The sequence below is a fragment of the Amblyraja radiata genome, chromosome 2 (genome assembly GCF_010909765.2).
Source record: "Amblyraja radiata isolate CabotCenter1 chromosome 2, sAmbRad1.1.pri, whole genome shotgun sequence".
Lineage (NCBI taxonomy): Eukaryota > Metazoa > Chordata > Chondrichthyes > Rajiformes > Rajidae > Amblyraja > Amblyraja radiata.
Genome location: NC_045957.1, coordinates 30,400,090 through 30,472,178, shown reverse-complemented (window position 1 = coordinate 30,472,178; position 72,089 = coordinate 30,400,090). Strand labels below are relative to the sequence as shown.

Below are 72,089 nucleotides of genomic sequence, written 5' to 3'. Positions count from 1 at the left end.
CATTGTGGACATTGGACTTTGCATAGGGAAGTGATATACTACAATGCTGCAAACTATATTCTGCACTTTGTTTCTTCCCCATTGCACTACATGTTGTACTTGTGTTTGACTTTTTGTATTTATATTTGGTATTATCTGATCTGTTTAGATGGCATGCAAAACAAAGCGTTTGATTGTACCTTGATACATCAATAAACTTAGATCTAACCCTAATCTAAATTTAAACCATCCCCAACCTAAATACACTCTCATGCTGGGAAAAACCCTGGTGGGGAAGGCTCAGGAGAGAGGGGTGTGGGCAATTCTAATCGTTCTCAACTCTGCTGGAGAATATAATCCTTTAAGCTTCCTTATTTGCCAAGTCCAATTTAAGACCCCAACTCTATGCCGCAGAGGACCAAAGACCATTGTGCTTTTAGGATCACCCACTGGGACTTCTTCACTGGTTTGAACTATTGGAGAAAGCGATCTGGCCAGCTCCACATGGAATGCCGTTCTCGTAGTTTTCCCATGGACCTTGTTTTCCTATTGTCCGCCAGATGCTTTTTTTTCCCTAGCGTTTTCCAAAGATAGACCCAATCTGCAATCCAGGTTTGTCACAGATGTGCTTCCCAGTTCCGTCTTCTAACCACATCAGCTGATGTCATATTACTGATTGTACATCATATCTTAGGAGCTGAGGGTTTCTCCCCATAGATAACTGTACCTGCGCAGCCTAAAAATGGAATGACTGGTAATTGCTGTTGTTGTTTAGAGTTAATCTTTGCTTATTTTGAAATGATGTGGATTGATTATCAGCATCCCTGTGGTACGATTTGACTTTAGTTCTAGCCAATACCATCACATAAAGCTACTAGGCAATGCACTGTAGAATTAATTAGTGGAATTCGTTTTCACACACAGGTGTGGAGGCCAAGTCAATGGAGATTAACAGATTCAGGATTGTTCAGGATGTCAGGGGTTATGGGGAGAAGGCAGGAGAATGGGGTTGAGAGAGAAAGATAGATCAGCCATATTTCAATGGCGCAGTAGACTTGATGGGCTGAATGGCCTAATCATGCTCCTATAGCTTATGAACTTATGAATACAGTAGCATAGTAATTTTTTTACACCTGTGGAGTGGGAGAGCCAGAGTTAAAGATTCAATGCACTGCATAACACCGCAAATGTTGGAAACTGGAGCACCCGGAGCAAACCTACGCAATCACAGGCAGAACGTGCAAACTCCACACTGACGGCACCTGAGCTCAGGATCGAACCAGTGTGCCGCCATTATCTTGGATCCTCTGACTCCTCTTAGCTTTTTATCTGTCCACTATCATTCATAACTAGATGCAGCTTGGTTGGTGAGCTCGAGTGAGGAAGACACCAGGGCATGGGCTTACAGATTGTTCTGCCCCTGTCCCACTTAGGAAACCTGAACGGATACCTCTGGAGACTTTGCGCCCCACCCAAGGTTTCTGTGCGGTTCCAGGAGGTTTTTGTCAGTCTCCCTACCTGCTTCCACTACCTGCAACCTCCGGCAACCACCTGCAACCTCCGGGAACCACACGGAAACCTTGGGTGGGGCGCAAAGTGTCCAGAGGTTTCCGTTCAGGTTTCCTAAGTGGGACAGGGGCATTAAGGGTGTATATTTCTACCACTGGAGATGGTTCACATCACATCATGGATGCCCAGTGTTGGAGCTGCCAGATCTAACTGAAACTTACCATGTCGCATGATGATGGAGCCACACAACAAGATGAAACAAGAAAGGACAATTTGTAGTTCAGTTCGAGAGCATCAAGTTCAGCGTGAATCATTAATTGTGCTCAAAGGTCTGAGGAACAATATTGAAGAGGATTATCACTTTCTGCCCTCCACAGTTGGTGGGTCAGTGCTCCTCTATCTATCTTACAACCCAACGGTACCAATACTGAATACCCCACACTCTCTTTCCTGTGCACTCCTCCTCCACCCAGTGTGCATCCATTTCTACTACTGTACCACCTCCCTGGAAATGGGCCCTTCGGCCCACCGGGTCCGTGCCGACCTACAATCACACCTACACTAGTTCTGCCCTACACGCTCGGGACAATTTACAGAAGCCAATTAACCTACAAACCTGCACGTCTTTGCAATGTGGGAGAAAACTGGAGCTCCCGGAGGTATGCAAAGACTGCCTTTTATCTACGAAAGAACTGCAATGTAGTTGTTGCTACAAATATTGTCACGGTCAGGTACATCTGCAACTGATGCGTTAAATGATGCCTTTTTCTTCCGGCTTGTTTGTCATCGCTGAGGATTCCTCTACGATTAACCATCTTGACCATGTTGAAGAGGCTGGACATCCAGTTAGATGGAGAACCAAATACAGGAATGAGAACTACCCTCACAGTTCACTGGGTTTTATAGGCAATCCTTTGAGGGTGTCAACAAGAGCTGAAGAAATAAGCCACTGCAGACGCTGGTTTACAAATAAAAAGGAAAACAAAGTGCTGGAATAACTCAGCAGATCAGGCAGGCTTCCTGGAAAACATGTATAAGTAATGTTTTTTGTCAGCTCCCTTCTTCAAGACCTGTAGCATTTCCGCTGATGGAATAAACTGGCTTGTGCGGTCTTTCTGTGATGTTAGAAAGAAAGACCTGCAGATGCTGGTTAATATACCGTAACAAAAGGGCACAAAGTGCTGGAGTAACTCAGAAGATCCGGCAGTATCTCTCGAGAATGTGGGCAGGTGACCTCATGTCGAGTCTGTGGAAGGGTCTCGACCCAAAACATCATCCATCCATGTTCGCCAGAGATGCTGCCTGACCTGCTGAGTTATAACTTTGTGTCCTTTCTGCAAATTTAACATTCCTATCCATACTGATCTTTGCATTTCTCTCTATGCAGGTTACCTTCCTGTAATTCTTACAAATATACTTCCAAGAACCTGCAGCCTGGTACATATTGGGAATATGAACTCTGATCTTTTCATTCCCTTGGTTGGAGAAGGTACACTGACCCTGCTGCCTGTAAAGAGAGTTCATCTAATTTTTCAATGGAACCAGCAGTCTGAAGGAGGGTCCAGACTCAGATTGTCACCTATCCATCTTCTGCAGAGACAACGCCCAACCTGCTGAGTCACTCCAGCACTTAGTGTCTTTTTTTTTGTCAGCAGGCTGTCAAGTTGTTTGCATTTCAGCATGGATTTGAGTGGCGCATTTACCAGCTAAACCACTAGGGGACTCTTTTTCATTATTTTCGTGTAGGTTAATGTGGAGATTGTGACTCTAACTTTCATCATCGGACGTCTTTACCTAATCACCGATTCCCAGGGGCAAAATAATTGTCTAAATAAATTACAGGAGAAGGAGGTGAGAAAGAAAGAGTCTTTTGCATGATGTGATCTCCAGATTGCACACAACGAGAAAGCTGGTCAGCTGCAAGGCGCAATTTAGAATGTTGATATCCGCAACAAAGTATTCTCAATTGGACTGGCAGCATCTTTGGAGAAAAGGGTCTCAGTCTTAAGAAGGGTCTCGACCCGAAATGTCACCTATTCCTTCTCTCCAGAGATGCTGCCTGTCCCGCTGAGTTACTCCAGCATTTGGTGTCTACCTTCTGTTTATACCAGCATCTGCAATTCTTTCCTACACAAAATATTCTCAATGCACATTTGTCGTAATAAATTGAGTTAACTATAGTTATTTTAAATCCCTATTTTCGAGTCGCTTCAAATGGCCAGCTTTCGGTAAAACCTTAACAGTTATAAAAATACAGTCAGTCTTGAAAATCAATCTGGATTTGGAAAGGATTTCACTGCAGTTTATTATTGTTTGTGTAGCTTTATGCCAAGAAATGACATATTTTTAAGTTCAGTTAGAGAGCATCAAGATCACCAGGTTAATCAATACCTGAACCAAGAAGGCTGAGGAGCAATAGTGAAGAGGATTACTACGTACTGCCCTCCCCAGTTGATGGATCAGTGCTCCTCTATGTTTTTGCAGCTTGCAACCCAATGGTACAAACATTGAATTCTCCAATTTTAGGTAATAACCATGCCTGTTCCACTCTCTCTTTTCTGAGCACCCCCCACCCCCCCCCGCCCCACCCCATGTAGTGTGCATTTACTTCTACCACTATCCCATCTCTTCTTCCCCCCACTTCCTCCCTTTACCATGGTCCCCTTCCAATAATAGGTTCATAGGTTCATAAGTGATAGGAGCAGAATTAGTCCATCTGGGCCATCGCGTCTACAACACTATTGATTCATGGCTTATCTATCTTTCCCATCAAACCTTATTCTTCTGCCTTTCCCGCACAACCCTTGACAACCTTACCAAACAAGAATCTCATATCTCTCCCTTTGGCTTCACATCTCATTCCCTTTCTCTATTTATCTTACACCCCTTTTGTTCCTTTTCACCTCACGATCAACATTATTAAGTAAGTGGCTAGAGGGTACTTGGAGAATTGGGATTTGATTAGCTTAAACATAAAACACATAGAACACTATAGCACAGGAAAAGGCCCTTCAACCCACAATGTCTGTGCTGAGCATGATGCTAAACTAATCTCTTCAGCCTGTATGTAATCCATATCCCTGCATATCTATGTGCTTATTGAAAAGCCTCTTAAATGCCACTGTTGTGTTTACTTCCATCATCATCGCTGGCAGCATGTTCCAGGCACCCACTACACTATGTATGAATACTTGACCTGCACATCCCCTTTAATCATTTCATCTCTGGCCTTAAACCTATGCCTGTTAGTATTTTACATTTCCACCCGAGGATAAAGATTCTGCCCATATACCCTATCTATACCTCTCATAATTTTATAAACTTCTAGCAGGTCTACCTCATCCTCCAACACTCCAGAGAAAACAATCCAAGCCTGCTCCTTATTGCTAATACCCTTGAATCTGGGCAGCATCATGGTCAACGTCTCTGCACCCTCTCTATAGCATTCACATCCTTCCTGTAATGGGGCGACCAGAACAGGACACAAAAACTCCAAATGTGGTTCCAAAAGTATAGTTTTATAAAGTTAGAGGCAACTTTTATTATCTCACATATGGATGGCAGACCATCTGCTGGGCATCTCCAACTTTTAACATGTTCCATAACACATCGATAACAAAATGTGCTGCCAGTGTTGGAAACTCTCCAGAATCCAATCTCGGCAACAGATTGCAATAACAACAGATTTAGCAGTGAGAGGGGCCATGCCTGGTTTAAATTTTAGTTTTAGATTTTAGATGCAGCATGGAAACAGGCCCTTCGGCCCACCGAATCCATGCCGATTATCGATCGTTCATATGTGTTGGGAGCCACTGATAAATATATAACATTTTTACTTAAGATTTTCATTTCTATAACACCTTGCAAGCCCTCAAGACCTCCCAAAGTGTTTTTGAACAAATTAGGTCTGAAGAAGGGTCTTGACCCGAAACGTCACCTATTCTTTGTCTCCAGAGATGCTGCTTGACCCGCTGAGTTACTCCAGAATTTTGTATCTGGCTTAAGTATTCTTTCACCTTTGGTTAACGGTGTGACATGGAGGAATGTTGCCGTAAATTTGTCCACAATAGAGTGTTGCAAAGGGTAATGTGCGAGTAATCTGCCTTCAGGTATTGGGTGAAGGAGAAACTATTGCCGTGACAAATGACCTAATTTTCCATTGTTACTTTATCGTTTCTGCCAATATTAGTTTGTAGCCGAGGCAAAATACCCATTTGTATTTCAGTCATGGAGTGATACAGCACGAAATAGGCCCAACTCATCCATACTTACCAAGATGCCATCTCAGCTAGTCCCATTTGTCTATGTTTGACCCATATTCCTCTCAACGTTTCCTATCCATGTACCTGCCCAAATATATTTTGAATGTTATTATTGTACCTGCTTCAACCACTTCCTCTGGCAGCTCGTTCCATGTATCTACCATACTCGTGTGAAAAGGTTGCCCATTGGGTTCCTATTAAATCTTTCCCCTCTAATAGTTCAATGGTACATTATTGTCACATGTACCTAGCTAGATACATTAAAATTCATTTTGTTTTGCATACAATTCAGTAAAAGTGTACTATATATTAGCACAATCATACCAATCAAAGTACAAGAGTGGAGGAATAGGCCATCACGGTGGCGCATCGGTAGAGTTGCTGCCTTACAGGGCCCGAGACCCGGGTTCGATCCTGAACATCGGTACTACCATGGTCCTACGATACTGTCGGTGTCCTCTTCCGCTGCTCCGCCTCTGCGCTGGAGAAACTCAGCGGGTGAGGCAGCATCTATGGAACGAAGGAATAGGTGACGAGACCCTCTAGCTCCCGATTCCCCATGCTTGGGAAAGTGACTGTGTGCATTCACCCTTTTTTATTTGTGAAAGGCAAAATTTGACCCAGATTCTTTCACATGGCACTTTCACAGGGATAATACTCTGTATGTCGCTCTGTTATCACTTTGTTACGTTTAGTTTAGAGATATTGTGCGGAAAACTGGTCCTTCGGACCACCGAGCCCACATCGACCATTGATTACGTGTACACTTATTTTGTGTTGTCCCACTTTTGCATCCTACACTCTAGAGACAATTTACAGAAGCCAATTAAGCTACAATCATGCATGTCTTTAGAATGTGGGAGGAAACCAGAGCACCCGGAGAAAACCCACGTGGTCACAGGGAGAATGTACAAACTCCGTACAGACAGCATCCGTAGTCAGGATTGAACCCATATCTCTGGCGCTGTAAAGCAGCAACTCTACCGCTGCGCCACTGTGCCACCTGCTCTTACCTCGTGACCTCTAGTTCATGATCCGCATTCCGTTGGAATGTGGGAGTACACAGGAGCACCCGGAGGAAACACACGAGGACACAGAGAAAACGTGCAAACTCCACACAGACAGCACCTGTAGTCAGGATTGAACCCAGGTCTCTGACGCTATGAGGAAGAAGGTCTACCGCTGTGCCAAGGCACTGGCCCTTACTGTGCCTCTGTGCCACCCCTAAACTGAACATTTGTTCTTACATGTAAATTCACTATCACCTTCTTATGCTTATTCCTGTGTTCTGGAGTTAGAAACATAGAAACATATTTCATGGTGCAGAAGAAGGCCATTCGGCCCTTCGAGCCCTCACCGCCCTTCAATATGATCATGGTTGATCATCTAAAATCAGTACCCCATTCCTGCTTTTTCCCATATCCCTTGATTCCATTAGCCCGAATTTGGAGATGTTACCTTTAATTCCCTCGTCTAAATCGTTAATACTGGGGTCCCAGCACCGAGCCTTGTGACATCCCACTAGTCACTGCCTGCCATTCTGAAAAGGACCCGTTAATTCCTACTATTTGCTTCCTATCTGCCAACCCGTTCTCTATCCATCCTAATACCCTACCCCCAATAACATGTGCTCTAATTTTGCACACTAATCTCTTGTGTGGGACCTTGTCAAAGGCTTTTTGAAAGTCCAGATACACCACTTCCACTGGTTCTCACATCCATTCTACTTGTCACATCCTCAAAACATTCCAGTTTGGGGTTTCCTGTTAACTTTAGCCTCTCCACTCACCAAAAAATTGCAATTCTGGGTTCCTGAAAAAGTTTCTGAAATCTCGGTCTATTTATCTTACTTCAAATCTGCCAATGAAACCCTGTAAAGTGCAATCATGTAACACATGTTTCCCGAGAATGTACTTATATTTAGCCATTAGTACCAGGCAGTTGGGATGCAGAAGCAGTAATGATCTTTTGATGTATCTCAAGTCATTAATGAGCCACTCCACTGCTACAGAGGGCAGAGAGGTCACGAGTCCAGCTGTAGAACACATTATTGCAACAGGAAAATAGCAGAGGGAATCCTTTATTGCTTACCTGACACATTGGCTCAGACCTCTTGTGACCATCACCTGTTTCCTCTTGAAGAATATTTTGGAGAGCGATGCAGAGAAAGATAGCAGTTTTGACGCTGGGATTTTTTCCTGCCAGCAGGTACGAACTATTAATAAACATACGTGTCAAATGGCCAGAAAACAAAAGATTAACTTTTTAGATGTACGGTATGCTTCATCGGCATGTACCGTCACATAAATAACACTGTATGATCAAAGTATTTTTGGCGAACCAAACTAACTTCGAAATTTTAACATTTTCAGTTTCAAAATGTACTTTATCAGCAAAACTACGGAGCTTCATGAATTTCCTATGTGTGTTTTAGTGATTTTATTATGTTTGGGTGGCTCGGTGGTGCAGCACCAGGGACCCGGGTTCGATCCTGACACGCGTGCTGTCTGTACGGAGTTTGTACGTTCTCCCTGTTACCGCTTGGGATATCTCCCGGAACTCCGGTTTCCTCACATTCCAATGATTTACAGATTTGTAGGTTAATTGGCTACAGTAAGAATTGTAAACTGTCCCTGGTGTGTACAATAGTGCTAGTGCACGGGGATCAATGGTCGATGCGGACTCGGTGGGCCGAAGGTCCAGTTTCCACGCTGTGTCTCTAAACAAAACATTGAGGCAATTGGATACGGTTTCAAATGTAACCTAAAATTAGTTTCAATGCTTGATTTATGACGTTTTGGGTCAGGACTCTCCTTCCATCTGAAGAAGGGTCCCAACCCAAAACCTCACCTAATGATGTTCCCCACAGATGCTGCCTGACCCGCTGAGCTATTCGAGCATGGTGTCCTTTTTTTGTAACCCAGCATCTGCAATTCCTTATTTCTACTCAATACTTAATTCAGCATGATTAGAAAAATTCCTGTCCCTAATGTATGACCTAATTGTTTTGTTTCCCATTGACTTTAGTTTGTCTGTAGTAATCAACCACTTCCACTTGTGTAGAAAGGAACTGCAGTTGCTGGTTTATATCGAAGGTAGACACAAAGTGCTGGAGTAATTCAGCGGATCAGGCAGCATCTCTTGATTAAAGGATGGATGATGTTTCAGGTTGGGACCCTTCTTCCGACTGAAAGTAGAGGGGAGGGAACTGGAGGTACCCAAAAAAAGGCAGGCATAGCTGGGGCCCATCCAACTAACCCCGGGCAACAATGGGCCATTATGGGCTCCACCTTTCCTTGTTCATCTGTTGCCGGCCCTGCTTTGTTCTGGTCTTTGTGTCTATCTTGGGAGTCGACAGTTTGGTTCTGATGATGTTAGAATACGAGTTTGAGGCACTGCAACTTACCTTTCATCTGGAAGGGCCAACTCATCGAATCTCAGAGAATGGACTCCACTCAATAGTCAACCCAAGGAATATAAAGTCCCAGCTGAGAGCCTGCTTATTAAATCTGGCAGAAGGCCATTAATTGGTCTATGAATGAATTCTTCATTAATTCCCTCACCATGGCATTTCTCCCCTGTGTCTTCAAATTAATCTTCATTCTACAAGATCATGTCCAGCTGCTATCTGTAGTACCTGATTTCACTACAAGAGCTCAAGAACACATGAGATTAGGAGCAGGAGTAGACTACTAGACTGCCTGACTCTCCAAGCCTGTCCGCCATTAAATATCACCATGGCTGATTTACCCCAAGTCTTAACTCCTTTTCTGTACCAGTTCCACATGGGCCTCAGTTCCACGATCTTTCAAAATCTTATTTACCTTCCCTTTCAATACCTCCAATGATCAAGCCTCCAAGCGTCTGGGATAGAGAATCACCACCCTCTGCGAAAAGAAATTCCTACTCACCTTTTCAATGACTGTTCCGTTAACTTGTAATTATGTAGAATTGGGGTCATAGTATGATACAGCACAGAAATAAGCCCTTTGGCTCAACTCATCCATGCAAACCAATTTGCCCATCTAAGCTGGTCCCACCTATCTGCGCTTGGTGGGTTCTTCAAAACCTTTCAATTCTGTGTAATTGTTCATGTATCATTTAAATGTGGTAATTGTACCCAACCCCAACATTTCCCCTGGCACTTTGTTCCATTTATGCACCATGCTCTGTGTGAAAAAGTTACCCCTCAGGTACCCTTTTGAATCTTTCCCCTCTCACGTTAAACCTAAGCCCTCTAGTTTTTTACTTTAGACTTTAGAGATACAGTGTAGAAACAGGCTCTTCGGCCAACTGAGTCCACACCAACGAGCAATCGCCACTTACACTAGCATTATGCTACACGCCAGGGCCAAGTTGCAGTTTTAGCAAAGTCCATTATCCTACAAACTTGTACATCTTTGGTATATAGGAGGAAACCGGAGCACCCGGAGAAAACCCATGGGGTCACAAATTCCATACAGACATAGTCAGGATCTAACCCCAGTCTCTGGCGCTGTAAGACAGCAAATACCGTGGCACCACTGTGCCGCCCCATATTGTGTTCACGTTCAGTCATCCTGCTATAGGAAAGATGCAATTAAGCTGGAAATGAGTATAGAGAAGATTTACGAGGATGTTGCCAGGACTTGTGGTCCTGAGCTACAGGGAGAGGTTTGGCAAGCTACGACTTTATTCGATGAAGTGCAGGATGCTGAGGGATGATTTTATAGAGGTGCATAAAATCATGAGGGGAAAATAAATGGTAAAAGATAGTATTTTTCCCAGGGCAGGGAGATCATGAATTAGAGAGCAAAGGTTTAAGGAGAAAGGAAAAATATTTAATAGGAACTTGAGGGACAATGTTTTCAACATTGGGTTTTGGGTATATTGATTGACCTGCCAATGAAATATTTGAAGCAGGTATAATAACAGCATTAAAAAGATATTTGGACAGGGACAAGGATAAGAAAGGTTTAGAGTGATGTGAGCCAGGTGCAGGGAATTGGGACTAGCTTAGTTGGAACACCTTGGTCAGAGTTGGACAGAAGTGCCTGTTTCCATGCTGTCTGACTCTACTTTAGACCCGAGGAGCATTAATGTGCAGAGGAACAGCAAGCCGACAGCTCACTGAGAGCGGTAACACAGGTGAATAGAATAGTGAGGATGCATGCTTGGTATGCTTGCCTTCATAGGCTGAGGCATTGAGTATATGAGTTGGAACATCTTGTACAAACCATTGGTTAGGCGGCATTGGGGTATTGTGTACAGTTGCGGTCACCACACCACAGTAATATATGGTACAAACAGAGCGAGGGCAGAAGAGATTCACCAGAATGTTGCCTGGAACAGGGGGTTTAGTTATAAGGAGAGATTGGATGGGCTGGATTTACTCGTACTGGAACATAGATACAACTATGGATAGGATTGAAATAATCTTTTTTTTCTGGGTAAAAAGGTCTGGAAATGATGTGCTCTGGTTTAAAATGAGAAAGAAAGACATCAAAGGAACAGGTAGAGAGGGTGGTCACATAAGGCTTTCAGCACATTGGCCTTCATCAGTCAGAGTACTGAGCATAGAAGTTGGGAGGTCGTGTTGCAGTTATATAACATGTTGGTGAGGCCACCTTTAGAGTATTGTGTTCAGTTTTGGGCTACGTGTTATGAGAAAGATGTTGTCAGGTTGGAAAGGTGCAGAGAAGATTTACGAGGATGTTACCAGGATTCGAAGGCCTGAGCCATAGGAAGAGGTTGAGTGGGTTAGGGCTTTATTGCTTGGAACGCAGGATGATGAGGGGTGATTTTATACAAGTGTACAAAATCATGAGAGGAATAGATTGGGTAAGCACACAGAGTCTCGTGCCCAGAGAAGGGGAATCGACGACCAGAAGACATAGGTTCAAGGTGAGGGGGGAATGATTTAATAGGAACATCAGAGTGGCAGAGTGGCGCAACGGTAAAGTTGCAGCCTTATAGCGCCAGAGACCTGGGATTGATTTAGTTTAGTTTAGAGATACAGTGCGGAAACAGGTCCTTCGGCCCACCGGATGTGCGCCAACCAGCAATGCCCGCATATTAACACTAGGGACAATTTACCAAGCCAATTCACCTGCATACCCGTGGCGTGGCAGGAAACCGAAGATCTCATTGAAAACCCACGCAGGTCACGGGAAGAATGTTCAAACTCCGTACAGACAGCACCAGTCGTCGTGATCGAACCCGACTGTGCCATTGCCACTGTGATTCTAACTACGGAGTTTGTACGTTCTCCCTGTAACCCTGTGGGTTTTCTCCGGGTGCTCCGGTTTCCTCTAACACTACAAGGACGTGTGACTTAGCAGGTTAATTGGCTTCTGGAAATTGTCCCCAGAGTGTAGGATAGTGCTAGTGTACGGCATGTAGTCGGAGGATCGAAGGGCTTGTTCCTTCGCAGTATCTCTAAAATCCAAGTCTAAAGTAAAGTTCATGTAGATAATGTCCACTGCCTTCCCCTCATGAATCTTTTTAGTTTTCTCCTCAAAAATCGTAATCAAATTATGAGGCAGGATTTCCCCTGGCCAAGGCCATACTGATCAGACCCTGCTTTTCCAAATGTATACAGATCCAAAACCCTTGGAATGTCCCCCAGTTATTTTCTAAACACTATCATGTGGCTTAAAACAACAGATTTTGAGTTTTTGAAAATACTGATCTATGTTACTATTTCAAACTAAAAAAATCAGTATCAATAGCTATGTTATCCAATCAAAATTGCTGTCCTAAAATTGTATGGGGAAAATATTATTGATTAAAAAAGACACAAAGTGCTGGAGTAACTCAGCAGCATCTCTGGAGAATATGGATAGGTGACGTTTCGGGTCGAACTCTTCAAATTCAACATGGGTAGGTGACGTTATGGTAACATAGCACACTAGTTGGAACACTTCTTCAGATTCAACTTGGAGAGGTGTCATTTCATGTTGGGACCCTTCTTCAGAGTGACCTAGTATCAGGTACGTCACCTATCAATATTGAGTTTGAAGAAGGGTCCGGACCCGAAACTTCACTAATACATGTTCTCCAGAGATGTTGCCTGACCCGCTGAGTTACTCCAGCACTTTGTGACTTTTTTTTTGTAAACCAGCATCCACAGTTCCTTGTATTTCCATATTCATATTCATTCATATACATTTAGTAGGGTAGTGTTCAAATAAGCTATTTTGATCATAATACTTTTAAATATTACAGTTCGTTTAATTAATTATTTTTGTACTTTACTAGTATGACTGCAAGTGACATTGTCAAGAAAGCTGAGTTGGAGGTCATTACTTAAACTAAGAGGTCACTGTGGAAGAAAGAGTCACTCATACATAGGTTTTGTCAATCAATTTCTAAAATGTGCAATCCTGCTTCAATGCTGTCAAACAACCAAAACCAAATAAATATAAACAGACCTTTGTATGTTTAAACGGGATCTGCAATCTCGGTCTAATCTACTCCTGATGATAAATCCCATTTGGAATTTGCTACTGTTGACAGCTCCAATTGCGACAGAGATGAATATAGTAAGCATTGTTTAAATGACAAGCTCTTTGAACCATGCTGGGTTTTTGACCATACCTACTGGTGTTAATTCAGCTGTCTCACGCTGTCAAAGTCAGTAAGTCCTCAAAGTCAAGTTCTCCAATGATGTTAACAGTATGCACAGTTTAGATGAAAATATAATGGTTGTTGAAAGGGAGGGGGGGAGGGGGAAACCCTCTAAAAAGATCGGAAAGCATTAGAATTAGTGTAAAAACAAATCAATAATTCACTGCATACTTTGAATAAAAGAGTTACCATCTGTCAGGGCTGCGTCCTTACCAACGCGAGGATTGGCAGTACTGAAGAATGGAACATTTTCCGTCACTTTTGTTCCTCTCCGCATGCTGTCAGCTACTTCCCCAGATCACGAGGGTGGATTCTCTGCCTGAGCTCTTAGATTTCAGATTCAATTGCCTACTAATTGACTGGCTTCACTGCAGTTCCTGAAACGCCACGGTTTTCATTAGGCGTCAATACAAGAACGGTGCCACAAAGAGCCATTGAAAGAACACATGCATTTCTATAGCGCCTTTCATGACCTTGGGATACCCTTAAGTGCTTTACAATGGGCAATCTGCTTTTGTATTCAGTCGTGGCTGTATTGTGGGAAATGCGTCAGTCAATCTACACAGAGCAATGCGATCATAACACTGTTTTAATGATGTTGGTTGGGGATGGAGCAGCGGTTGGGGTAAACTTTCGGGATTAAAATCCCACCTATTTTTAGAACAGCACCATGTAATTTGCCAGAATATGTTGGTATTGTGAAGGCTGCACTTGCCATAGCGCACTAGTGGTGCAGCAGGTAGAGCTGCTGTCTCACAGTGCTGGAGACTCAAATTCCATCCTGACCTCGGGTGCTGACTGTGTGGAATTTTCACCGTCTCCCTGCGATTGCATGGGTTGCCTCCAGCTGCTCCGGTTTCCTCCCGCATCCCAAATTGTCCCTAGTGTATAGTGGGTGGATGTAAAATTGGGATAACATAGAACATGTGTGAATGGGTAATCGATGGTCAGTGCGGACCCGGTGGGCTGATGGGTCTGATTTCCTGTTGAGCCAGTCAATCGATCGATCGACAGACCGACCGATCAATCGGTCAATCAATCAATCAATCAATCAATCAATCAATCAATCAATCAATCAATCAATCAATCAATAACCGCATGATCAATATACAGGCTGTACAACACTAGATTTTCTGCATTATTTGTTGCCAATGGACAATATGTTCTTAATAACAAAAGGCAAATTAAAGCAGAAGATGGAACTCCAAATGTGAAAATCAGGAGAAGCTGGAAACATGCCGCAAGTCGGTCAATATCCGTGATGAGGATGTCTCAGTTACTGAGAGTGTGTGTCTGCATACGTGTATAGGTGTCTGCACATTATAGGGTTGTGAAAGACCACCTGGTCTCCCAGTTTAGTTTAGAGACACTGCAAGGAAACATGCCCTTCAGCCCACCGAGTCCGCACCGACCAGCACATTAACACGATCCTACACACACTAGGAACAATTTACACATACAGCAAGACAACTAACCAACATACCTGTACGTCTTTGGAGTGTGGGAGGAAACCGAAAATCTCGGAGAAAACCCATGTGGTCACAGGGAGAACGTACCAACTCCGTACAGATGGCATCCGTAGTCGGGATCGAACCCGGGTCTCTGGCGCTGCAAGCACTGTAAGGCAGCAACTCTACCCCTGCACCACTGTGCCGTTCCAGTTGTCCCAGGTTCTGTCAAGTCCATGTGGTGGTCACTGGGCTAGAGATCACTTTAAAATATTTCATGCATACGTAGCTTCCACTCCTCAGATCTGGACTGCAAGCAAGTCATCTCTGACCCTGCTGGATGGCCTGAGAAGAGGTAGGAGGAATCAGGTCACATCGAACCAAGTTGAGTTTATAATCATATACACAATGGGCCGCACAATGGTGCAGCGGTAGAGTTGCTGCCTTACAGTTCCAGAGACCCAGGTTTGATGCTGACTATGGGTGCTGTTTGTATGGAGTTTGTATGTTCTCCAAGCATTTTGCAGCAAATTGTAGGGAGCGTATCTAATCGGAGTGAGCCCCTATCAGGAAATGTGCACACCCTGCTTTAGTCCAGATACAAGGAACTGCAGATATTGGTTTACAAAAGAAATGACACAAAGTGCTGGAGTGACTTGGGCATGGTGTAAGGGCAGCACGGTGGCGCAGCGGTAAAGTTACTGCCCTGCAGCACCAGAGACCTGGGTTCGATCCTGACTACAGGTGCTGTTTGTACAGAGTTTGTACATTCTCCCTGTGACCACATGCGATTTCTCTGGGTGCCACAGTTTCCTCCCACACTATGAAGACGTGCAGGATTGTAGGTTAATTGGCTTTGGTCACTTGTGACTAGTGTGTAGTTTAGTGGTAGTGTATAGGAATCACTAGTCGACGCGGGCCGAAGGGTCTGTTTCCGTGCTGTATCTCTAAACTAAACTAAATTAAATTCAATGGATCAGGCAGCATCTCTGGAGAACATTGATAGGTGACATTTCGGGGTCGGGTCCCTTCCTCAGACTGCTTCTGCTTTTGTGCATGTTCCTGGGTATAAATCACTTGATTTACTAACACGAGGAAGTTCAGAAACATATGTCACCAACTCCTACAGATACACGGTGTAGAGCTCTCTATCAGGGTGCATCACAGCTTGGTTTAGGAACAGCCCCATCCAAGACCGCAAGGAATTGCAGAGAATTGTGGATGCAGCCCAGACCATCAGGCGAACCAACTTCCCTTCCATTTACTCCATTTACACCTCATGCTGCCTCGGCAAGGCCAGCAGCATAATCAAGGATGAGTCGCACCCTGCCCACTCCATCTTCTCCCCTCTCCCACCGGGCAAAAGATAGCGAAGTGTGAAAATGCACACCACCAGATTCAGGGATAGTTTCTTTCCAGCTATTATCAGACAACTGAATCACCCTACCAACAATTAGAGTGCAGTCCTGAACTACTATCCATCTCATAGGAGACCCTCCGACTATCTTTGATCGGACTTTACTGGACTTTATCTTGCACTAAATGTTATTCACGTTATTCCCTTTATCATGTAGCTGTACACTGTGGATGGCTCAATGCAATCATGTACAGTGTTTCCGCTGACTGGTTAGCATGCAAAAAAATATTTTCACTGTACACGTGACAATAAACTCAACTCAACTCACTGCTTCGGTGTGTAGCTGCAACCTGCAGTCTCTCCGTTTTTTGACCTCAGATTGCCGGCGGATCTCGCAGGTCGCCCCTAATGGGGGAACAACTACATCAGTCACTCTGCACCTCTTGCATGCATTAAACCCACGCCACATTAGTGAAAGCAAACACTTTCATGGCATCCCTGATAGAAAAGAGCAGGAAATGGTGCAGGTTTCAAGCCAAGTGTCCACCTTCTCCATGTCAATGGTTTTCTTCACTGTATCCAACTCTCGCTGCAGCCAGCTGTTGGATGAAAAGTTAACTCACGCCCCCGTTTCCTCATGCAGGTCGTCACAAATAATCCAATGGCAAGACTTTGAAGTCAGGCGAAGACCTATCCCGGCCCAGACTGGTCAACATTGATCCCCAGCCCTCAACACGGAAGTTAAATTATCTAATTGTTGTCTACATGTGGACTCTTGAGGTGGCACAGTGGTGCGGTGGTAGAGTTGCTGGCTTACAGCACCAGAGACCCGGGTTCGATCCTGACTGAAGGTGCTATCTGATTGTAGTTTGTACATTCTCCCTGTGGCCGCATGGGTTTTTTCCCGGTGCTCCGGTTTCCTCCTAATTCCAAAGATGTGCAGGTTTGTAGGTTAATTGGCTTCGATAAATTGCCCCTACTATGTATGTAGGACAGGAAACTGGAATAACATGGAACTTGTATACGGTTGGTCATTGGACTGCGTGAATTTGGTGGGCTGAAGGGCCTGTTTCCATGCTGTATATCCAAACTACACACCAACATACCTACTGTTTGGAGACCGCAGAATATCCCCCCCCCCCCCTTTCCCTCTAACATTAGGCTGGGAGGTCAAATGCACTCCACTCCACCCCAGCACTTAACTAAGGCTGGATCAATAATTTGGCCCTCCCCTCACCATCGGGCAAGAAAGTAGGGTATATCATCCATCCAACCTGCCTGAGGTGGTGTTGGCAAAACATGTAGGAAGGAACTGCAGATTCTGGTTTATACTGAAGATAGACACAAAGTGCTAGAGTAACTCAACAGGTCAGGCAGTTCAAGTTCAAGTGAGTTTATTCAAGTGAGTTTATTGTCATGTGCCCCAGATAGGACAATGAAATTCTTGCTTTGCTTCAGCACAACAGAACATAGTAGGCATTTACTACAAAACAGATCAGTGTATCCATATACCATAATATAAATATATACACACATGAATAAATAAACTGATAGAGTGCAAATAACAGATAATGGGTTATTAATAACCAGGATTTAAGAAAATGCAAGAACAAACAGGGCCAGCAACAGATGACCAAGGAAGGCTGGAGCCCATAATGGCCCTTTGTTGGCTGGGGAAGAAGTGATAATGAAGTGACACAGGGAAGCGAACACTGGAACACGTAGGACGACTAGGGTGGGGGAGGGAGGAGAGAGAAAGGATGCAGGGGTTACTTGACACTGGTGGTTTTGAGTGATTGATTGATACTTTATTATCACATGTGACATGTCACAGAGCAATTCTTTGTTTTGGGTACCATGCACAAGTATGCAAATAGTCGGCATGTATAGGGAGCAGACAAAGTTACTAAATGATCAATGTAGTCCCCAATCACCCCTCTTTGTTCTTGGCGGCACCGCCATGTCGGCTCCCTCTTTGTTCTTTTCTAATCTATATTGGATATTTTCTATATCCAAGAAAGATATATTGCTGGTCCATCCATCAAACTGCACACAATACTCAAGGTGTGGTCTCACTAGGGCTGTGTACAACTGCAGAAGGACCTCTTTGCTCCTATACTCAACTCCTCTTGTTATGTAGGTCAACATGCCATTTGCTTTCTTCTCTGCCTGCTGCACCTGCATGCCTACTTTCAGTGACTGATGAACAAAGACCCCCAGATCTTGTTGTACTTCCCCTTTTCTCAACTTGACACCATTTAGATAATAATCTTCCTTCCTGTTTTTCCCACCAAAGTGGATAACCTCACATTTATCACATTAAACTGCATCTGCCATGCGTTTGCCCACTCACCCAACCTGCCCAAGTCACCCTGCATTCTCATAGCATTCTCCTCACAGTTCACACTGCCACCCAGCTTTGTGTCATCTGCAAATTTGCTAATGTTACTTGTATTCCCTTCATCTAAATCATTAATATATATTGTAAATAGCTGCAGTCCCAGCACCGAGCCTTGAGGTACCCCACTAGTCACTGCCTGCCATTCTGAAAGGGACCCGTTAATCCCTACTCTTTGTTTCCAGTCTAGCAACCAATTTTCTATCCATGTCAGCACTCTACCCCCAATACCATGTGCCCTAATTTTGCCCACTAATCTCCTATGTGGGACCTTACTAAATGTGGGTCAAGATGACTGCTCATCGCCCAAAGCCACTTGGGATGGGCAGGATGCTGGTTTTGCCAGACATGTCCATATGCTAGCGATGTTACAAATCCTACCTTCAGCGGTGCTGCAGTACTGCCACTGGCCGTATGCGCAACGTTGGCACCTTTAAGGGGGGGGGGAGATTAAAATCCAGTTTTGTACCGCTTATCGGATAGGGATTTCATCGGGCTGTGAGGCGATGAATAAAAATCGATCGGACTTCTGTTCCCGTTTTTTTTTTTTTAAATCGCTGTACAATTTAATAGTTCGATTAAAATAAAAAGCGACTTCTAACGCCCTCAACGCCTACAACGTGACGGATCGCAAGAACGGGACAAAACAAAGGGTAAATCATTTATTTTACATATAATCTTGCTTCTTGGGGTGGCTTTAATCTAATTTTACGTTGCAGAAATGTGATTTGGGCCCCATACGAACTGGAGTGTCTTTCCTGCCGATATGGAGTTCAAATTCACCACAAATGCAACGTTCCAATCCAGAAACACGCACTCGCAAGATGATTAAAATTCCCTTTTTTTTGGACAATCATATCATAAGAACATCTAAATTGTCTATATTTTGTGTAATTGTATAATCAATATTTCAGAAGGGTTTCGGCCCGAAACGTCGCCTATTTCCTTCGCTCCATAGATGCTGCTGCACCCGCTGAGTTCCTCCAGCAATTTTGTGTACCTTTTTATACTAAATATACACAACAGCTTTAGCCACATTTATTGTGCAAAAAATAATAATTTTGATTATATTGAAAGTAGATGTTTCTAGATTAATTTATGGGAATTAAACATTAAATTCCTTCCATCTGGCATATGTTCATGACAGTGGGATTTAAAAAGCATCTTATATTGTGAATTCTTGTGTGAATGGGATTAGTTTGTTATTTGGATACTTAGGCTATTAAAAACAATTATCCTTTTCTTAAGAAATTGAATCTATATTCTTAATGGGAAAGTTGTGGGCAGAAAGGCATGTCATACATGGTTTGAAGAACAAAAACTTGTAGTTTACAATGCCAAAATTGAAAAGTTGAGGAAAAACAAGGTGTACAGAGTTGCTTATTGGTTACAATCTGAGGAGTATGATGATGCTACTGATTATATGCCAATGTACCAGCTAGCAACTGATCTTAGTTCTGATCTTGAGAATATCACATTTCTGAATTTTCAAGGCAGTCTGGGTGTTTATTACTATTTCCGTCACAACGGTCAATTTTGTAATTAGCTACAATTAGGTAATTAACTAATTATAGGCTTTAATTTCAGGTCATCCAAGTAAGATGGTATATATTTGTTTCAGAATGCGTCAATCTATAATAACTGAAAATTTCATTCAGTTCTCTTAATTTTTAAGAAAGCTATGGGCTTTTGACTGTCCTCGATCACAGCTTTTGTGTTAAGTCAATGGAAAAGCAATAGGGAACAAGATGCTAATTTCCGAGTATGAAATGGCCATAGCTTTTTTAATACTGAAGATATGAAAGTGAATTAGGTGTCAAATTAAACTTATTTTTATGCTTTATCTGATGGGATAAATTGCAGACTTGATTTTTAACATCTCAAAATGTTGTAACATTGCTATCAATGAAATCCAAAACTGGAAAGCATGATCTTAAGATTGAACTGATCAAGAATTTGGTTTAAAGGTGCTTGGCTTCACTATTTACCCGCACTCAAGGATTTCCGAAACACAATATCGACTAACTGACTGACTGGCTTGGTGATGGACTCTAGTGCAGTGCGGAGGGTGTGGCCTGAAAGATCCCATGAGAGAGAGTTGAGGAGTTCTCACCATTTCCTCATCCACAATTGCTCCCCAACCAGCATAGTAACTGTTCATTGTCACATCAGTGCTTTGATTTATTCTTCTGCAAGTTATGAAATGCTTCAACACCCAGAGGTCCAGACTAATTGCTCAGAGAATGAGGGTAAATCCCTGAAAAGTGATTTGAACAGTTAATTAAAAACATCAGGAATAAAAGACTGGAATTAATAATTAAAAGACAGTTACATGGATAGAGTCATAGAGTCGCATGGTATGGAAACAGGCCCTTTGGCCCAACTTCCCCACGCCGACCAACATGTCCCATCTACACTAGTCCCACCTGCCTGTGTTTCATCCAGATCCTTCTCAACCTATCCTGGGAAGAGAATCCAGAAATCGGAGGTGCAAAGGGACTTGGGAGTGCTGGTGCAGGATTCCCAAAAAGCTCACCTGCAATTCGAATTGGTAGTTGTAGATTGGTTATTGCATGTGAACCAATCAGAGTAGTGTAGCACCACTAACACCACCTTACTATACACTTTATATTAACACCCATTTCCTACGTTAAGTTAGTCATACCAGCGGTCACAATGAACTAACAACCTGCTGTACTGCAATATTATACGTTTTGATTAAAGATGTTTTAAACTACAGACCTAACAAAGAAAACAAATGCATTTATTTCAAGAGGGCTGGAATACAAAACAGGGATGTAATGCTGAGGCTCTATAAGATGCTGGTCAGGCCATATTTGGAGTATTGTGAGCAATTTTGGGCACCATATCTGAGGAAGGAGATGAGGAGGAGTTTCTTTAGTCAGAGTCTGTGGAATCTGTGGAATTCTTTGCCACAGAAGGCTGTGGAGACCGCCAATGGATATTTTTAAGGTATAGCTAGATAGATTCTTGATTAGTACGGGTGTCAGGGGTTATGGGAAGAAAGCAGAAGAATGGGGTTAGGAGGGAAAGATAGATCAGCCATGATTGAATGGTGGAGTAGACTTGATGGGCCGAATGGCCTAATTCTGCTCCTATCACTTATGACCTAAAGACCTATCCATGTACCTGCCCAAATGTCTTTGAAACATTGTGATAGTACCTGCCTCAACTACCTCCTCTGGCAGCTCATTCCACATACCCACCACCCTTTGTGTAAAAAAGCTGCCCCCCAAGTTTCTAATAAATCTTTCCCCTGTCACCTTAAACCTAGGAAAGGTTTGGTAGGATGTGGGTTAGGTGCAGACAAGTTGGGTTAAGCAACGTGATTGGCATGGATGAGTTGGGCCACAAGGCCGGTTTCCATACCATACAGACCTATGTAATCAAGTTGTAATCAAACTACTGGACAGTTGTAAAAATGCATCTGGTTTGTCTAACCGGGAAGGAATCTGATTCACTGTTGCAGGGTCCAAATCCTGGAACTCCCTTCCTTAGAATATTGTGGGTACAGCCCACCACTCAAGGACTGCAGTGGTTCAAGAAGGCAGCTCACCCCCCATCTTCTCAATGGCTAGAGATGGGCAATTGGATGCTGGCTGAGCTCACAAAGACCACATCCCTTGATTGAAACTGTTTCACCCAGAGAGTTGTGGATTTATGGAATTCCCTGCCATAGAGGGCAGTGGAGGCCAAGTCACTGGATGGATTTAAGAGAGAGTTAGATAGAGCTCTAGGGGCTAGTGGAATCAAGGGATATGGGGAGAAGGCAGGCACGGGTTATTGATTGGGGACGATCAGCCATGATCACAATGAATGGTGGTGCTGGCTCAAAGGGCCGAATGGCCTCCTCCTGCACCTATTTTCTATGTTTCTCTGGGACAGATGCAGGCAAGTGGCACAACCATGGTTGGCCAACTTGGCCCACATGGACAAGTTGGGCCGAAGGGCCTGTTTCCATGGTGTATGGCTATGAAATAATGCTAACAATAAGCAAGTGTATTAAAAAAGTTTAATTGTCAGCAGGGCAGTTGGTTCCTATTTGTGCCTCCATTACTGTTGACGTTGAACAGCACATTCCTCTCAGTAGATCGAGGGCGACCTTTGCTCCCCAGGTGAACCTCGTTGACCCTTCCTCCGTGTTGGTGTTCTGCTGCTCCATCTAGTGTTCAGCAGCGAAACCTGCAAGTTTCTGGAAGCTGCCCAGAGAACATTTCTGGATCTCCGACGTTGCATGTTATTTTTAAATGAGTGCCAGCTAGAGCTGTGGTCTAATGTTCTGTCTGAGAGCTGGCACTTCATCCGATGCAGCGCTGCAACACACTCCAGTTCTGGGAGCTGATCCAACACACACAACTTCCAAGTCATAGAGTCATACAACATGGAAACAGGCCTTCGGCCCAACTTTCCCATGCCGACCAACATGCTCTATCTACACTAATCCCACCTGCCTAAGTTTGGGCCAAGAAAGACACAAAGTGCTGGAGTAACTCAACGGGTCAGGCAGCATCTCTGGAGAAAAGGAATAGGTGACATTTTGGGTCGAGATCCTTCTTCAGATTGAGAGTCATGGGAAAGGGAAACTAGAGGTAAGAAAAATGTACAAAGAACAAATGAATGAAAGGTATGCAAAGAACAAATCAAAGCCAACAACATGATCAAGGAAAGCTGGAGCCCACAATGGTCCATTGTTGGCTGTGGAAAAGGTGATGAGTGGATAAAAACAGTGAAAGTTTGGCCCATATCCCTCTAAAGCTATCCTATTCATGTACCTGTCTAACTGTTTCTTAAACGGTGTGATAGTACCTGCCTCAACTACCTCCTCGGGCAGCTTGTTCCATACACTGTGTAAAAAAAAGTTGGCCCTCGGGTTCCTATTAAACTTCTCCCCCCTCACCTTAAACCCAACTTCACAGAACGAGTGTGATAAGCTGGTAGAGAGGCTGCTGCTGCTTCTGCGCCCGACTTGGGAAGCATTCTGACTCTGGAAATGTTGTAGGCAACAGAGAAAGTGTGGGAAGCACACCACAGGTCAGGCAGTGGAAAGAGAAACAAGAGTTAAGTCTCACCCGTTGACAACAGCAAATGTCCAATATCAACAGCAAGATGTAGAGATAAAGAACTGCCGTTGCTGGTTTACCCAAAAGGACACAGTGCTGGAGCAACTCAGCAGGTCAGGCAGCATCTCTGGAGAACATGAATCGGTGGCGTTTCGGGTCGGGACCTTTCTTCAGACTGATTTTTCAGGAATTGAAGGAAGGCTGGGAGAGCTGAAAGGCAGGACAAAGCGTTGAAGGTAATACATGGACACAAGCGAGGGAGGGGGTTTAATAGGCAGATGGTTGGAACAAAGGCCAGAGGTAAAAGCAGAAGGTCAGGACCTTCTACGGGCCAAATGCAGGCAGGTGGGACTAGTGTAGATGGGCCATGTTGGTCGGTATGGGCAAGTTGGGCCGAAGGGCATGTTTCCACGCTGTATGACTAAGGTACGAGATAGGATTGAAGAGTTGCAAATTGTGAAGCCGGAGGAAGGAATGCAGGAGGAGGGGAAAGGGGGGAAATAGGTCTGAGTTCAGGTGGGGCGGAGAAAGGGGGGGGGGGTGGGGAGAGAGAAAGAATAGGGGGAAACACTGGGGGGGGGGGGGGGTGGAGAGAGAAAGAAGAGGGGTAAACACTAATGTCCTTCACGCGGTCACCCAGTCTGTACATCATAATTTTTTTTAAAGGAATGCCCAACAAAAGAGATTGTTTGATAATTACTTGAACATTTTTATTGAGAACAGTGAGAATGGAGAAAAACTAAGAATGCATTTAATGTACAAAATCGGATAAATCATCCTATTGACAAGCGTGCAAATGATGATTGGTTCAGATCTGGAACACTGGATGATCATACAAAAATAAAAATAATCACTTCACTCTATGAGTAGGGTGGCAGGCAATGACCCCTTCAGCCAAGAGCGTTGGAATTATCGTGTCCCCGCTTCAGTATACTGTGGAAGGCAGCGGTGGACGCAAAGCTTCACTCTGATGCTGGTTCACCCCAGTTGGAGGGAAGTCATTTCCTTCCATTCGGCACTGTACACATCCCTGCCATTGTAACTCTGCACATACAAGTCCATGGTCTGCACAAACTGTGGCACGGGAGGAAAGTCTGGCGAGCATTATTGACACTTGTAGGTACTAAACAAGAGCTGGGAGAAAGGGAAGCAGGGGTCACCTCGTTATCCCCATGCAGAACAAAGAGGAATGGAAGCCCGGCTGCATTTTTATGCTACATTTGAACTTGAAAAGGAGAAATAAATAAGGAGACAAAGTAGGGATATACAACAAGCTTGTGCACACTGCACTTCCGTCAATCCGACCCAATGCTTGCTAATTAGGTTTGGTGCAGCAACAGTGGGAATGGCGTTGCACGTCAAGTTCGATTAAATGATGTGTGCCCATCAGACTCGGTATGTAGATTGCAGACACAAAACGTTGATACTAAGAAACAAATCAATTTTACGAAGGCAATCACAGATTGCAAATGTTCTCTTTTATGAATATCATGCAGTAAATCGCAGGCTCCAACATATATGGACCCACAGCTCGCATCGGTCTATATAAGAGCTCACTCGCACACAAAGCATCTACACTGGAATCATCATCACTCCTATCGATTGCAGTCCGTTGTTCAATCCTTGTGCATCTTGTCAAGGCATTCCTTGTGTCTGATCTCAGTAACTCCCTGCAAAGAGAGAGAAAAGAGGATTAGTGAGGATTGTGGCCCAAGCTTGAGAATCACAGATTAGGATGAGGGATAAAGGTAGACCCAAGGAACTGCAGTTGCTGGAATCTTGCACAGGGCACAGTGGTGGATTAACTCAGCGGGTCAGGCAGCATCTCTGGAGGACATGGGTAGGTGACATTTCAGGTCGGGATCCTTCTTCTGTCTGAAGAAGGGTCCTGATCCGAAAAGTAATCTGTCCAATATCTCCAAAGATGCTGTCTGTCCCACTGAGTTACTCCAGCACTTTGTGTTCTATTTATGAGGAGAGTCTGTCCAGGCTGGGGCTGTATTCTTTGCAACAAAGGAGACCAAGAGGAAATCAAATTGAGATGTCTCAGTGTGTAGGTGAGTAGCAGAATCAGGGGAAAGTTGATGGGAATTTAGGAAGAATTAAATGAGATTAGTGCAAACGGGTAGTTGGTAGTTGGCATGGAATAACATTTAGTGCAAGATTAAGTCCAGTTAAAGTCCGATTAAAGAATACCCTGAGGGTCTCCAATAATGTGACAATTAATTTGCCATATTTCCCTCCCCCCAGATGCTGTCTTAGTGTTTCCAAAGTCCGACACAAAGTGCTGGAGTAGCTCAGCGGGTCAGGCAACATCTCTGGAGAACATGGATAGGTGATGTCCAGATCAGGACCCATCTTCAGTGATCATTTGGGGAGGAGGGAGAAAGTTGGGAGAGAGCAGGGGCAATATCAAGCCTGGCAGGTAATATCTGGTGAGGGGAGCCTTTGATAGGAAGATGGTTGGCCAAAGGCCAGAGATGAGAAGATAGAAGGTGCGAGACAGAAGGATTGAAGAGTTGCGAATGGCGAGACTATTAAAAGGAATGTAAGCTGAAGGGGAGAGGTGAAATGGGTGTCCAGTTTGGGAAGGGTGGGGAGGGGGAATAAAGGAGTGGATGCGGGGGAGAAGAGGGAGGGGATTTGGCAGTTAGCTACATTTGGAGAATTCAATGTTCACACAGTTGGGTTGTAAGCTACCCATGTGGAATATGAGGTGCTGTTTCTCCAGTTTGTGTGAGGCCTCGCTCTGGCAATGGAGGAGGCCCGTGTCAGAAAGGTCAGTGTGGGAACGGGAAGGGTAATTAAAATAGTTAGCAACATGGAGATCCAGTAAGGTACAGTGGATCAAGTGCAAATGTTCAGCGAAACGATCGTCGAGTCTACGCTTGGTCTCGCCGATGTACAGGAAGCCACATCGGGAACAGTGGATGCAGGAGATGAGGTTGGAGGGGGTGCACGTGAACCTCTGTCTCACCTGGAACTACTCCTGCGGTCCCTGGGTGGAGGTGAGGTACAGGGACAGGTGTTGCGTATCCTGCAGTTGCAGGGAAAAGTACCTGGGGAGGGGGTGGTTTGGGTGGCAAGGGATGAGTGAACCAAGGAAATACAGAGGGAGCGGTCTCTGCGGAAGGTAGAAAGGGGTGGGGAAGGGAAGAAAAGAAGGGACTGGTGGTAGGTGCACGTTGGAGGTTACGGAAATACCAGAGAATGATGTGTTGGATACGGAGGCTGGAGTTGGATTTTATTTTGGATTTCCAGCATCTGCAGTGTTTTGCTTGAGCACAGAGAGGGTTGGGATGACTCGCACTACTTACCATAGCCAGCTGCCTTCCTATGTTTCCCACGGTCACTCCCCCCGAGAAGAATATACAAGGCAGCCAAGAGCGAATGTACAGAAAGTCCGGTGAAGTGTACCTAGAGTAACAAGAAACAAACTTTGCCTTACTCCTTGCCTATGCAAAATGCAGTTGCATTAACTTACACGTGAGGGGTCAGAGAATCTCAGATAAGAGCAAGAAATACTGAAATAATCATCAGGTTTGGGAATATCCGTGGGAAGAAAAACAGTAAACATTTTAGGACAAACACCCTTTGCAGAACACGTTCTTCTCTCTAAAGAATCTCTAACCTGAAACGATGAACTTTATTTATTTTGTTGGCTTCTTAGTTTATTTTTTACTTTTAGAGGTGGGGTAGCACGGTGGCGCAGTGGTAGAGTTGCTGCCTCACTGCGCTAGGGATCAAGGTTCGATCCTGACTACAGGTGCTTGTCTGTACAGATTTTGTACGTTCTCCCCGTGGGTTTTCTCCTGGTCCTCCGGTTTCCTCCCACACTTCAAAGGCATCCAGATTTGTAGGCTAATTGGTGTGGTAAAATTGTAAATTGTCCCTAGTGTGTGTAGTATGGTGTTAGTGTGTGGGAATTGCTGGTCGGTGCGGACTCGTTGGGATGAAAGGGGTGTTTCCAAGCTGTATCTCAAAATTAAACTAAACTAGATACAGCACGGCAACAAGCCCTTCAGCCTACTGAGTCCGACCAGCAACCACCTCGTACACTAGGGACACACTGGGGGAAATGTAGAATTTTACCAAAGCCTATTAACCTACATATCTGTACTTCATTGAAGTGCGAGAAGAAACTGAGGCACCCGGAAAAAACCCATGCGATCACAGGGAGAATGTACAAAACTCCGTACAAATAGCACCTGCAGTCAGGATCGAACCCGGGTCTCTAGCGCTGTAAGGTAGCAACTCTACCGCTGAGCCATTGTGCCGCCCTAGCTGATGAATGTTTCAAGCATTTTCAGTTTTTAATGTCAGGTGCTGTGCATATGCAGTTATTTTTATTTTCACAATAATTAGATTATATTGTCATTGCAGTGGGCTTTCAGAAAGCTTTTCACCAGAACTCCAAAGGAGGGTTAGGTCGACCATTGCAGAAAGGATATGGAAGCTTTAAAAAAAAGGGTGCAGAGGTGGTTTACCAGAATGATGCCTGGATTTAGCTACAGGGAGAGGTTGGGCAGACTGGATTATTGTCTCTGGAACGCCAGAGGTTGCGGGGTGACCTGATTGTGGAAGGCACAGATATGGTAGACAGTCAGAATATTTTTCCTCCAAGCTGGAAAAAGCAAATACTAGAGGGCATAGCTTAAAGGTGAGAGTGGTAAATTTTAAGGAGGTGTGTGGGGCAAGTAAGATAAGATAAGATAAGATAACCTTTAATGTCATTCAGACCGAAGTCTGAACGAAATTGAAGCAGTCATACATACAATACAATACAATAAAAAACAACAATAAACACATATTAACATCCACCAGCCCAACAAGTACTCGACACAGAGGGTGGTGAGTGCCTGGAATGCACTGCTGAGGGTGGTGGTTGATGAAGATATGCTGTGGCATGTAAGGGACTTTTGGTTAGCCATATAGATATGCAGGGAATGGGGGGATATGGATCATTATGTGCATCAATGGGGGATATAGATCATAAATAATAGTTGGTCTTGGCATCATGTTCGGCACAGACATTGTGGGCCGAAGAGCCTGTTCCTTCGAAGGATAAGGAAGCTCGACATGTCCCCAACAACTCTCACCAACTTCCACAGATGTGCCGTAGAAAGCATTTTATCGGGATGCATCACAACATGGTTTGGGAACAGCTCCATACAATTATTGCATTAAAAAGGCTTTTCAGTACACCTCTGTACTGGTGACAAACAACTAAACCAAACTAAACTGATAATGAGTGAACAAGGTAGAACTGTTGTTGGCAGAAAGGCCATGGTTGTAAAGGGCACCACTGCTAGACTGGAACAACATGGCATACGAACTTGGGATCATCCTTGATTTTTCCCTGTCTTACCATCAATGGGAGAAATAGAATATCTTGCTGCTAGGATGTACTTTGTAGTTTCAGCCGATGGTTAAGAGACTCTTCTTGAGTGGGGTGTGGAAAGGGGAAGTGATTTTGTAACTACTGAGGGGGCTTGTGGAACTATGTATCGATGTTGGGGGCTGGAAGGTGACGGGAGGCAGGGAAGAAGATGAAAGTGAGTGTTAGCAATCCAGACCATTATACTTACTGGTAGATGCCGTTATACACCAACAGTTGAGTGACCAAGGTTGCCACGAAGGCTATTGTAAGGCCAAGTCCAAATCCACTTCTAGAGCGATCAAAGGTCCACCATAGGCCCAGTGAGAGGGCAGCCAGGGTCATCGACAACTGCATGTTATTGGCAAAATCTAATTTCTGATTGAACACCATAATTAAGGAAGAACCAAAAACATCTATGGATTGTCACATGAAATACCAGGCCTGGTATCACATCTACCCCCACACCGACCTGATGTTAAATACACGGCAGTGGAGTGTTTGACATTTCGTAAATAAGTAACTTTTAGTTTAGAGATACAGCGCGGAAACATGCTCTTCAGCCCACCGAGTCCGCACCGACCAACAATCTCCTTACATTAACACCCCCCTACACACACTAGGGACAATTTACATTTATACCAAGCCAATTAACCTACATACCTGTACGTCTTTGGAGTGTGGGAGGAAACCGAAGATCTTGGAGAAAAAACCCAGGCGGTCATTGGGTGAACGTACAAACTCCGTACAGACAGCACCCGTAGTCGGGATGGAATCTGAGTCGATGGCGCTGCAAGCGTTGTAAGGTAGCAAATCCACTGCTGCACCACTGTGGCCACTGGTCTTGTAATTTAGACAGCGCCGAAACAGGCCCTTCGGCCCACCGAGTCCGCACCAACCAGCAATCACCTCGTACACTAGCACTATCCTGCACACTAGGGACAATTTACAATTTTACCAATGCCAATTGACCTACAATCCCGCAGGTCTTTAGGAGTGTGGGAGGAAATACGAAGCACCTAGAGAAAAACCACGGGGGTCACAGGGAGAACGTCCAAACTCCGTACAGACAACACACTTGGTCAGGATCAAACCCGGTTCTCTGGAGCTGGGAGGTAATAATTCTAGCGCTGCACTGCTGCCCAGGTGTCTTCTCTGAGGAATGAACTCAGAACTTCAGATTGTGAGATTGAGTTTTACCAGCTGAGGTCAACACCTAAGGAAATAATCTTCACCTTAGCTGGAAGTGTAAGGAAACACAATCAATGGCCATCTGTTTACAATTTCCCTTTCCTTTGAAACCAATTAACTAAAAATGTAGCAGATGGTCTGATTAGTATCAGCTTTTCTTTCAACAACTTCCCTGAATTCCAAGAGTTGATGGGATGGAATAATTAATCGAGTACAGAAGGCACAGAATCCGGCTTTGAAAGATGATGGTGAATTAATAAACCTGCATCCGTACTAGAATGAGAAAGAGAGCGATGCTGAATGAAGTGAGGAGGTTCATCTGGGCAAGTGTGCGGTGCCGCACTTAGGCAGGTCAAATATAAGGAGAACGTACACAATTAATGGCAGGACCTGTAACAGCACTGATGTGCAGGGACATTTGGGTCCAAGTCCATAGCTCCCTGAAAGTAGCAGCACAAACAGATACAGTGGTAAAGATATGCTTACCTCCATCGGTCGGTGCATTGAGTATGAGAGTTAGGAAGTCATGTTGCAGCCTTACAGAACTTTGGTTCGGGTGCATTTGGAGCATTGTGTGCAGCTCTGGCCACCCCATTACAGAAAGGATGTGGAGGCTTTGGAGAGGGTGCGGAGAAGTTTATGCAGATGTTGTCTGGACTAGAATGTATTAGCTGGAAAGAGAGGTTGGCAAATTTGGACTGTTCTCACTGGATTGTTGGGAGCTGCGATGAGACCTGATAGAAGTTTATAAAAGTTTGATATGGTAGACAGTCGGACACTTTTTCCAGGGTGGAAATGTCAAAGGTCATAGCGCTAAGGTCAGAGGGGGATTGTATAAAGAAGATGCATGGAGCAAAGGTTTTTTAACACAAATTCACACAGTGGCACAGTAGTAGAACTGCTGCCTTACAGCGTCAGGGACTTGGGTTTGATCCTGACTAAGGGTGCTGTCTGTACAGAGTTTGTACGTTTTCCCTGTGACCACGTGGGTTTTCTCCGGGTGCTCCGATTTCCTCCCACACTCCAAAGATGTACAGATTTCCAGCTAAATTGTCTTCTGTAAAATAGTAAATTGTCCCTAGTGTGCAGGATAGTGCGAGTGTACGCGGATCGCTGGTCGGCACGGACTGGGTGGGCCTGTTTCCTAGCTGCATCTCTAAAGTCCAAATATCCAGTGGAGATTGTTGCCGAGATTGGAGGACTTTAGTTGTGTGGAGACACTGGATAAGCTGGAGTAGTTTTCCCTGGAGTGAAGAAGGCTGAGGAATGACATGATGGAATTATACCAGGTTATGTGAGGCACAGATAAAGTGCATAGTCAAAATGTTTTTCTCCTGGAAGAGGTATCAAAAACAAGAAGGTCTGAACTCAAGATGAGAAGAAAGAGTTTTAAGGGAGACTTGAGGTTGAAGTATGTTTTACACAGAGAATGGTTGATATTTGGAGCACACTGCCAGAGGGAGCGGTGGTAACAGATACAATTACTATGTTTAAGAGACAGAGTGGCACATCTGGCAGAGACGCTGCCTTACAGCACCAGAGACCTGGGATTCAATCCTGAACTCAGGTGCTGCCAGTGCGGAATTTCCATGTTCTCTCTGTCACTGCGGGGTTTCCTCCCACATCCCAAAGACGTGCGGGGTTGTAGGTTAATTACCTCTGTAAATTGGCCTTAAATTGTAGGGAGTGGATGTGAAAGTGAAATAACGTAGATTTAGTGTGTACAGGTGATCGATGGTCGGCGTGGACTCAGTGGCCTGAAGAGCCTGTTTCCATGCTGTATCTCTGAACTAAAAAATGAATTAAGCAGACCCTTAACTGGGTGAGGAATATGGCCCTAATGCAGGCAAATGGGATTTGTGAAGATGGACAAAAAGGTTGACATGTATGCATAAACATACACAAAGTCCTGGAGTAACTCAGCAGGTCAGGCAGCATCTCTGGAGAAAATGGAAAGGTGATGTTTTGGGTCGAGACCCTTCTTGAGATTGATTCTGAGGGGAGGGGGTGAGGGCACAATACTCCTGTCGGAGAGAGGAAGGGAACTTCATCAAAGTAGGCATACCTTGAGGAGATTTAGCAGTGGAGCAGACAAAATGAAGAGAGAAGGAACTGCAGTTGTTGGTTGCTGTGGACCCAAAGGCCCGTTTCCATACTGCACGACTGTACGACTTATTCACCCACCCCTTGTGAGCTAAATAGTGGGACTACAGAATGATGTAATGGCATTGTCCCAAGTTTCATAAAACTACTTGGCAGGGACCAGCGGATGTCATTTGGAAACAACGCAGAGAACGGTGGATGTGAACCAGGTTTTGGCAGGAATTTGCTGTGCCCGCTAACATTCGGAAGGATACAGCACTGGCGTGATTGATGCCAACAAAGACTGCTACACATCTCATGACGCTCGCCCATTCCCGTTTGAACTTGTGCGGCTCACCGAGATGGCTGTCGATGCAAGGGTACAGCAGACCCACCACGGCTGTGGAAAGGACAGAAGTTAAAGCAGTCAGGGCGGCAAACCATAACCATGTAGAAACAAAGAACTGCAAGATGATGGTTAATACACACAAAGCAACACAAAGTGTTGGGGAAACTCAGCTGGTCAGGCAGCATCCCTGGAGAACATGGATAGGTGACGTTTCGGGTCGGACTCTTCTTCAAACCCGAAACGTCATCTATCCATGTTTCCCAGAGCTACTGCCTGACCAGCTGAGTTTCTCCAGTATTTTGTGTCGTCGTAAACCATAATCATAATGTACGTTGAAGAACTTAAGAATTCCACTACTCAATAAGATTAGAGATAGCGTGGAAACAGGCCCTACGGCCTGAGTCCACGCAGACCATTGGTCACCCATACACTAGTTTTATCCTAAACACTGGGGGCAATTTACAGAAGCCAATTAACCTACAAAGTGGTTGATTGGAATGTGGGAGGAAACCAGTGCACCCGGAGAAAACCCACGTGCTCACAGGGAGAAAGGACAAACTCCTCACAGGCAGCACCCGTGATCCGGATCGAACCCGGGTCTCTGCTGTGAGGCAGCAGTTCTACCGCTGCATACAAGATTTTGGCTGGTCTTCCACTTCACTAGCACTTTACCTGCACTGACACGTGTACGCCAAAGAGTAGGACTGGTGGCTTCGTGGCCTGGTTCGGTAAATTGATCGCTCAGGAGCGATGGACGCAGCAGAAAGTGGTGGCCATTGCCAAGTACTTCACAGGTACTGACCTTCCCACCATCAAACGGGTTTGCAGGAAGTGCTGCCTCAAGAATGGTCAACAGTGCATGGTTCATCATCATCGCATGCACAGACGTACAGTGAAATTCATTTTTGGATTGCAGTTCAGTAAAGTATTGCAGCTAATATCGTTAAAAGACCCACGCCACATTGGCCATGCTTCCTTCTCACTGCTACTGTTGGGAAGGAGGTGTAGGGACCTGAGAACCGTGACCTCCAGGTTCAAGGGCAGCTTCTTCCCATCAACCATCAGACTCATTAACCACCCTGCACAACTCTAACCTCAACCCTGATCTCATCTGCCTGTGAATGATCCATATCCTTCTATTCCCTGCACTTCCATGTGCCTATCTAAAAGTCTCTTAAATGCCACTTTCGTATCGGTCTCCACCAACAACCTTGGCAGTGCGTTCCAGACCCCCACCACTATGTGTGTAAAGAAACCTGCCCCCGCATATCTCCATTAAACTTCCCCCCTCTCATCTTTTAGCTGTGCCCTCTAATGTTGGACATTTCCACCCTGGGAGAAAGGTTCTGACCGTCAACCCTGTCTATGCCTCCCATAATTTTATATACTTTTGAACGGTCTCCCCCCAGCCTCCAGCATTCCAGACAAAACAAGCCAAGTTTGTCCAATCTCTCCTGGTAGCTAATACCCTCTAATGCAGACAGTATTCTGGTGATTAGAACTGTGTACAGAAGTACTGAACTCTGTCAAACCACAAGGTTGGCAAACAGGTACAGGAACATTAAAATAGCTTTCTCCATTGAACTGTGTAGGAAGGAACTACAGTTGCTGTTTTATACCGAATATAGACAGAAAGTGCTGGAGTAACTCAGCGGGTTAGGCAGCATCTCTGGAGAAAAGAAATAGTGAGACGTTTTGGATTTCATCAGACTGACAGTAGTGAGGGGGTGGGGGGAATGGATGTTAGATGTTAGAAAAGGCAAGAACAAATCAGGGCCGGCAACAGGTGACCAAGGAAGAGTGGAGTCCATAATGGCTGATTGTTGGCTGGGGAAGAGGTTATAACGAAAGGACACAGGGATGCGAACAGTGGCACTGGTGGGGCAACTAGGATGGGGGAGGGGGAGAGAGAGGAAAGACAGGGGTTACTTTAAATGAGAGAAATCAACGTTCATACCGCTGGGCTGTAAGCTGCCCAAGAGAAATATGAGGTGCTGTTCCTCCAATATCCATGCGGCCTCACTCCAGTGGAGGAAGCCCAAGACAGATAAGTCAGTATGAAAACTCCCCCGCTCACCATATAGCTCTGCCCTCGATTGTTGGACATTTCCACCCTGGGAAAAAGGTTCTGACTGTCTACCCTATCTATGCCTCTCATAGTTTTTATATACTTCTCTCAAGTCTCCCCACAAACTCCCTTCAAGTTCCTTGTGAGATTTTGGTAGTGCTGCACTAGCAGATTTCGTGACTATTGAATGTAATTCCTAGTATTAGCTAAACACACACCAATTTCACTTTTTTACATGTTACGGAGTAGTACAATACATTTTCCACTGAACCCGGTGGGGTTGAAGGGAGATCATGGATATATCCAGGCAGCCCAGATCTCAGTTCTGGCCTCAAACATACATGTTCCTGATTCCTGGCATAATAGCCTCCAACCCTAATTCCAGCCAGAAGGTGTGAGAGAAGGAGTTGTAAATAGAGAAGCCAGAGGAAGGAAACAGACCCTTCAGCCCACTGAGACCATGCCAGCCGTTCATCACCCATTCAAGGGCCTGTCCCACTTTCACGACCTAATTCACGGCCTTTTTTACTCGTGGACATTTTTCATCAGGCTAGAAAAACGCCCCGACCTACTTGATGCCACGAGTACCTACGACTAGCATCATGACCTACCTATGACCTCGTGACGACCATGCTGCGAGTACGAGTCAACGACAAACTTGGCAGAGGTCGTGAATTAGGTTGTGAAAGTGGGACAGGCCCTTCACTCTGCTTCTATGTTCTCCCACTTTCTCATCCACTCCCTACACACACTAGGGGCAATTGACATCGGCCAATTAGCCTATAAATCAAACTTGCATGGCCTACAACCCAATGATATGAAAACAGAATGATCTAATTTCAAGTAATACCCTGCTAACCCCCCCCCCCCTCTCCCCCCCTGCACCTTCTGCCGCACACACATTTTGCAAACCACACCTTGTTCCTTTCCCCTCGTGCTCACCTCCCACCCTTTCCATCTCAGAGTCCCCCATTTCCTTTTTTATCCCTCCTCTTTCCCCATCATCCATATTCCTCCCTCAGGGCTAAACAATAGACAATAGGTGCAGGAGTAGGCCATTCGGCCCTTCGAGCCAGCACCACCATTCAATGTGATCATGGCTGATCATCCCCAATCAGTACCCCGTTCCTGCCTTCTCCCCATATCCCCTGACTCCGCTATTTTTTAAGAGCCCTATCTAGCTCTCTCTTGAAAGCATCCAGAGAACATGCCTCCACCCGAGGCAGAGAAGGAGTAAATATTTCACTCCTTCTCTTCATTCACTGCCTGACACCATGTTGTCTCCTGTTCACCTCAAGCCTTTCTCACTTACTCCACCCATCTGCCGATCACCTCTCCCTTCACCTCTATCTATCTATAACTAGCTGGGCTTCACCTCACTCCATCTCCCTTTTGCAGCTCTCTCCCCTCTACTCCGTTATTCTGAAGAAGGGTCCCGGTCCGAAAATCCGCCTGTCTGTTTCCTCCAAGATGCTGCCTAACCTGCTGAGTTCTTTCAGCACCTTGCATTTTTCTCAAGATTCCAGCATCTACGGTCTCTTGTGTGTCCACTCTTGAACCAATGGTTCATCTATTATCGCGGGTTCCAAGATTATTACCACTCATAAGTACAATTGCCAATTAAGTACATAATGCATTGAAACAACCCACTGAGACCATATACAAGAGTTTCCAGGGTTTGGCGCCATTTTCAAATTCCCGGCTGCAGCTGGCCCTAGAGGTCTGTTGCAACCACTCACTTCTCTACAAGCCCTTCCAAAAGGCGATGCCATGCTCTCTCAAATCTACCTAATTCAGTTATTCTGTAATTGCACTTTAGTCTTCATTTGCACCGTTTCAAATTGCACGATAATCTTTTCGCCATTCTGCTGTTTTGTATTTGTTGTTGTATACATTGTTGCATCTATTATGACTACAGTCATTTTGATGAAGGGTCTCAACCCATAATGTTACCTATCCATGTTCTCCAGAGATGCTGCCTGAACCACTGAGTTACTCCAGCACATTGTGTCCTTCTCAGTGTTATCCAGCATCTCCAATTTTTTGTTTACATATTACTACATGCTATTTAATCTATGAGCATCATGTAACCAAATAATTTAATTGCACCACTACATTTTCTATTCTACCATACTACATAACTAGATCTATTCTATGTTTTCCTTGATCTCCATTCCCTTTGTCATGTTTGCACTCCTTCCACTTCTATACACTTCCTTATCTATGAACCTCCCACTCCCCTGACATCAGTCTGAAGAAGGGTCTCGACCTGAAACGTCACCCATTCCTTCTCTCCAGAGATGCTGCCTGTCCCGCTGAGTTCCTCCAGCATTTTGTGTCATTCGATTTAAACCAGCATCTGCCGTTCCTTCCTTCATATAATTTTATTGCATGCTGTGCGTACAACAATAAATGAATCTAATGTAAATATACCAATTTTTTCCCAACATTTGTGTATAAGGTCATGAGGGGAATAGAAAGGGTGAATGCATAATCTTTTACCCAGAGCAAGGGAATTGAGAACCAGAGGACATAAGTTTAAGGTGAGTGGGAACAGATTTAATTAAACCTAGGGGCAACCTTTTCACACCAAGGGTAGTGGGTGCATGGAACAAGCTGCCAGAGGAGGTAGTTGAGGCAGGTGCAATCACAACATTTAAAAGACATCGGACAGATACACGGATTGGAATAGTTTAAGAACCAAATGCTAATAGGTGGGAAGAGCGTAGACAGGGCATCTTGGTCGGCATGGGCAAGTTCAGCTGAAAGACATGTTTCCATGCTATCTGACTCTAGGACATGAGAATGGATGACTTAGAAAGAAAGGCCAGATCAGTAACACTGAAAGTTGCTTAAAATTGTGGAAAACAGATGTTTAGACTAACAGCCACGTTTCTCTCTGTCCCTCCCCCACCCTAGTTCTCTAACTTGTTTCACTGTCCTCCAGATTAATTTTAATGTTTGTGTGCCTCATTGTCATCTCCCCCATAGCCAACAATGAACCATTCTAGAATAGAAAATGTAGTGGTGCAATTAAATTATTTGGTTACATGATGCTCATAGATTAAATAGCATGTAGTAATATGGAAACAAAAAATTGGAGATGCTGGATAACACTGAGAAGGACACAATGTGCTGGAGTAACTCAATGTCCTTGAACATCGTCTGCTTTGATTTGTCCTTTTCACACCTTACATTCTCTTTGTACCTTTTCAGATCTCTAGTTTCCCTCTCCCCTGACTCTCACCCTGAACAAGGGTCTCAACCCGAAATGTCACCCATTCCTTCTCTCCAGAGATGTTGCCTTTCCCGCTAAGTTACTCCAATATTTGTGTCCAGCCACATTTCAAAGTCCGGCTGTACAATGCTCTGGAACACCAAACTGATTCAACTCATGGTAAAAATATTGTTTTTTATGTAGTACTCCTGGCACCTCTTTTGCCATTGTTGTTGCTGTTGTTGAGATCACTGCAATGCAAGAGGCATCTGCAGGTAATGAACTACCAACAAACCCCGAATAAGTGAATCGAGGACAAGAGGGCATAGGTTTAAGGTGAAGGAGTAACTTTTTCCCACAAAGGGTAGTGGGTGTATGGTGCAAGCTGCCAGAGGCGGTGGTTGAGGCTGGAACAATCCCAATGTTTAAGAAACATGAATAGGACAGGTTCATAAGATCTTAAGAGAAAGGAGTAGAATTAGGCCATTTGGCCCATCAAGTCCACTCTGCCATTCAATCATGGCTGATCTATCTCCTAACCCCATTCTCCTGCCCTCTCCCGAAAACCTCTGACATCCGTACGAATCAAGAATCTATCTATCTCTGTCTTAAATATATCCACTGACTTCACCTCCATAGCCTTCAGTGGCAAATAATTCACCCCCCTGGTTTAGAGGGATATGGGCCAAACGTGGGAAGGTGGGACTAGTGTAGCTGGGACATGTTGGCTGGGGTGGGCAAGCTGTTTCCACGCTGTAAGACTATGACTAATCCAGCCAGTTGTTTTCCTAATGGATGGGAGCCGAGTGAGCGTTTCACTTCCTGGTTTCCCTTCACTTTTGCACAGTGCAGTGGCATGTTGCGCATAGCAACCAATCAGGAGGGGGGATCCCCTCTCACCAGTTCCAGCTCGGCCAATGAACAGGCGGCTCTGCCTCCGAGAGGCCCCGCCCCCTCCAGCATGTTGCAATTTCATGCAAATCCTGTGACACGTGGCGCGGAACAAACATTTGCCCTCAAACATCAGATCAGAACTGGGCAAATGTATAGAAGGCAGACACAAAAAGCTGGAGTAACTCAGCGGGACACGCAGTATCTCTGGAGAGAAGGAATGGGTGACTTTTCGGGTCAAGCGACTGCAGGTGCTGGTCAATGCACAAAATCAACACAGAGTGCTGGAGTAACTCAGCAGGTCAGGCAGCGTCTCTGGAGAGCATAGATAGGTAACGGTCTGAAGAAGGGTCTCGACCCGAAATGTCACCCATTCCTTCTCTCCAGAGATGCTGCCAGTTCCGCTGATGTAATCCAGCAATTTGTGTCTAGTTTCAGATCGAGACCCTTCTTCAGACTGAGAATATAGCAGAACTACTGCTACCCTTATGATAACAAGCGCACATACCACCCCTTTTTGTGTAATTTCGTACAAAAAAACACATGCATTTTGCACTAATGCATTTCCGAAGGTCAATTGTTTCACCAATTTAGTAAAAAAAACATTTCAAAGTTTTTCAATTTAAGTTTGTGCTGCAATCTCTTCCTCCCACAAATACACCTTCAGTATCTATTTAAATAATCTTTAAAAAAAATCACATCTTGCACATGTTTTTAATAGTTTGGTAAGTTTTGGTGCTGCTGTAGTCGGGGGATTTTTTGCTAAAGTCACGCGTGACTAATGGAGTGCCCAGTAGAAGTTGCTTTAACTGGCGAGTTTTTAAAGGCACATTAATAATGCCGCTTTCAGCAGATAAAAATAGGGCTAAAAAAAAGGAGGGATATTTGGAAAGAATATCTGCAAGGAATTACATTCTTATTAATGATAGAAGGGGCGGACGCTTAAAAGTCATTTGAGTTAGAGAGGCCTAGAGACACAAGGAACTGCAGATGCTGGCATCTTGAATACTGAAACAGAATGTTGTATTGGAGTCTGAAGTAGGGTCCCGACCCGAAACGTTGCCTGTCCATTCCCTCCACAAATGCCTGAGTTACTCCAGCAGTTTTTGTGTTTTGCTTCATAACACCTGGCGGGTTCACATTTTAACTGAAACTGTTCGCATTTGATAAGGTTGATGTATATAGTGATCACGTTGACATATTTTTATATCACTTCCTATTACAAGCTATCGGGTTTGATTAGTACGGTGTCAGAGGTTATGGAGGAGAAGGCAGGAGAATGGGGTTAGGGGGGAGAGATAGATCAGCCATTATTGCATGGCGGTGTAGACTTGATGGGCCGAATGGCCTAATTCTACTCCTATCACTTATGATCTTATGATCCCCATCTCCAGCAACTGGTGATTGGACAGGGTGAACTATTTTTGATTTGCTTAATATCAAGGCAGACTTCTTAGAACCAATACTTTAACCAATCTCCCTCTGTGCTGTCTGCCCTGCTGAACATTTCCTCATATTATCTTGTTTTTCTTTTGTTACTGGGGCGGGACTGAATATAATGCTTTTAATGGTTAGGATGGTGCTCACTTCAAATTCTTCCCCGGACGCTTGACACTGTTAAAAAGGCATACAAGTCCTGATCAATTATAGACATAAAATGTTGGAATAAATCTGGGTTCTGACCCGAAACGTCACCTATTCTTTTTCCAGAGGTGCTGCCTGACCCGCTGAATTACTCCAGCATTTTGTGTCTACCTTCGGTACAAACCAGTACATGCAGTTCCTTAATATACATTTTGTCCTGGTGAATTATACTGTTTAATTCAATCTGAAGCTTCCCTCCTTTCTCACCCACTGGCATTTGCAGGACCAATCCTTCCCAACTCCCTTTCCTTACCTGCAGCCGTGCCGCAACAAGGTGGCACCCACCACGCGGAAGAGAAGATTGTGGCGATTACTTCTTCGGGGAACAAGGTGACGTGTCTCTGGATCTGCAGCAAGTTTAACACGAGGGCCAGGAAGACTCCCACGGTGAAGAGCACTAATCCCCGCCGCAGTAAGTTCATGGCTTTGGCGCTGGCGAGGGAGCCGTAGGCAGCCGCCAGGACCGAGGTGAGGATGGTCATCATTTCGTGGACCTTTGCCACCAGTAGCGTGCTGGTGGAGATGCTTTCAGACCTATGTGCCCGGGTGTAGCTGCAGGTCCAGCAGCTCTCTTCAATCCTTGGCATTTGGTACCGGGCGACTTCCTGGCGTGGGTCTACACTGGAATCACCTGGGGTGACCAGAAACACAACACAGGGGCACAATTAGTCTGACTTCACTGGCACGGAAATGTTGAAACTCCAAGTCCTAAACGTTGCGAACTAGGAACAAAATAAAAAGTTCTAGTCCAACACACACCCTTATTATCAATTACATTAACATGTAGTGGCTGTTATGTTCAATTCCAAGAAAAGATATCAAGAAAACATCACAAGCACCCCAGAAGCATATCCTGAAATAAAGGGCAGAGGAAACCACAATAAAGTCAATGAAATTATGGTTACAACCTAAAACCTTAATAGAGGGGGGAAAACACTGACACTGTTTGCATTTGATAACATTAATGTATATAGTAATCATGTTGACATATTCATTCTATATCTCTTCCTATTACAAACCATTCTCGTCTCCTGCAACTGTTAATTGAACACGATGGACTATTTTATTTTGCTTTTTAAACACAAACATATGCTTATTGCAATCTGGGAAACCAGAGCTGTATCGCGCGTTATAGCAATGGAACCCAGGCGATGAACACACTAAGGCAGTAGACTTACCAGTCAAGGTACAGCATTCAGCACCGTCTGAGGTCTGCTTTCTGGAAAGGTATTATTTAAAAATATATATATGAGTTTGCTGTCGATTCCGCTCCGCAGCCGCCGCGTTACATTGTTTGTTAAATTATTAGGTCACATCCTGCACAGATCTATTCCTACAGCGCAGACAGGCGAGCGGTCATAACTATCTGTCTGGTGAGCGGAGTGGAGCCAATGGCAGCCTGGCGGCCCATATGACGTTCAGGACACACCACTAGCTGCACCGTCCCCATTCACTTTCCCTTTCCCTTCTCTTCACCTCTCCCTCCCTCCCTCCCTCCCCCTCTCGCGGGCGGGCAAAGAGAGGAGGCGAAGCCACACCTCCCAGCCAGGGCATCGTAAGTTGTACGCGCCGCCCCGCCCGGCCCGGCAGTTTCCTGAGAGCGCCGAGTGTATTGGAGTCAGAGTAACGCTAGGCAGGCGGGACCAAAGATACTAGAGCTCCTCTATAATCTTTGGGCGGGACAAACAAGGGGAAGGATATCACCCCAGGGGGCAGGCAGCAAGAGTGCTTTTGAGCAAAGATTTGCTTTTAAACATAGAAACATAGAAATTAGGTGCAGGAGTAGGCCATTCGGCCCTTCGAGCCTGCACCGCCATTCAATATGATCATGGCTGATCATCCAACTCAGTATCCCGTTCCTGCCTTCTCTCCATACCCTCTGATCCCCTTGGCCACATCTAACTCCCTCTTAAATATAGCCAATGAACTGGCCTCGACTACCCTCTGTGGCAGAGAGTTCCAGAGATTCACCACTCTCTGTGTGAAAAAAGTTCTTCTCATCACGGTTTTAAAGGATTTCCCCCTTATCCTTAAGCTGTGACCCCTTGTCCTGGACTTCCCCAACATCGGGAGCAATCTTCCTGCATCTAGCCTGTCCAACCCCTTAAGAATTTTATAAGTTTCTATAAGATCCCCTCTCAATCTCCTAAATTCTAGAGAGTATAAACCAAGTCTATCCAGTCTTTCTTCATAAGACAGTCCTGACATCCCAGGAATCAGTCTGGTGAACCTTCTCTGCACTCCCTCTAGGGCAATAATGTCCTTCCTCAGATTTGGAGACCAAAACTGTACGCAATACTCCAGGTGTGGTCTCACCAAGACCCTGTACAACTGCAGTAGAACCTCCCTGCTCCTATACTCAAATCCTTTTGCTATGAAAGCTAACATACCATTTGCTTTCTTCACTGCCTGCTGCACCTGCATGCCTACTTTCAATGACTGGTGTACCATGACACCCAGGTCTCGCTGCATCTCCCCTTTTCCTAGTCGGCCACCATTTAGATAATAGTCTGCTTTCCTGTTTTTGCCACCAAAATGGATAACCTCACATTTATCCACATTATACTGCATCTGCCAAACATTTGCCCACTCACCCAGCCTATCCAAGTCACCTTGCAGTCTCCTAGCATCCTCCTCACAGCTAACACTGCCCCCCAGCTTAGTGTCATCCACAAACTTGGAGATATTGCCTTCAATTCCCTCATCCAGATCATTTTGAGTGCACGGTGCTAGGCATAAAGACAGTTTGTGAACACTACCGAATATAACACTAATGAATAGGGAGGAACTGCAGATGCTGCAGTTTTAAGAAAGATGTTCTGAAGAAGGGTTTCGACCCGAAACATCACCCATCCTTTCTCTGCAGAAATGCTTGTCCCGCTGAGTTACTCCAGCATTTTGTGTCCATCTTATGTTGTCATAAGATATTATGCGACTCTCCGTCTGATGGAGGGTCTCGACCCGAAAAGTCACCTATTTTCTCCAGTGATGCTGCCTGACCCGCGGAGTTACTCCAGCGACGCTGCCTGCGGAGTTACTCCAGCATTCTGTGTCTATCCTGGTGGATGTTAAGCTGGAAACGGTGAAGAGAAGATTTACAAGGATGTTGCCAGGACTTGAGGGTCTGAGCTATAGGGAGAGGTTGAGCAGGCTAGGACTCTTATTCCGTGGAGTGCAAGAGGATGAGGGGCGATCTAAATGAGGTGTACACGGTCATGCAGGGAATAGATCGGGTGAATGCTTATTTATGTATTGTATTTATTTACCTTTCTTGTACATCAGTGGAGCTGCACACTAAATCTCGTTGCACTGACGTGCAATGACAATAAAAGATATTATTATTATTATTATGCACAGTCTCTTGCACAGAATGAGGCAATCGAGAGCCAGATGGCATAGATTTAAGGTGAAGGGGGAAAGATTTTATAGGAATCTGAGATAACTTTTTCATGCAAAGGGTGGTGGGTGTATCGAACGAGCTGTCGGACAAGGTAGTTGAGGCAGGTACTATCGCAACGTTTAAGAAGCAATTAGACAGGTACATGGGTAGGACAGGTTTAAAAGGAATCATAGAAGAAAATAGCATACAGGAGGCCATTCCGCCCATTATACCTGAGCTATCAAAGAAAGCTATGTAAGAGTTTCATTGTTTCATTGCCTTCGGCAGATATGAAAGTTAAACACTTTTGACTCATGGCCCTTTGTTCACTTGCTGGTTAGGGCTCTTCGAGTACGCATCCAAGTTCTTCTCACAACAGATAGAACCTGAGTATTGCTTTCTCTCTGTTTCTGTGGGTCCTGAGCTGTCCAATGAGGTCAAGGTGGGACCTGTGGATCTACCACAGATTCTGTGTCAAGAGATGTTTGGGGAGATGGGTAGTTGGTGAGGAGACTGTTTCTTCTGCAGTTTGTCTATGCTCGTGATGCACTACCTTCTCAGCGCCAATGCCCCTACATCTTCTAGGTGGTGTTCCAAGTGTTCTTTCCAATGGATGTTGACCACCTCCCTCTTTCCTCACCAAGTGAGTTAATACTACTTCTTAGGTACACAAAAATGCTGGAGAAACTCAGCGGGTGCAGCAGCATCTATGGAGCGAAGGAAATAGGCGATGTTTCAGGCCAAAACCCTTCTTCAGAAATACTACTTCTTAGTTTAGTTTAAGAGAAATTTTGGAGTAATTCAGAGGTTCAGACAGCATTTCTGGAAAAAAGGATAGGTAACATTTTGGGCCAGACCCCTTCTTCAGACTTAGTTTAGTTTAGAGATACAGCGTGGAAACAGGCCCTTTGTCCCACCGAGTGTGCGTCGACGAGCAATTACCCGTACACTAGATCTATCCTACACACTAGGGACAATTTACAGAAGCCAAATAACCTACAAAACTGCACGTCTTTGGAATTTGGGTGGAAACCGAGGCACCCAGAGTCAACCCATGTAGTCACAGGGAGAACATAGAAACATTGAAAATAGGTGCAGTAGTGAGCCGTTCGGTCCTTCGATCATCCAATATGATCATGGGTGATCATCCAAAATCAATACCCCAATCCATTTCCCCCATATTCCTTGATTCCCTTAGCCCTAAGAGCTAAATCTAACTCTTGAAAGCATCCAGTGAATTAGCCTCCACTGCCTCCTGTGGCAGAGAATTCCACAGATTCATAACTCTGGGTGAAAAAGGTTTTCCCTCATCTCAGTCCTAAATGGCCTACCCCTTATTCTTAAACTGTGACCCCCTGATTCTGGACACCCCTAACATCGAGAACATTTTTTCTGCATTTACCCTGACCAATCCTCCAACAACTTTACATGTTTCTATAAGATTTCCACTCATCCTTCTAAATTCCATCGAATACAAGCCCAGTCAACCCATTCATTCATCATATGTCAGTCCCGCCATTCCGGGAATTAACCTGGTGAACCTACGCTGCACTCCCTCAATAGCAATAATGTCCTTCCTCAAATTAGGAGACATGGTCTCACCAGGTCCCCGTACAACTGCAGCAGGATCTTCTTTCTCCTAAACTCAAATCATCCCGCAATGAAGGCCAACATGCCATTAGCTTTCTTCACTGTGCTGTACCTGCATGATTACTTTCAGTAACTGATGTACAAGCATACCCAGGTCTTGTTGCACCTCCCCTTCTCCTAATCAGGCACCATTCAGATAATAATCTGCCTTCCTGTTCTTGCCACCAAAATGGATAACCTCACATTTATCCACATTATACTGCATCTGCCATGCTTCTGCCCACTCACCCAACCTATCCAAGTCACCCTGCAGCCTCATAGCACCCTCCTCACAGCTCACACTGTCACCCAGCTTTGTGTCATCCGCAATCCTAGAGTTGTTCCATTTATTTCCCTTGTCTAAATCGTTAATATATATTGTAAACAACCGGGGTCCCAGCACCGAGCCTTGCGGAACCCCACTAGTCGCTGCCTGCCATTCTGAAAAGGACCCGTTAATTCCTACTTTTTGCTTCCTGTCTGCCAACCAGTTCTTTATCCATGTCAATACCCTACCCCCAATACCCCCAAGCCATTGATCTTCTTATGACAATGCATCTGTTGATGTTGATGTATTGGGCTGTTATTAATGATGATGGTAGTGGATAAGGCAGGGGTCAGTCCAGTATCTGTCAAAGCCCAGGTTATCTGGACAAGCTTTGCAATCCTTCACTCTGGTGATGATATATATTCCATCTCGTGGCAGGACGAAGGATGACACAATGGCACGGTGGTAGAGTTATTGTTTTACAGCGCCAGAGACCCCAGTTTGAAACTGACTACGGGTGCTGTCTGTACAGAGTTTGTACGTTCTCTCTGTGAAGGCCTTTCCCCGGGTGCTCCAGTTTCCTCCTATATTCCAAAGACGTGCAGGTTTGTCGGCTAATTGCCTTTGGTAAAAATCACAAAAATGTCCCTAGTGTGCAGGATATAGTGCTCGTGTACGGGGTGATCACTGGTCGACGCGGACTTGACAGGCCCAAGGGCCTGTTTCCTCGCTGTTTCTCTAAATTCTAAAGTAAAGGAAAAAGTGCCAGTGTTTGGACTGGAATGTCACCATGAGATGTTGTGCTGGTGTCCCTGATGAAATAGACATTGATACAAGCATTTCGTGCAGAGAAGGATCTTGTTGGAGACAATCATCCTCCTTCTTCCTGGCTGATCACACCTTGATAGAAGGTCGCGTCGCTTGGCGTCATTTAAGTCACACGGGAGATTCAGTTTGTCTCTCTTTGGGATGTGGGTCAAGATTATTTGTATTGCTTCTCGGTTTCTTCTGTAGTTTCCAGATTTGGGACACTTGCTGATGAGCAAAGTGTGTTTTTTCCGTGGTAGACTGGGCTGAAGGGCCATAAGGTGATCTCTGAGACATTACGTGAAGATGACTGCGCCCTTCATGTTTGCCTCTCCGCAGGAAGGTCCACCCATTAGGCTGTTCATCTCCTAGCTGTCAGAACAAGCTTCTACCTGACAGAACATGCTCCTACCTGACAGAACAATTAAAGAAGGGTCTCGACCCAAAACATTACCCATTCCTTCTCTCCAGAGATGCTCCCTGTCCTGCTGAGTTACTCCAGCTTTTTGTGCCTATCTGCGGTTTAAACTAGCATCTGCAGTTCCTTTCTACACAGAACAATTGAAGTCTACAGAGTCTACAAATCTCATGTTGCACTGTTCAGTCATCTTAGATCCAGAGGACTCCCCAAGAAGAAGAGACAACAACCTTTGGATTTAACTAACACCTCGAACATGAAACAAAACCCCTCAATGACCTCCAACATTTTTACAAAAAAACTTTGGACTTGAAGGGTTCGAGATAGCGCCTGAAACTTGGCAACTCCTGCGTACTGTCTCGGAGTGGTCTACAGTCTTGCACTCATGTACTTAGCATGATGGTGCCTAATATATAGCAGCAGTTTAGATTTTGTTTAGTTAAGAAGTGCAGCGCGGAAAAAGGCCCTTCGGACCACCGAGTCCATGCCAACCAGCGATCCCATACACTAGCACTACCCTACAAACTAGGGACAATTTATAATTTTTACTGAAGCCAATTAACCTACAAAACTGTACGTTTTTGGAGTGCGGGAGGAAACCGGATCACCTGGGGAAAACCACAGGGAAAAAATACAAATTCCATGCAGACAGCACCCGTAATCAGAATTGAACCCGGGTCTCTGGTGCTGTAAGGCAGAAACTATACCACCGTGCCACCCTTTGTCAGTGCCCTATTCATGGTGACTCTTTGCATACTTGGTGTACGGTATACAAATCAAAGAATTTCGCTGTGACAAATCACATGTGATTATAAAGCATCAATTAATCAACCAATAATTTTATGACATTGATATTAGGATGAACTAACTTGGTCAGAGATAACTTTAGTGGAGATTCTAAAAGAGGAGATTGGCCAAAAAGTCTGGGAATGGAATTCCAGAGTTCATGAAATCATGGCCCTTCAGAAATGGCAGAAGGAAGTGGATGGGGTGGGTGGGAGTGGGGTGGGGTGAGGAATGCATTGGAGACTAGGGATTTTGATGGGTTATAGGGCTATTTCAGTAGTGGTATTTGAGGCAGAAACCCGTGGGGAGGGTTCCAATTTGTAAAATTAAATACAGGCTTGGAAGAGGGCAACGGGCTCAAGGTTTTTGGAGGAAAGGAAGGTTGGAGACACAAGAGACTGCAGATGAGAGGCTGCCTGCCGCATAAAACAAGTTGCCGGAGTAACTCAGTGAGCCAAGCAGCATTTGTGGAGGGAAATTGATGAATGATAATTTGGGTCGGGACCCTACAGCAGTCTGATCCTTCCGCTGACTGATCAGTCTTAAGAAAGGTCCCGACCTGAAAGGTCGCCTGTCCATTCCCTTCCACGGATGCTGCCTGGCCCGCAGAGGAAGGTTGGAAGTGCCAAACATTTCGCAAGGTAATTTTATCTCAGTTGGCTTACACATGATTCATATCTCTCTATTCCCTGCATATCCACGTGCCTATCTAAATGCCTCTTCAGCGCCCGCCACTATCGTATCTGCCTCCCCCATCACCCCTGACGTGTTCCAGGCACTCATCACCCTCTGTGCCCTTCTTGTCCTGCACACCTCCTTTAAGCTTTGCCCCTCTCACCTTGAAGCTATGCCTCGTCTGGTTGTATAAGCAAGCAGACAGGGGAGGATCACACAGAAAGATAAAGGGCAAACGGAAGGTGATTGTGCACAGAGACAATTCACGGGTGGCAATGCTGAGTACATTATGCTGCCGTTACTTGCATTAGATATTATTAATTTACAAGGTGACCTTGTTTTAGACAGATGGTGGGAAAGTGGTGCTGTACTTGCAGTAGCTATTTTCAGAATCAGTATCAGACTCATGACTTTCTTTCATTGTTTGTGCCCGATTAGTCCTTGGGCTCTCGGACGTACAGTTCTGATGGTTTAGTTTAGATTAGTTTAGAGATACAGCATCAAAACAGGTTCCTCAGTCCACCTCGTGCAGGTCGACCATCGATCACTCTTTCTTTCACATGATGGTGGCGTAGTGGTAGAGTTGCTGCCTTACAGTGCCAGGCGCCCAGATTCAATCCTGACTACGGCTCCCGTCTGTACGGAGTTTTGATGTTCTCCCCGTGACCATGTGGGTTTTCTTCGGGTGCTCCGGTTTCCTCCCATACTCCAAAGACATACGGGTTTGTAGGTTAATTGGCTCGGTTAAATTGTAAATTGTTCCTAATGTGTGTAGGATAGTATTAATATGCAGGGGTTCGCTGGTAGGCGCAAACTCTGTGGGCTGAATGGCCCGTTTCCCCACTGTATCTCTAAACTAAAGTAAACACTAGTTCCACTACTTAGAAACATAGAAACATAGAAACATAGAAATTAGGTGCAGGAGTAGGCCATTCGGCCCTTCAAGCCTGCACCGCCATTCAATATGATCATGGCTGATCATCCAACTCAGTATCCCGTACCTGCCTTCTCTCCATACCCTCTGATCCCCTTAGCCACAAGGGCCACATCTAACTCCCTCTTAAATATAGCCAATGAACTGGCCTCGACTACCCTCTGTGGCAGGGAGTTCCAGAGATTCACCACTCTCTGTGTGAAAAAAGTTCTTCTCATCTCGGTTTTAAAGGATTTCCCCCTTATCCTTAAGCTGTGACCCCTTGTCCTGGACTTCCCCAACATCGGGAGCAATCTTCCTGCATCTAGCCTGTCCAACCCCTTAAGAATTTTATAAGTTTCTATAAGATCCCCTCTCAATCTCCTAAATTCTAGAGAGTATAAACCAAGTCTATCCAGTCTTTCTTCATAAGACAGTCCTGACATCCCAGGAATCAGTCTGGTGAACCTTCTCTGCACTCCCTATATGGCAATAATGTCCTTCCTCAGATTTGGAGACCAAAACTGTACGCAATACTCCAGGTGTGGTCTCACCAAGACCCTGTACAACTGCAGTAGAACCTCCCTGCTCCTATACTCAAATCCTTTTGCTATGAAAGCTAACATACCATTCGCTTTCTTCACTGCCTGCTGCACCTGCATGCCCACTTTCAATGACTGGTGTACCATGACACCCAGGTCTCGCTGCATCTCCCCTTTTCCTAGTCGGCCACCATTTAGATAATAGTCTGCTTTCATGTTTTTGCCACCAAAATGGATAACCTCACATTTATCCACATTATACTGCATCTGCCAAACATTTGCCCACTCACCCAGCCTATCCAACTCACCTTGCAGTCTCCTAGCATCCTCCTCACAGCTAACACTGCCCCCCAGCTTAGTGTCATCCGCAAACTTGGAGATATTGCCTTCAATTCCCTCATCCAGATCATTAATATATATTGTAAATAGCTGGGGTCCCAGCACTGAGCCTTGCGGTACCCCACTAGTCACTGCCTGCCATTGTGAAAAGGACCCGTTTACTCCTACTCTTTGCTTCCTGTTTGCCAGCCAGTTCTCTATCCACATCAATACTGAACCCCCAATAGCCGTGTGCTTTAAGTTTGTAAACTAATCTCTTATGTGGGACCTTGTCGAAAGCCTTCTGGAAGTCCAGATACACCACATCCACTGGTTCTCCCCTATCCACGCTACTAGTTACATCCTCGAAAAATTCTATAAGATTCGTCAGACATGATTTACCTTTTGTAAATCCATGCTGACTTTGTCCAATGATTTCACCACTTTCCAAATGTGCTGCTATCCCATCTTTAATAACTGACTCTAGCAGTTTCCCCACTACCGATGTTAGACTAACTGGTCTGTAATTCCCCGTTTTCTCTCTCCCTCCCTTCTTAAAAAGTGGGGTTACGTTTGCTACCCGCCAATCCTCAGGAACTACTCCAGAATCTAAAGAGTTTTGAAAGATTATTACTAATGCATCCACTATTTCTGGAGCTACTTCCTTAAGTACTCTGGGATGCAGCCTATCTGGCCCTGGGGATTTATCGGCCTTTAATCCATTTAATTTACCCAACACCACTTCCCGGCTAACCTGGATTTCACTCAATTCCTCCAACTCCTTTGATCCGCGGTCCCCTGCTATTTCCGGCAGATTATTTATGTCTTCCTTAGTGAAGACGGAACCAAAGTAGTTATTCAATTGGTCCGCCATATCCTTGTTCCCCATGATCAACTCACCCGTTTCTGACTGCAAGGGACCTACATTTGTTTTAACTAATCTCTTTCTTTTCACATATCTATAAAAACTTTTGCAGTCAGTTTTTACACACACTAAGGGCAATTTACACAGGCCAGTTAACCTACAATCCTGCACCTCTTTGGAATGTGGAAGGAAACCAGAGCACCCGGAGGAAACCCACTCAGTCACGGGAGGAGCGTACAAACTCCGTACAGATAGCATCCAAGGTCACAATCAAACCCAGGTCTGGCACTGCACCACTATGCTGCTTGTAGACAGCCCTCTTGTCCACAGTGCACTGAATAAGTTAGGAGGTGACCAATACAAACCATGAACTAATCACGTGACTGAAGGCTACCAGTGCACAGTTTGCTGCAATTGGCTAAACATCTTTAGAAATATATTTGAGAGAGCAATAACCAAAATGAAGCAGGGAGACAGGGAGTATTGAAAAACACGACACAAAATTCAGCGGGTCAGGCAACCTCCCTGGACAGGGAGCATTCTTGTGAGGATAAGGCCTCTGAATGCTTTTGTGACACTACTCATGAAGTGAATTATCTCCAGACATGCATTTTCAAGAAGTGTGGAGCACTGTTTTACAGGTAGCTTTATGCATTGAGAGTGCAAAGCTGTAGGGAGAGGTTGGGCAGGCTAGGACTTTATTCCTTGCAGGTGGCCGAGGGGATCTTATAGAGGTGTACAAAATCATCACAGGAAGAGATAGGGTGTAGAAGGAATACACCAGGGTAATAGAATAAAAACAACAGAGTACATTGTTTTAAGGTGAGTGAGGTAAGATTTAAAAGGAACACGAGGGGAAACATTTTCACTCACAAGGTATATAGAACTAGTTCCCAGAGGAGGTAGTTGAGGCAGGTACTATAATATTGTTTAAAAAGCACTGCAAAAGGTTAATGGATAAGAAAGGTTTAGAGCGTTATGGGCAAATGGGATTAGCTTGAACTTGAACTTGAACTAGATAAGAAAGGTTTAGAGCATTATGGGCAAATGGGACTAGCTTAGATGGGGATTGTCAGAGAGAACTCCCTTGAACTTGGACAGGTGCACAGTAGAGAGCATATTGACTGGTTGCATCACAGCCTGGTTCGGCAACTTGAACGCCCAGGAGCGAAGAAGACTGCAAAATGTTGTGTACACTGCCCAGTCCATCACGGATTCTGACCTCCGCACCATCGAAGAGATTTGCAGGGGTCAATGTATCAAAAAGGCAGCCACCATGATCAGAGGCCTGCACCATCCTGGGCACACACTCATTTCACTCCTGCCATCGGGAAGAAAATATAGGAGCCAGAAAACTGTAATGCCCAGGCTCAGGAACAGCTCCTTCCTTACAGCCATCAGGCCATTAAACATCACAACCTCCAACTAAGCTCCGAACTACATAGACTTGGGCATATTGGTTTTATCATTTTGCACTATTACTGTTTGTTTTTAAAGTGTATTTTAAATGTGGTTTATAGTACTCTATGATCAACATAGTAAAAAAAGTTTTATGCATGCACACACACACACACACACACACACACACACACACACACACACACACACACACACACACACACACACACACACACACACACACACACACACACACACACACACACACACACACACACACACACACACACACACACACGTTATATGTATATTTAACATATACATTATATACATTATACACACATATATTGGACTTTTATACGTTATATACACATATTAAAACATATATATATATATATATACTTATAAAGCTCTGATCTTGGATGTGTATTTATTTGTGTGATGTTCGTGTGCGTTTCACATCTCCTCGAAAACAATATTCAACGGTGTAATTTTTACATATTCCGATAAGAGATTTATGCCATGATGTCAAAAATCGCGCTATCTGAAAATTTCATGCATTATTTCTCGAATTATTCATGAAAATCTTCAAAAATCTCAAATAACTTCGAAAATAAATGAGATGGTCTCGCTGATGATGTCACAATGGATCCGACTGCCTGCCTCTGCTTGTGCTATGAGTGACGTCACCCCTGTTCTGTCTTCTGTACTTCTTGGCTTCTTAACTTTCACTTCTTTAAATTTGTCGCTTAGCGTTTTTAAACTGCTGCTCAGATCGTGCTGCGCGCTCCGCTGGGCGACTTGAAGTTCTAGAACATGGTAGCGGCAGTCGTTATCACTGCGCGGGCGAGGGGCAGCGATGGGAAGGTGGCCGTGGTGGCCATTACTCCCTCTGGGAGAGGCCGTCTATGGAGACCTGCGATTCCTCCGTCGATCGCAGGGACTTGGGGAATCATAACGCCTTATCCTCGCTGGTGATCCCGATCCCACCTGGCGATCTCTGGCCATCACGGGGATGACCTTCCCTCCGTCTCCCCCACCTGATCGTCTGTCATGCGGGTGGGCTTCCCCTCGTGGAAGCCATGGTCAGCTGGTCCACCTCTGCATGGGGACGGGACCCAACGGGTCCCACTTGATCTATTTATATATAAAATATAACATAAATATATATTATACTAGACTAAGTGGCACCCGTTGGGTCCTCCAATTCAATATTCCACCTCTCCACCAATTCCAATATTGCTGGCCAGTCGGGGCGGGGGGGGGGGGGGGGGGGTGTTCTGGAGCGCTAGTATGGGTTTTGTGGGATGAAGGGACTGGTTTCCAAAGGGCTAGTATGGACTGTGGGCCATATGGATTCTTAGGGTGGCAGCTCAGTCACTCGGGCCTGGTGGGCTGGCAGCTCAGTCACTGAGGCCTGGTGGGCTGGCAGCTCAGAAACTGCCAGAAGTTCTGCCCAGAACAGGTGAGAGAGAAGGGGGAGAGGGTGGAGAATCAATTTTAGAAATTTTTCATCTTTTTCTGCAGATCACAGCAATGAAGGAGGAAAGTCTATCCTGGCCTGGATCTCACAGGGAGCAAAAGAAGGGAGGATTAATAGGGGGAATACTTACTGATGGGCCAAAGGGACTCCTGGGCTAGTACAGGTCTGATAGAAACATAGAAACATAGAAATTAGGTGCAGGAGTAGGCCATTCGGCCCTTCGAGCCTGCACTGCCATTCAATATGATCATGGCTGATCATCCAACTCAGTATCCCGTACCTGCCTTCTCTCCATACCCTCTGATCCCCTTAGCCACAAGGGCCACATCTAACTCCCTCTTAAATATAGCCAATGAACTGGCCTCGACTACCCTCTGTGGCAGGGAGTTCCAGAGATTCACCACTCTCTGTGTGAAAAAAGTTCTTCTCATCTCGGTTTTAAAAGATTTCCCCCTTATCCTTAAGCTGTGACCCCTTGTCCTGGACTTCCCCAACATCGGGAGCAATCTTCCTGCATCTAGCCTGTCCAACCCCTCAAGAATTTTGTAAGTTTCTATAAGATCCCCTCTCAATCTCCTAAATTCTAGAGAGTATAAACCAAGTCTATCCAGTCTTTCTTCATAAGACAGTCCTGACATCCCAGGAATCAGTCTGGTGAACCTTCTCTGCACTCCCTCTATGGCAATAATGTCCTTCCTCAGATTTGGAGACCAAAACTGTACGCAATACTCCAGGTGTGGTCTCACCAAGACCCTGTACAACTGCAGTAGAACCTCCCTGCTCCTATACTCAAATCCTTTTGCTATGAAAGCTAACATACCATTCGCTTTCTTCACTGCCTGCTGCACCTGCATGCCCACTTTCAATGACTGGTGTACCATGACACCCAGGTCTCGCTGCATCTCCCCTTTTCCTAGTCGGCCACCATTTAGATAATAGTCTGCTTTCCTGTTTTTGCCACCAAAATGGATAACCTCACATTTATCCACATTATACTGCATCTGCCAAACATTTGCCCACTCACCCAGCCTATCCAAGTCACCTTGCAGTCTCCTAGCATCCTCACCATACCCAACACCACTTCCCGGCTAACCTGGATTTCACTCAATTCCTCCAACTCCTTTGACCCGCGGTCCCCTGCTATTTCCGGCAGATTATTTATGTCTTCCTTAGTGAAGACGGAACCAAAGTAGTTATTCAATTGGTCCGCCATATCCTTGTTCCCCATGATCAACTCACCTGTTTCTGACTGCAAGGGACCTACATTTGTTTTAACTAATCTCTTTCTTTTCACATATCTATAAAAACTTTTGCAGTCAGTTTTTATGTTCCCTGCCAGTTTTCTTTCATAATCTATTTTTCCTTTCCTAATTAAGCCCTTTGTCCTCCTCTGCTGGTCTCTGAATTTCTCCCAGTCCTCCGGTATGCTGCTTTTTCTGGCTAATTTGTACGCATCATCCTTCGCTTTGATACTATCCCTGATTTCCCTTGTTATCCACGGATGCACTACCTTCCCTGATTTATTCTTTTGCCAAACTGGGATGAACAATTTTTGTAGTTCATCCATGCAGTCTTTAAATGTCTTCCATTGCATATCCACCGTCAACACTTTTTAAATTAATTGCCAGTCAATCTTGGCCAATTCACGTCTCATACCCTCAAAGTTACCTTTCTTTAAGTTCAGAACCATTATTTCTGAATTAACAATGTCACTCTCCATCCTAATGAAGAACTCAACCATATTATGGTCACTCTTGCCCAAGGGGGCACGTACAACAAGACTGCTAACTAACCCTTCCTCATTACTCAATACCCAGTCTAAAATAGCCTGCTCTCTCGTTGGTTCCTCTACATGTTGATTTAGATAACTGTCCCGCATACATTCCAAAAAATCCTCTTCCTCAGCACCCCTGCCAATTTGATTCACCCAATCTATATGTAGATTGAAGTCACCCATTATCACGGTTTTGCCTTTGTCGCACGCATTTCTAATTTCCTGTTTGATACCATCTCCAACTTCACTACTACTGTTAGGTGGCCTGTACACAACACCCACCAGCGTTTTCTGCCCCTTAGTGTTTCGCAGCTCTACCCATACCGATTCCACATCCTGCAAACTAATGTCCTTCCTTTCCATTGCGTTAATCTCCTCTCTAATCAACAACGCTACCCCACCTCCTTTTCCTTTCTCTCTATCCCTCCTGAATATTGAATATCCCTGGATGTTCAGCTCCCAGCCTTGGTCACCCTGGAGCCATGTCTCCGTGATCCCAACTATATCATAGTCATTAATAGCTATCTGCACATTCAACTCATCCACCTTATTACGAATGCTCCTTCAATTGAGACACAAAGCCTTCAGGCTTGTTTTTACAACACTCTTACCCCTTATACAATTTTGTTGAAAAGTGGCCCTTTTTGATTTTTGCCCTGGATTTTCCGGCCTGCCACTTTTACTTTTCACCTTGCTACCTATTGCTTCTACCCTCATTTTACACCCCTCTGTCTCTACGCTCACACATTTAAGAAAACCTTTCCCTTTAACTCCATCCTCCACTAGCCCATTCGATGGAAACGAAAGAGCTCTTAAAAAAAAATCTGAGTGATATCTCAGTGAAAGGCACTTTTTCTGGCCTGGCACAGGCCTTTTGTGCCAAAATGCTCATCCTGAGCTAATATGGGCATTTTGGGCAAAAGGGACTGGTTCCCCGGCTAATAGTGGCCTTGTGGGCCGAAATTAGTGGTTTCAGGCAGGCCAAACAACTCATTTCATTTCATTTCCAATTGCATTGCAGTTTCAAGCACAGGGCAGGCCGAATAGCTCATTGCATTCTAATTTCACTTCCATTGCCATTGCAGTTTCAAGCACAGGGCAGGCCAAGCCAAACAGCTGATTACATTTTCACTTAATTTCCATTGCCATTGCACTTTCAAGCACATGGCAGGCTCAAGTCAAACAGCTCATTGCATTTTCACTTCATTTCCATTGCCATTGCAGTTTCAAGCACAAGGCAGGCTCAAGCCAAACAGCTGATTGCATTTTCACTTCATTTCCATTGTCATTGCACTTTCAAGCACAGGGCAGGCTCATGCCAAACAGCTCATTGCTTTTTCACTACATTTCCATTGCCATTGCAGTTTCAAGCACAGGGCAGGCCAAACAACTCATTGCATTTTCATTAAGGGAAATCATTTATTCATTTGAACAAATCATTTATTCAAGTACATTGCATACTCACAGTGTTCTGTAGTTTCCCAGCCCAGACAGAGATTCATGACCTCTCCCTCGTCATCTTGCAGACAGACTGAGTCACGCCCATACTTCCGGGTTTTATAGTCCCTCCCCCTCCCACCGCAAGGGGCGTGGCCTTCATGGTGGTGATTGACAGGAGAGAGAATCTCAAGATTTTTTAAACACAAAAATAAAGTCTTTTATTTTTCATCGATGGGAAAAATCCTCGGGGCCTGCGCAGCGGAGGAGGACTCTGAGTAAGATGGCCAAAAAATCTGATTCTGAATTTTTACCCCTTAGTTAACTTGAGCTTTTTTTTCTCTTCATTGAGTCATTCACATGACTATGGGTGGAGAAGGGCCCATAGCCTTGCAATGCAGGAGTTGTGGAGTCATAGAGTCATACAGCGTGGAAACAGGCCCTTTGGCCCAACTTGCCTGCACTGACCAATATGTGCCACCTACACTACCTGTCTGCAAAATATACAAAACGGAGTCTTCTCAACTGTGCTGGGCTGGCAGGGAGAGCCAGAGTCATTATTTCTCTTGTGTTTGTGAGAATGGAATTTGTCAGATGTCAGCGGGACACTGAAAATAGCATGAGTCTGAAATCATAATTCATACTGGTCTAACTAGAATCAGCTGCCTTTCTGATTTTCCTGAGCATCAACAGTATTTTTTTCCAGAATGTGCGTGCATGATTCAGGCACAACCCTGCTTGCTGCTTATTCAGCAGAGCGATCGTACATTCATAGACCATTACAGCTCTGGGCCACAATGACAATGTTGTGGTTCTAAATGCCACAGCAGGCATTATATAAATGGTGTTGTACGCAACACTGTTCTATTAAGGGAATGCCGCTCCTCCTGGCCCCCCCAGAGGACGTATCTTTACCTCTGTAACCACAGCCCCCCCGACTTTACACAGCTGATAATTGAGGGAAGGAAACTGTTCCTGAGTCTGCTAGTGTGTGCTTTCGAGCTTCTACATCTGCTCAACTGGAGTGGGAGAAAAACAATGACCAGAGTGGGACTGGTCTTTGATTATGTTGGGCGCTTTTTTGAGGCAGCGTGGAGTGCTGGATCTGGATGGTGAATCTGTGAAATTAATTGCCACAGCCGGCTGTGGAGGCCAAGTCAATTGATATTTTAAGGCGGAGTTTGACAGATCCTAGCTTAATCAGGGTGTCAGGAGTTATGGGCGAGAAGGCAGGAGAATAGGGTTGAGAGGGAAAGATAGATTGGCCGTGCTTGAATGGCAGAGTATTGTGGGTCTTAATTCACAGATTCACCACCCTCTGATGAGAGAAATTCCTCCTCATCTCCTTTCTAAAGGTACGTCTTTTTATTCTGAGGCAATGGCCTCTGGTCCTAGATTCTCCCACTGGTGCAAACATCCTCTCCACATCCTCTCTATCCAGGTCTTTCACTATCTGGTAAGTTTCAATGAGATCCCCCATCAATGAGGGTGGTGAATTTTGGGAATTCTCTGTCCAGGAGCATTGTTAAGACTCGATCCTTCGAGTTAGATAACTCTTTGAGAGGTCAGCAGTTTGCAGGCTGTGGGGAACTGGCACAGAAGAGGAGTTGATAGTTAATCTGTGGAACTCATTGCCAAGTGGAGGCCAAGTCAGTGGATTTTTTAAGGCAGAGATAGGCAGATTCTTGATTAGAACCATTCAAGGGTTATGGGGAGAAGGCAGGAAACTGGGATTAGGAGGCAGAGATCAGCCGTGATTGAATGGCGGAGTAGACTCGATGGCCCGAATAGGCAGGCATGGAAATCGCTATCAAAATATGGAGGGGACCGGGGATAGGGGAGACACAATTTCTAGGTGGCCGCATGCGCACTCACTCACACACACACACACACGCGCGAGGCTTCGTAGGCTCAATCCAGCGCTAAATGCAGCTCAACTCTGCCTGTCTCGCCGGGTTAACCTACTGACGGGACACCAGTGCTGCTTCTCCACGCTGGCTGTAAACCTGGGACATATTTCCCACAAGTCCAGGCAGGGCTTTAGGTTAACCTGGCGGGATTTCCGCCCCTGCGAATAGCCTAATTCTACTCCGTGAACTTGTGAACTTGTTTTCACATTCTCCTGGTAAAGTCTGGTTGGAGTTGATTGGGTTACGTGTACTAACAGGTTCCAAGTCGACAAAACCTCCCAATCTGCCGTTGTGTTTGCTCTGTCTGTTGATGACTGATAAAGCACAAATTCCAACGCACATTTATTCATTAAAATGTTCCAGGCCGACACTGAGAGACAACAGCAAGGCTCAAAGATAACCAGTCCATTTGAAATACAGTTTCAAGACTCAGCCAAGAGACTGGAGCACATAAATCTGGCGTGTTTTCAATACATTAATGTTTTCCATTTAGAAACAAGGAACTGCAGATGCTGGTTATAAAACAAAAATGCAAAGTGTTGGAGTAACTCAGCAGGCCAGGCAACATCTTTACTTTAGACATTAAACTTTAAAGATACACCACAGAAACAGGCCCTTTGGCCCACCGAGTCCACGCCGAACAGCGATCACCCCAAACACTAACATTACCCTACACACTAGGGACAATTTACAATTTTACCAAAGTCAATCAACTTGCAAACCTGTAGGTCTTTGGAATTTGGGAGGAAACCGGAGCACCTGGAGAAAACCCACGTGGTCACAGGGAGAACGTTCTAACTATGTTAGAGTTAGATTTAGCTTTTTGGGCTAAGGGAATCAAGGGATATGGGGCCAAAGCTGAAACGGGGTACTGATTTTGGATGATCAGTCATGATCATATTGAATAGTGGTGGCTCAAAGGGCCGATAGGCCTACTCCTACACCTATTTTCGATGCTTCTATGTTTCTAACTCTGTACAGATAGCACCTATAGTCAGGATCGCCAGACTGAAAGTAGACTAGGTGGGGGGGAGATGCCAGAGTAGGAAAAGACGAGAACAAATCATGGCCAGCAACTGATGAACAAGCTGACTGAAAATGTTTTTCTCCAGAGATGCTGCCTGACCTGCTGTTACTCCAGCATTTTGTGTCTATCTTTGGTATAAACCAGCATCTGCAGTTCCTTCATACAAAGTAAAGTGAAGGGGAGTCGATGGGCACAAGAAGAAATATTTATTTCAAGGGAAATAAGGTGTGCATGGAACTGATAGAAATGTTTTGTTGGAAACCACATTGGTCTTGCTGGGATAAATAACCCGCTTCTGCATTGCAGTTAGGATGTGGACGCAAGTAAATCACCATGCAACTGTATTAAGGGAAGTCTGCACATTGGTGACTTCTTAACCTGTCTAACCTCGCAATCTGATGCCAAATATCTCCTGGGATTATCTCCAACAAGATCAGGGAATTATCCCTGATGAACAGGCTGATGTTTATACCTGAATCAACTTCTCATAGAGTCAGAGCCATAGAGTTATACAGCATTCAAACAAGCCCTTCAGCCCAACTTGCCCACACTGACCAACATGTTCCATCTACACTTGTCCCACTTGCCTGCGTTTGGCCCATATCGCTCAAAACCCCCAACGCTATCCATATATCTGTTTAAATGTTATGATAGCACGTGCCTCAACTACCTCCTCCGACAGCTCTTTCCATACATCCACCACCCTTTGTGTAAAAAAAATGGTCCCTCAGGTTTTAGTTAAATATTTCCTCCTTCACCTTGAACCTATGTCCTCTGGTTCTCAGGTAGACACAAAATGCTGGAGTAACTCAGCAGGACAGGCAGCATCTCTGGAAAGAAGGAATGGGTGACGTTTCGGGTCGAGACCCTTCCTCAGATCAAGGGCCTGTTCCTATGGTGTACGATTCAATGTTCTTAAAACTGAATTGAATGGTCAGCTTCTGTAGCATTGCCACTCTGTTAGTCTCTTCTAGAGTTGTTAAGTCTTGCAGGATCCAGTTTATTAGGATCTTGAGCTCCTCCTTATCCTGCCCAAGAATCCAAGATGGTGAGTATGCTGGAGAAGTGTGTACGTTCTCCCGTGACCTTCATGGGTTTTCTCCGGGATCTCCGGTTTCCTCCCACACTCCATCGATGTGCAGGCTTGTAGGTTAATTGGCTTTTGTAAAATAATAAATAGTAAATTGTCCGTAGTGTGTAGGATGTTGCTACTGTACGGGGATCTCTGGTCAGCGTGGACTCGGTGGTCCGAAGTGCCTGTTTCGAGCTGTATCTCTAAACTAAACTAAAAAATGATTGGCAGCTGAATACTGTGCTAACTCTCCCTGATTTAAGTCTGCTTGTGCAGTGGCTGAGCAAGGGGCTCACAGGAAAGCGAGCAGCAAGTATTTTCCTTAAAAAAAGACATAAAGCACTCAGGGCCGTGTTCATATGAAGAGAGGCCTTAGGCTGTTCCACTTGTGAGGCCACTCCCAATCCCCCACCCCCACGACTAGAGGAAGATGGTTCACCAGATTGACACCGATTTGCAGCCGTGCATGGCCAATGAGATAAGGGGCTGCGCTTTTTATTTAATTATTTATTGCTATTGGTAGTGTTGAGTTATTGGCTTAAAACACTATTATTCTGAAATGGAGGGCAAGGAAAATTACTGAAGGGTTGTTTAAAGACTACAGTGCGTTGTGACAGCATATGTAAGAAAGGCCTATGGCAGTGTAAAAGATATTATACTTGCAGAGCTCTCACTTAACTTTTTTTCTCTGTTGTCAGCCAGGCAACCTTGGCAACTTTTTAATTTCTATTATTTCTTTCCACTTCCAAACAAAAATGTGATTGGATTATTCAGCGTATGATCAACCTCGGTGAGACCAAGCGCAGGCTTGGCGATCGCTTCGCACAACACCTCCACTCAGTTCGCAATAACCAACCTGATCTCCCGGTGGCTCAGCACTTCAACTCCCCCTCCCATTCCGATTCTGACCTTTCTGCCCTGGGCCTTCTCCATGGCCAGAGTGAGGCCCAGCGCATATTGGAGGAACAGCACCTCATATTTTGCTTGTGTAGTTTACACCCCAGTGGTATGAACATTGGCTTCTCTAATTTCAGGTAGTCCTTGCTGTCTCCTTCCTTCCCCTCCCATTCCCATCTCTCCCACAGCCTACTGTCTCCGCCTCTTCCTTTCTTTTTCGTGTCCCCTCCCCCGACATCAATCTGAAGAAGGGTCTCGACCCGAAATGTCGCCTATTTCCTTTAACTCCATAGATGCTGCCTCACCCGCTGAGTTTCTCCAGCATTTTTGTCTACCCATTCACATAAGTTCTGTTATTCCACTTTCCTCACCCACTCCCTACACATTAGGGGCAATTTTACAGAGACAAGTTAACCTACAAAGCCAATGCGTCTTTGGGATGTGGGAGGAAACCCACACGCTTGCAGGGAGAATGTGTAAATTGAACACAGACATTGCCCGAGGACCGGATTGAACACAGATCTCTGCCGTGTGAGGCAGCAAGTCCACCAGCTGTGCCACTAGATTTTGTTTCTCAACACTCCAAAAATTATATGTTTAAAAAAATGAAAATATCCATTTTCAGTCTTAAATCCCCAAATGACACTATGTCCCCCTTTACAGCTACTGTATGTTTTAATTCAGTTCAAGACTATGGGGCAGTACATTGGCCATAAAATTGCTGCCTAAAAGTGCCAGAGACTCGGAATTGATCCTGAATATGTGTGCTGTCTGTATGGAGTTTGATCCTTTTCTCTTTGATCGCATGGGTTTTCTCCGGGTGCTCTTGTTTCCTTCCACATTCCAAAGGTGTGCGGGAACCTATTTCAGACCCAACCCAAAACGTAATATTTTCCTTTTGTCCAGAGATTCTGTCTGACCTGTTGAGTTACTCCAGGTTTTTGTGCCTATCTTCAGTTTAAACCAGCATCTGCAGTTCCTTCCTACACACACGATACTATACGATATAACTTTATTAATCCCAGGAGGGAAATTGTGTGTGTGAGTATATATTATATACACAGACACACACACACACATATATTTATTTGGTTATATATTCATTTATAAATATACACAGTTTTGTTTTCTTGTTTATAACATTGTTTACAGAGTACTATGTTTACATATTCTGTTGTGCTGCTGCAAGTAAGGATTTCATTGTTCTAACTGGGACGTGAGAATAAAACACTCTTGACTCTTGACTTACGTCACTAATGTGTGGGATAGAACTAGTGTACGGGTGATCGTCGGTCGGTGTGGACTCGATGGGCCGAAGGGCCTGTTTCCACGCTGTATCTTTAAATTAAACAAAAAACACTAAAACCAGATGGAGTCTAAAGAAGGGTCTCTACCCGAAACGTCTCCCAATTTACGGACATTTTCAATCTCTCACTTCTGAGGTCTGAGGTCCCCACCTGCTTTAAAAGGGCATCAATTATACCGGTGCCCAAGAAGAGTAAGGTGACATGCCTCAATGACTATCGACCAGTGGCACTAACGGCGGTGGTGATGAAGTGCTTTGAGAGGTTGATCATGGAGCAAATCAACTCCTACATCGACAAAAACCTGGACCCACTGCAGTTCGCGTACCGCCACAACAGATCAACGGTGGATGCGATCTCGCTGGCCCTCCACTCCGCACTGGACCACTTGGACAACAAAAACTCATATGTCAGGCTGCTATTCATTGATTACAGCTCGGCATTTAACACAATCATCCCCTCCAAACTGGTTACCAAACTCGCAGAACTGGGTCTCTGCGCATCCCTCTGCAACTGGATCCTCGACTTCCTCGTCCACAGACCACAGTCTGTTCGTATTGGTGGAAATGTGTCAGCCTCAATAACAATCAGCACGGGAGCACCTCAAGGCTGCGTGCTCAGCCCCCTGCTGTACTCACTCTATACCCATGACTGCGTAGCGAACCACAGTGCGAACTCCATCATCAAGTTCGCTGACGACACCACTATTGTGGGGCGTATCACTGATGGGGATGAGTCAGAGTACAGAAGAGAGATCGAGCAACTGTCCATATGGTGCCAGCGCAATAACCTGGCCCTCAACACCAGCAAAACCAAGGAACTGATTGTGGACTTTGGAAGGAGTAGGAGGGGGACCCACAGCCCCATTTATATCAACGGGTCGATGGTTGAAAGGGTCAAGAGCTTCAAATTCCTGGGCGTGCACATCTCTGAAGATCTTTCCTGGTCCGAGAACACTAATGCAATCATCAAAAAAGCACATCAGCGCCTCTACTTCCTGAGAAGATTACGGAGAGTCGGATTGTCAAGGAAGACTCTCTCTAACTTCTACAGGTGCACAGTCGAGAGCATGCTGACCGGTTGCATCGTGGCTTGGTTCGGCAATTTGAGCGCCCTGGAAAGGAAAAGACTACAAAAAGTAGTAAACACTGCCCAGTCCATCATCGGCTCTGACCTTCCTTCCATCGAGGGGATCTATCGCAGTCGCTGCCTCAAAAAGGCTGGCAGTATCATGAAAGACCCACACCATCCGGGCCACACACTCATCTCCCTGCTACCTTCAGGTAGAAGGTACAGGAGCCTGAAGACTGCAACAACCAGGTTCAGGAATAGTTACTTCCCCTCAGCCATCAGGCTATTAAACCTGGCTCGGACAAAACTCTGATTATTACCAACCACTTTCTGTTATTTGCACTATCAGTTTATTTATTCATGTGTGTATATATTTATATCATGGTATATGGACACATTTATCTGTTTTGTAGTAAATGCCTACTATTTTCTGTGTGCTTAAGCAAAGCAAGAATTTCATTGTCCTATACAGGGACACATGACAATAAACTAACTTGAACTTGAACTTGAACTTTCTTCTATCCAGAGTTGCTGGCTGCACCATGGAGTTCCCCCGTTCAATTAAAGCATGGAATAGTCTTCACCCTACCATAGTTACCCAACCAGATGCAACTAAATTTAAGGTAGCTCTTTTTTCCCCCAAGAACCCATTTTTGCTTAAGTCCAAGTCAAGAGTCAAGAGAGTTTTATTGTCATGTGTCCCAGATAGGACAATGAAATTCTTGCTTGCTGCTGCACAGCAGAATGTGTAAATATAATACAGAACAGGAGGTAAAAGTTCAGTGTGTTTATATACCATAGACCATATATATACACAATAAATAAACAGATAAAATGCAATAGGCTGTTATTGTTCAGAGTTTGTAGTTTGGTGATGGACCCTCCATCACCTCCAGTTTAAATTCCATTTAGAATATTTTTGGAGGACCAAGAAAGCAGAAGCAAGAGTTACTCCAGGGAGTTACTCCAGCTCCACGGAGCGATTCTGCGTTGGTTTTCAGCGGTCGCGGCGAGGTGGCGACCGGACAGCAATGGCAGCCAGATCTCCCACAATTCAAAGTGAGGGAGAAAGTGCCCAGCGCCGAACAGTTGCCGTGGCAGTGCGCATGCGCAGGGCGGCCGATGATGTGCTGGCTGTGGCTGTGCGCATGTGCAGGGGGAGGATGTACTGGCCATAGCAATGCGCATGTGCAAGGTGGCCGGCCATGCTGGCGGATGAGAAGCGAGCGGAGAGCTGGCGGAGATGGAGAGTGAAGGAGAGATAGAGAGGAGGCCCGCTCAGAGTTGAACGGCAGGTGTCCTGCTTTGGCTATATTTCCAGGCCCTAGGGTTCAGCCTATGAAGCCTAGTGGTAAATCCGGCTCTGAAAGCACTGGAGTAACGCAATGGGTCAGGCAGCATCCCTGGAGAAAACTTTGTGTGTAGCTATCCATGTTCTCCAGCGATGCTGCCTGACTCCCTGAGTTAGTCCATCACTTTGTATCTTTGTTATAATTTTAGTTTAGTTTACTTTAGAGATGCAGCATGAAAACAGGCCCTTCAGCCCACTGAATCCGTGCCAACCAGCGACCCCGTTCACTAGCACTATCCCACACACTAGGGACAATTTTACTGAAGCTAATTAACCTGCAAACCTGTAAATCTTTGGAGTGTGGGAGGAAACAGGGCACCGGGTGAAAACCCACACGGTCACAGGGAGAATGGACAACTGTGTATAGACAGCTCCCGTAGTCAGGATTGAACCCGGGCCTCTGGAGCTGTAAGGCAGCAACTCTACCGCTGCACCCACCGTGCCACCTTTTAAACCAGCATCTGCAATTACTTGTTCCTACTAAGAATTTTACATTTCTCTTATCGTAGGGATTACACTCCGAGCTGCCAGATCACCAATGTCAGCTCAGCCATCATATGTCGCACTTTGTGAAGTGTATTCGCTATGATTGTTTCTTGCAGTTGGGGAATGGTGAAGGGAGATAGTGCACCAAACAAAAAAAAAACTTCAGCAGCCTGTAACTTCTCAGCGACAAGCAGAGAGATTCCCGGCTGGGTTTTTCTCTCTCTGCTCCAGGAATGTGGGTGTTGTCAGAGATGCTGCCATTTATTGCCTGTCTCCAGTTGCCCTGGGATACAGCCAAGTGCCTTGCTAGGCCAGCACAGTGGGCATTTTAAGAGATAGCGTGGGCTGGGAGTCATGCATTAGCCTGTCTGGGTAAGCAGAGGAAGCTTCCTTCCCCGAGGAATATTAATGAACGAGTTGTTTTCTTTGAACCGGTGGTCCCGCTCGATATGTTCATTCATGCGGCTCTTTTCCCTCCTCCAACACTAATAACCTCAAACAGGTAACCTTTGGCCTCCGGAGCTGAAGGCAGATTACTGTTTGATCTAAATGAGTTCTGAAACAGCCAGCAATGAATTCCCTGGCTTTGTTGATCACATCCTGGAAATCGAGGCAGGAAACATCCTTAGCAAGAAAACCTTAAGCTTCTGGCTGAATACACAGACTGTGGCCTAAAGCTTTTCAAAAGGCAGGCTTCCTGCTGTTGGCTGTGCTCTCGATACACACCACTACCCCCGAAGCAGAGTTTTTTTTCTTTGTATGGAAAAGCATGTTTGCCTTTTTCTGTGTTAACTGCTCCTTTCGCGAGACAGTGTTGCTACCCATGTGTCCATTATACTTCACTTTGCATTTCGATTTTGCAAAATCGATTTTGCTCTCCGTGACTTTGCTCCCTCTCTCTGAAGTCAGCCGCATGTTTCCTGAAGTAAACCCCAACCCAATTTTTTTGCCTTGTTCTCTGCAACTCCAGCCTGGTTAGATTCTGCGCTCCTCTTTATCCCACTGTAATCCTCTAAATCCTCATTTGAATTGTCTGCCATCTTAAATAGCAAAAAAGAGCAAAAAGGTTTATTTTGTTTCGTCTCAATTACTTAATTCAAAATTTCAGGATTATTTGATTCTCTATGTTTTTAATCCAAACAAAATAAAGGCTTTGAATCACCAACAGCTACTCGCATTGTTTCCAGGTCCTGAGTTAGCGTGTTTATCATCTTCACACTTTGTCATTTTGTACAGCAAGGGTGGGCGGCTAAACCTTTTGCAGTGTTTGGAATACAAACAAAAGTATGTAGCATTTTATACATTTAGTAAAATAAGGGGTAATAATTTGATCATCAATGTATATTCCATAAACTGCCCTTTGGCTGTGTTTGTAGAACCACCAACTACTGTAATAACTGGTGTGGAAGTCTACTTTCAGGATTTTGTTTTGAAGGGGCATGAAGGTTTTAGCTTTAGCTTTAGAGATACAGTGTGGAAACAGGCCCTTCATCCCAGCGAGCCTGCACCGGCCTGCGATCCCCATACACTAGTTCTATCATACACGCCAGGAACAATTTTCACAATACAATTAACATACGAACCTGCACGTCCTTGCAAAATTGGAGGAAACAGGAGCACCTGGACAAAACCCAAGCACACAGGGAGAACATACAAACTCCAGACAGCACCCGAGGTCAGGATTGAACCCGGGTCTCTGGCGCTGTAAGGCAGCAACTCTACCACTGTACCACTGTGCTGCCCCTATAAAGGGGTAGTACAGTGTGATTTGTATGTGGATGCAACTTATACATTAATGTCCTTGTTTAATGGCATTAAACTTGCCAGTGTTCGGTGCTAATTTTTCAAAACATTATCTGCTATTGAAGTTTTGAAAATCAGTCATGTTTGTTCAAATGCTACTGAACTTGAGGCAGTTACATTGTAAAATAAAATATTTTAAGAATAAATGGGAGGTTTTAAAACTTCAATTGATTATTAAAACAAAAACATTGTGCTATATTTTACAGGGAAAAAGTTAAATGTATTTTAAACCATTGTAAAGAGTATTCCTAAAATTCACTCAAAAATGGAGGGTTGAAAGTGGGTGCACCTTATACAATGGACTTTACGGTAAAGTAGAAAATGCAAATCTGTTCAGGCTGATCTCATTCACAGTCATAGCGAGAATGACTTACTTGATGTGTTATAAGCTGACTGCACCATAAAGATATACAGCGTGGAAACAGGCCCTACGGCCCAACTTGCCCATGCCGACCAAGATGCCCGTCAACACTAATCCCACCTGTATGTGTTCGGCCCATATCCCTATAAACCTTTCTATCCATGTACTTGTCCAAATGACTTGAATAAAGTCTATTTTGAAATTTAAAAAAAGACGACCTCATCTGGCAGCTTGTTCCATATACCACCACCATCTGTGTGACATATTTGCCCCTCAGGTTCCTATAAAATCATTCCCCTCTCACCTTAAACCGATGACCTCTGTTTTTTTATTCCCCCAGTTCTGTGTAAATGACTTGATGCATTTACCCTATCCCATCTCCATAAGATCGCCCCTCATCCTCCTGCGCTCCAAGGAGTAAAGTCCTAGCATGCTCAAGCTCTCCCTGTAGCTCAGGCTCTCTCTTGTCCTGGCCACACCCTCCGAAATCTTCTCTGCACTCTTTCCAGCACGACATCTTTCCTATAGAAGGGTGACCAAAACTCACCAACATCTTGTACAACTGTGGCATAACATCCCAACTTCTATACTATACTTGTTGGTGTTTAGAAGGTGGGACAGTTAGAAGTTGTGGAGCACACTATTTGGGTAAAATCCTTTTACCACTGGTCCAAGGAAGGTGATGACTGGAGGCCTGCAGCAGCCTGGGACTTGCCTGGATCGGGCACCGCTCATAAGAACTAGAGCATGGACTGGACTTTGAAAATGGTTCAAAAACATGGCACCTCTTGCGTGCAGTCTCAGGGGACCATTTCTGTACACTTTGCTAATTGATGGGATGGCAATACTTCACTGTCAGAAAGAATTTCACTAAATGTTTAGGAAGAAATTGCACCTCATATTTCACATCCAGAAGTGGCGGCGCTGTTGAACAGCTGCGGCTCGCCTGCAGTCCGTATGTTTTTACTTTTTGTTGTTGTTTTTTTGTCTTGTTTTAGTTAAATTTTAGTTTATTAGGTTGTGTTATGTGTAGGGGGGGGGGGGGGGTGAAACATGTTTTTTTGTCTCTCCCTTCGGGGGAATGCGACTCTTTCTGTCGTATCCCCCGTCTCTGCCCCCGTCTGCGCTGAGGCCTAATGGCGGAGCTGGCGGTCTCCAACTGCGAACGACCTCGAGGCTCCGGAGGCAGAGCCAGCCAGGACTTACAACGTGAGGCTGGCCGACTTCGGGGCTGTGGCGGCGGCGGCGGCCCGACTCGCTGATGCGGCGTTCCAGTTTTCGGCAGCGGCCCGACTCGGAGCTGAGGCGGCGGTGGCCCGACTCGCTGAGGCAGCGGGACTCGGAGCTGAGGCAGCGGTGGCCCGACTCGCTGAGGCGGCAGGACTTGGAGCTGAGGCGGCGGGACTCGGAGCTGAGGCGGCGGGACTCGGAGCTGAGGCGGCGGGACTCGGAGCGGAGGCAGCGGTGGCCCGACTCGCTGAGGCGGCAGGACTCGGAGCTGAGGCAGCGGGACTCGGAGCTGAGGCAGCGGTGGCCCGACTCGCTGAGGCGGCGTTCCAGCTTTCGGCAGCGGCCACACTCGGAGCTGAGGCTGTGGCGGGCCGACTCGGAGCGGAGACGGCGTTCCGGCTTTCGGTAGCGGCGACATCACTACGGAGGTCCGCTGGACTGGAGAGCGGCATCTTCGGCCTGGATCGATTGCCTCAGCGCAGAGGGAGAACAAGGAGGGAAGAGACGGAGACTAAGACTTTTGCCTCCATCACAGTGAGGAGGTGCTTGGTGAACTCACTGTGGTGGATGTTAATTTGTGTTATTGTATGTTTTGTTATTTATTATTATTGTGTATGACTGCAGGCAACGAAATTTCGTTCAGACCGAAAGGTCTGAATGACAATAAAGGAATCGAATCAAATCAAATCAAAACTTGGGCAGCTTACAATCCAGCGGTATGAATGTGGATTTCTCTAACTCCCAGTAATCCTTGCATCCTCTCGCTCTCTGTCCCTCCCCCAGCCTCGTCATTGTACTAGTTTCACAGTCGTCCTGGTGAGTTTCGTTGTCTGTAACCCGTTTTCACCTAGCCCACAGCAAACTATGGCCTGTTTCCTTTATCATCGTCACCTATTCCTTTTCTCAAGAGATGCTGTCTGACCCACTGAGTTACTCCAGTGTCTATTTTCAAAGAATTTCACTGTGCATTTGCACATGTGACAAATTAAAGTACCATTAACATTCCCATTAGCATTAGCATTGCAGTGTCATGGGTAACCTGGTACAAGCTTCTTTACACTTAGGTCTCTGCCAGAATGGATGACCATGTAAATTGTTATTGAGCAAGGCACACAGCTCACGGTTCAGCCCCCACGTCAGCACTGGAATGGTGATGATTAAATTTACAGTTCAAAGTTTGGAGTGAGTGTACTCCTACTATATGTGACAGTGAGTTGATTTGAGCAACAGGCCATTCATCTATTACAAAAGCCCGCGGCAGCTGCCAATTCAGCAAAAAGAGCTGCTTTCAAAATCTCATGGACATGGCACAGGCCAATAAATAGAATTAAATTACTGGACTAGTAGTTCCGAGTCATTTAACGGAGGCACAGTGACACAGCGGTAGAGTTGCTGCCTTACAATACCAGCGAACTGGGTTCGATCCTGACAACGGGTGCTGCCTGTGCGGTGTTTGTACATTTGTCTGTTCTCCCCGTGACCATGTGGGTTATCCCTGGGTGCTCCGGTTTCCTCCCACACTCCAAAGACGTTTGTAGGCGAATTTGGCTTCTGTAAATTGTCCCTAGTGTGTCGGATAGTGTTGGTTTACGGGGATCACTGGTTGGCGCGGATTTGGTGGGTCGAAGTCTGTTTCCACGCGGTATCTCTAAACTTAACTAAAATATAAACTAAACTGAATTCAGAGGTCTGGAATAACTAGCTGGAGATCCTGGTTTAAAACCCACTAGTGTAGATGCAGAGTTTAAAAATCTGAAAAAAATAGTATTTAGTTTTAGTTTAGTTTAGAGATACAGCACGGAAACAGGCCCTTCAGCCCACCAAGTCCATGCTGACCAGCTATCCCCGTACACTAGCACCATCCTACACACACTGGGGACAATTTACAATTTTACCAAAGCCAATTAGTCTGTAAGCCTGCACATCTTCAGAGTGCGGAATGAAACCACAGCTGCCGGAGAAAACTCATGCGGTCACAGGGAGAACATACAAACTCCGGACAGACAGCACCCATGGTCAGAATTGAACCTGGGTCTCTGGTGCTGGGGGGTGGGGGGGGGGGGGGGGGGGGGAGGGGGCGGCACACTGGATTCCACACTCATCACTCAATCATGTAACCTGTAGTAACTTCAGTACGTGATATCAGTGCCCTGGATTGTTTGCTCTGAGTTATGCAATGTGCCCTTTCGTTTGCACACAATGATATCATCCCTCGACCCACGAGTATATTTACTTCATGTCAATGAGTTCAATTGCTCAGCCACTGGTCGCTGAACCTCGTACAACCAGCAGTTGTCAAAGGTTCAAAGGTATTTCAATTGTTACGTGCACCAATTAAGGTACAGTAAAACCCGATTTACCATACAGCCGTACTAAAAAAAAGCAACATGACACACAACTACATAAAAGTTAACATAAACATCC

At 45.1% G+C, this 72,089-nt stretch overlaps 1 protein-coding gene across 1 annotated transcript; it reads right to left on the bottom strand.

Moving 5' to 3' along the window:
* Positions 1 to 24,327: 24,327 nt before the first annotated feature.
* On the bottom strand, positions 24,328 to 41,937 carry insig1 (insulin induced gene 1). Its single transcript, XM_033044270.1, has 6 exons — positions 41,640 to 41,937; positions 40,715 to 41,092; positions 32,568 to 32,692; positions 29,231 to 29,397; positions 26,960 to 27,059; positions 24,328 to 25,312 (listed from the first exon to the last, which is right to left on the bottom strand). Exons 2-6 carry the CDS (start codon positions 41,046 to 41,048, stop codon positions 25,259 to 25,261), a joined length of 780 nt encoding a protein of 259 aa, XP_032900161.1. The 5' UTR covers positions 41,049 to 41,092; positions 41,640 to 41,937; the 3' UTR covers positions 24,328 to 25,258.
* Between the last annotated feature and the right edge of the window lie 30,152 nt (positions 41,938 to 72,089).

Excerpts from the sequence above, each read along its gene's own strand:
- insig1 (XM_033044270.1), bottom strand. The coding sequence starts at position 41,048 with ATGCCAAGGATTGAAGAGAGCTGCTGGACCTGCAGCTACACCCGGGCA. Across the intron at positions 32,693-40,714 it reads TTGTTGCGGCACGGCTGCAG|CCGTGGTGGGTCTGCTGTAC; the intron begins GTAAGGAAAGGG and ends TCCTTTCCACAG. Across the intron at positions 27,060-29,230 it reads GTGTATAACGGCATCTACCA|GTACACTTCACCGGACTTTC; the intron begins GTAAGTATAATG and ends TTGTTACTCTAG.